The 65,947-nt window shown below is 37.9% G+C and overlaps 2 protein-coding genes and 1 long non-coding RNA gene across 8 annotated transcripts; 2 read left to right on the forward strand and 1 right to left on the reverse strand.

Annotated features, from left to right (window-relative positions):
* Window positions 1-21,995: 21,995 nt before the first annotated feature.
* Window positions 21,996-38,717, reverse strand: GASK1B (golgi associated kinase 1B). Its single transcript, XM_015860922.2, has 5 exons — window positions 38,457-38,717; window positions 36,589-37,872; window positions 28,484-28,698; window positions 24,974-25,200; window positions 21,996-24,711 (listed from the first exon to the last, which is right to left on the reverse strand). Exons 2-5 carry the CDS (start codon window positions 37,550-37,552, stop codon window positions 24,504-24,506), a joined length of 1,614 nt encoding a protein of 537 aa, XP_015716408.1. The 5' UTR covers window positions 37,553-37,872; window positions 38,457-38,717; the 3' UTR covers window positions 21,996-24,503.
* Window positions 26,118-30,707, forward strand: LOC107313032. Its single transcript, XR_001554750.2, has 3 exons — window positions 26,118-26,342; window positions 26,626-26,835; window positions 29,617-30,707. It is a non-coding gene; the product is annotated as an uncharacterized LOC107313032 (long non-coding RNA).
* Window positions 32,643-56,180, forward strand: TMEM144 (transmembrane protein 144). 6 transcript variants are annotated; one of them, XM_015860926.2, is made up of 13 exons: window positions 32,643-32,662; window positions 43,520-43,585; window positions 44,241-44,449; window positions 45,695-45,817; window positions 46,266-46,365; window positions 46,864-46,944; window positions 48,537-48,618; window positions 49,359-49,432; window positions 50,218-50,336; window positions 51,354-51,473; window positions 51,923-52,020; window positions 53,961-54,014; window positions 54,686-56,180. In XM_015860926.2, the coding sequence occupies exons 3-13, from the start codon at window positions 44,311-44,313 to the stop codon at window positions 54,767-54,769; spliced, it is 1,074 nt and encodes a 357-aa protein (XP_015716412.1). In that variant the 5' UTR covers window positions 32,643-32,662; window positions 43,520-43,585; window positions 44,241-44,310; the 3' UTR covers window positions 54,770-56,180. The 6 variants fall into 6 exon arrangements, with proteins under 6 accessions (XP_015716412.1, XP_015716409.1, XP_015716413.1 ...); XM_015860923.2 differs by lacking the exon at window positions 32,643-32,662 and adding an exon at window positions 41,433-41,488; XM_015860925.2 differs by lacking the exon at window positions 32,643-32,662 and adding an exon at window positions 41,509-41,668.
* Window positions 56,181-65,947: the final 9,767 nt, after the last annotated feature.

Here is a 65,947-nt window from a genome sequence, read left to right on the forward strand (position 1 = left end):
CTATTATTAAAAGATCTTTCCACTTCTGCAAAAGAAGAGCTCAGTGTAACAAAAATCCCAACAACTTGCTATTCATAGAATCAGAGCCAGGGAAGTAGCTACTTTGTTTAGTTACATGCCAGATGGGGAAGAAAGTCCATAGCCCCATTTCCCCTTATTGCTCCAGTTCTTCACGTGGTAATAAGCATTTTGCTTAATGAAAGCTTATTATCTTAAAGTTTCTGATTTCAGCATTTGGATAAAAATTTCTCATTCCTTTCTCATCAGAAAGAAAAAATGCAACAGTTAAAAATGTTGACTCTTTCATACTAATTCAGACTAGTTAGTTTTGCCTAGCAATCCACAGAGTAAATCACAAGACACATTACAGTATGTCACTACAGACTATTCTACATAATAAGAAACAATACAGTGCAAAAAGAGGTCAGTACTGATCCACAAACATAAAGCTTAATATCTTCCCTTGATCAATTATGGGATTTCATTGTTTAATGCAACTGAATTTCTAAATGCCTTTTATAATATAAATCACTTAGTTTAGTTGAATGTTGTCCTTTGTTCAGTCGAGATGGCAGCATATTTTTTATAGAAGTATTTAGAAAATGGAATTTTAATTGACAATCAGCTGATGATTTTCCTATGAGAGAATCCTGAATTAGAAGGAAAACAGGCTCATTGACCTATTAGGCGCCCATTACAGTATATCACAGAAGACGGCAGGAAACTCTTAGCTAATGTCTTAGCAAACCAGTGCTAAACACAAGTGCTCCTATTGTAATACTACAGCTATTTTGGTGGTAGCATCTAACAAAGCTTTGTGTCTTCTGTGCAACCACTCAGCTCAGATTTTGAGCAGAAGACATTTTAGTTCTGGAAAACTGATGTTATAAAGATTCCTTTTGATTTCTGTGGATTTGGAGAATTTATTAAGAAATCTTGTGTCTTTACACTTGTTAACACTATTTGAACATGTTCTCAGAATATTTGAGTACCTCTTAATATAATCCCTAATTTTTCTTTTTTAATAATTAGTATTTAATATTTTCTTCTGGGTAGATATGTTGAGTCAGCTTTCCTCTTTTGTTAGTTTTTAATGGCCACTTATAACTGAACTCATAACCTGCATTTAGTGTTCTACTTTAGGAAGTCATATTTTTGAAACATTGAAGGATACAGAAACTTTTAAATTCCAGGGGACTAATGGGAGGTCACTGGAAGTGCTTAGAGGAAAGGAGAGAGAAAAAGCGTACAGGTCCTGAAAAGAATTTAGACTTATTTAGATCCCTTCTAAGTTTTTATTTTAGGCCCCTCCTTCTGTAAAAGTTTTGTGTTCACAACCATGGCAAAAAAACAGTCATATAACCAGTTGCCTGGACTCCCAGGAATAGACTTCATTAAGAAAATCCTACTTCACAAATGTATTTTCTTCCCAACCTTCATGCAGTGTTGATAAGTAATAATTACTGGGTTTCTCAAGTTTTGTGTTGTTGCTTTAAGTGACATTTTGTGATACACTTCCTTTAGCCACTGAACTTCTAAGGCAGTGGACTAAAGTTCTTTAAAAAAACATCAACAGTATTAGATGAATCTACCTAACAAGGAGACTGAAATAAACTGAGGTGCTTGTGCATGCAGTATGATAAATTTCAAGTAAGTAGATTCCAGCTCTTTTTCACATAATAAATTTCCTTTGTGTGGGTAGAAGTTATTCTATATATGTGTTATTCTGAACTTAGGGACTTATAAATCCAAATATCTTAACCCTGTAATGATAGAAAAAGCACTGAAATAGCTTTCCTCCAGAAAGAATAATTAACCAAAAAAACTCTACAGCTTCCCTGATAACCCTAGAGGCATTTTCTTCATGAGCACTAATATTAGTTTTCTAGTAGCATTTGTAGAAAGGTAAAATGCACATTTGTCTCAAAAACCTCATCACTGCAGTTCTAGTAGAGCATTCTTCAGTGGTCATAATTTTGAACCTAAAATAAGTGACCAGTCTTTAGAAGAGGCCCTTGAATCATCAGCAAATTACAACACTGACATTGCTTAACTCTCGTGTGTCACTTCTGCCCCTTTCACCTCTTCCCCCAGCGACTAATATTCCCATAGTTTTCTCTGGCATTCATGATAGACTATTCACTATTTTCTGTTCTTCAGTCTCCTATTGGTTTGGGGAAAAAGTCTCATTTGTACTGCATGGATATAAAATGAGCCATCAGCAGATCCACAGTTATCATCAACAACTACTTGCATCTGAAATGAAATTTATTAGTTCTGTATGAATTGTGCAGTGTATTAAGGCCAAAAGAGTATTCTTTCGGCTGTTGTTACTGCCACAGAAAAGTTAGTATTCTAACATCTCAGAGCACTTTCCAATGAATCACAGAAAGGCTTTTTCACTGGAAAACCTTAAGTTCCTACAATCTTTGTTGTTGTTGTTGTTCTTTTTTTCAGTTTAAAAGGCAACAAGCAAATGAATGAGCATGTAGAAAAAAAAAAAAAGAAAAAAAAAGTAAATCTACAGTTTCTTTTAAGCCCACTCATTCAAACTAACATAGGTAATTTACAACAGAGGAGATGGACAAGCCCCAGCCATAGTCCACACATGCAAATAACACATCCCCCTAATGTAATCCCACAGCTGCACCAGATGCTCAAGGAGAAAGTGTGGGAACCAGTTATATCTAAAATAATCTTGGTATTGCCTCCTGTTTTCTTAGTGCTGGCAATTAACAGGCATCTTCAGCAAGAGGCAGCATCCTGATCACAGTGTTTAACAGATACCAACCCTATGTCAAGTGCATCTAACCCATTAGCCACTTACATCTTCAAGCTGGGCACAGAAGAGAAGACAAAAGGTGACAAAAGGGAAGATGAGTGTGGTACAAGACTGCTTCACAGTGAGAAAGAACTAGAGACAGGGAGCACTTCACTGACGTGAGAGTTGGGAGCTGTACAAAGCCCTTTTAGCCTTGAATCCCTGCTCTCTGCCAGCTTGACTTCAAAGCTGATGTATGTCCTGCAAATGCAGGGTGGGTGGCAGCCAGAGAGGAGATGCCAAAAGCCACTGAATTCAAGGTTGCACTGCAACAAATGGAAACAGCAGGATTTGGGGCTCCCTGCAGAGGTGTATGTGAGCCGGATGGAAGCACACAGGAAGCAAAATCTTTATTTGTCACTGTATTCTGACCCATTAGTTATCATTTTTAGGGCTGTGGCAATTTGCAAGACAGTCTCATTTTTCAGCTCCCTTAAAGTACAAAAATTAAACCTTTAGGCTGTTGCAAGTAAGCCCAGTCAGTAAATAATAATAGTGTTGTAGCTAAGTCAATTGATCTGATTATTCCTTACAGCTTGATAGGAAGTCTAGACATCCACAATGTATGGGAAATTGGTAATCACAGCCTGAACCTCTGATTAATCAGCTGAGGCAAGTATTGGGTCAGCTGTGGGAGCACAGGTGAGAGTAATTCAGCTGTGCTCCCGGAAGGGGTGCAGCTTGACTCCACCTCCTCTAGACCTCATTTAAGTGCTGGCCACCACTAAGGCAGCATCTCTTGGAGATGGCTCCTTGGAGATTGCCTCAGTGGTTCCCAGAAGACCGAAGGCTTCTATACAGGTGAGTTTTTCCTGTGAATAACCTTTGGGGTATTTGCAACTACCATCTTTTCATTATTTTCACCGTATACCCAACTACTTATACAAGACTTCACCTTTTTATTATGGGAAAAAAACAGGATATCACTGGTTAAAATTAGTTCTTCTTTTAGATGTTCAAATACCATCAGGTAACCCGTAACTTGAAATAATAGTAAACACTGAGGCATAAAATCCTCACTGTTCTTTTTGTGCATTCAGGGCAGTAAGAGATGGTGATAATACATATTTGAAATATATAAATTGTACCAGGGGAGGCTCAGTTGGGATAAGAAGAAGAATTGGTCAAGTACTGCAATAGGCTGCCCTGGTGGAGGCCCCATCCCTGGAAATATTTAAGAGACTTGTGGACATGGTTCAGTGATAGGACTTGGTTGGTCAAGCTGATGATGTGATGGATGTGGTGGTCTTAAAGGTCTTTTACAACTGTGATGAATATGTGATTTTGTGATGCGCCAGTTCTATATGCTCAGTTCATCCATGTTCTTGATGGCAGATCTAGTTCTACTTTATGAGAATTTAGATTTTACTGTTTGCTGGTATAATGTACATCAGTTGCAGAAATGGCATGCACAGTATCAGTAACATTTCTAACCCTTCCTGCATCAGTATGTATATTTATATATATGTATATATATATTTGATCACACTGTTGTGCAGGTAGAAACAAAATCACATCTGTTTTTCCCCCTTCTACTGTGCAATTCAGAGTTAAGATCTAATACTGTAAAATGTTTGCCAATTAGTATTGTTGTCCTGTGTCCTTTCCTCTAAATTTTCCCTTGAAACCCAAGCTTTTTGTCCATTGGAAGAATGCAGATGTTGGCACTGGGCAAGTGAGCCATGGGGATATCACTTATTTCCTTCCAGATGTCACAGGACTACTTTCTTTTACATGACTGTCTAATGTGGAAGGTGCCCACAGTAACAATGAGAAACACTGACTTTCATTGATGGATAATTTTTACATTTAGTATTTACTACGCAAGCACAGTGGGCGCCATCCTGCTCTTCCTAGTTACATTTTTACAAGCATATATTTTCACTGACCTCAAAGATCATAGACTCTATAGACTGTGACCATATGTCATATACTTCCTATCTTGAGCTAAGGAGTGTTGCTAAGAATGCTGCCCTGGGCGTTGTTTTTTTCCCCCTTTTTACTTCACGCCCTACATCCTCCTCTCAGTTTTGCTGCTGTTTCCTGACATCTTTCCAGCTTATCGATGTTTTCCACCTAATATAATGCATAGGTCTTGGTGTGATTACTTAAATATAATAGATTAATAAGGAGAGACAGAGAACCAATTCAGACAGAAGCACCTCAGAAAAGATGAGCAAATACTTATGTAGCAGTCATTTTCTTCAAATGAAGCTTGACTTAGCTTTTTTTCAGACTTAGGCTTTTTTTTTCTCTTCTTATAAGCATAATTCATAATTGCAATAGCTAGAGATACAATCCTAATACAACTCAGTTTTTCTCCAGAGAGTTGATATAAAGACACAGTAATTTTAATAATTAACTTCTTTTGCACTTTGTGATATTATTTTCTGTTGATGCTCATTAGTGTTAAAGTTTTTGTGCGTTTTCCTTCTCTTCATTGCCTTCAATCATCATTTGTGTTTTAATTAATTAGGATTTTTTTGATATTTTAATTCATATCAGCCATTACAAAATCCATTACATTTGAGAATTACATCAAGTTAGTGAATAAGAACATCTGGGAAGAATATAAAGAACATATAATTTATCTCCTTGTTTGTCTTCCAGTTTTGAAAAGAGTGAAACTGCAGAAGGAATACTTAAAGTAAGGACTTTAAAGAGCCAGATTACTCTTTGCTTTAGTAATATCAGCTTCAGATTTATTATCAAGATAATTAGAATTGGTGGGGGAAAAGAAAAATGGCAAGAGATTTCCTTAATAGCAATAATTAACTGTTTTCTGATATAATAACAAGTCTTATTGTAAAAACATTGCACAGAAGGGAAGTGGATGTTTAAGGTGAACAGTAAGAAGGAGAATAATATTCAGGGGGGAAAAGGTGACTTTTTAATCCTTGTGAGCTGCATTGCTCCAGATAAATATTGGCAGGAATTAGAATAGAATAGAAAGAGAATGGTAAAAATTCATATTTATTTATTGTTTCCCAGTGGCTCAAAATAGCACTCAAAGACTGAGAAGTGATGGAAAATAAGTGGAGGTGACATAACCCAGCTAAAATGTCTTACCTGCTGAGCATTCAGTCATTTACAATATGAAAATCTATGCTGAATGATCACATTGTGAACAACTGTTAGTCACTGAAAGCATTAATATGGAATGACGCATTCCTGCTAATTAGAAAGCAACAAATAACCTATTTACTCCAGCAGATTATGGCATGTCTTAAGTATATGCATAGAGGTTGAAAAGAAAAAGTTAAAACATAAATTCTTGTCTTGACTGCATGGAAAAAAAGAAATTTTGGCATACATGATGATATGAGATGACTTTAAGTCAATAATGGAGGCAGAAAAATCATGTGCTCGTGGCTTTAACTGCCATGTTTTGTTTTGGCTTATCCTATGCTACTTTCAGAGAGCTTTTGGTATGCACAGCTGTGCACCTTGGCTTCAGTGCTAATGGTACTAGGATAACTGACAAAGTCTTGTGGGCAAAACTTTGGTTTTCCTAGATCTGATTCATAAAGAATAGTTATGGCTTCATACAGTCATTGCAACAGATCTTGTCTAAACAGCGTTTTAAACTGCCTACTGGGACAAGCTTAAGTACCACTTGAGTGCAGTGCTGAGATCACTCCAATCAAATCAAAATAAATTAATCAGGTGAATATCATTGGTTTATGCCCTTCCAATATGGCAGTTGTATCTTTGCTTTGTGTATCCAGAGATTTGAGCCTGTGAATGAGCAGTGACTTTCTGCATGAGGTGATAGCTGGATGTTAGTGAGGTCCAGGAAATCAAAAGGAGAAAAAAACCTCTCTGTTTCCCTTAGCAAATAAATGCCGCCATATACTCTGCTATACATTTGCTATCCAGCTTGTTCAGGCTTCCCAGAGTATTATGCCTATTTCAGTGGATCAGCCTCCACTCTTTCTCTTAACATGGCAGCATAAAGAAAGTGTCCATTGTCAGCCTTAACTTTCCTGTGTTTTTTTGTCTTCCTTGTGAGCAAGTCATTACAGTATGTCTGATTATTAGAAACAAGGAACAAACATTTCCCCTCTGTGAAGAACAGGAAACAATGTTTGGAAAACAATCAAGTCAATTCTCCATGGAAAAAGACAAGATGTAGCAACGGGAAAGAGGCTTGACCTTTTTCCAATTAAAGAAAAAAAAAAAAAAAAAAAAAGGAAAGAAAACCATTTTCATCTGAAGAGGAAATCATCTTATATATTCACCCACACTGACCTCTTTCTGAAGATGTTTTTGATTATAAATTCTATTTGAATATGAACTATATCAGCAAAAGGAAACCAAAACATTAGGAGTTTTGGACTAAGTATTTTGCTTTTATCTTGTGAAATCCTTGTTTATATCTGCCTGCCATTGTACATTAAGTTTTCAGCTGAGCATGAAAAACTGCGCAAGATGCTAAGAGAGGTCACTCTGCTGTGCAGAGCACACATGGATGTGTGCTGCCACCTGCTCACAGCTGTAGTTTACATGGGGGAGTCAGCCTGGGAAATAACAATAGCCAAAGCAAAGTGACGGCTCTGACCGCAGCCCAGCTGTGATCTTTTAAGCATCAACAGTTCTCTTCTCTGCTTTAAGTTTTTCTTTTTTTTTCTTTTTTTTTTTTTCTGTATCTCTGTGCATATTTGTTAAAAATTGGGAAGGAAAAAAGGAAAATGGAGAAATGAGAGGAAACACAAACATGCATGGTGCTAGAACGTGCTGTGGCCTGTGCATTGAATTTCTTTATCTATTACCGTTTGTGGTCACACGTTTTTCTGTCTCTTGCTTCATTCTGTCACACTTTGCACTCTCAATTTTGTGTTGTATCATATAGATCTTCCATTTAGACTTGTAATTAATTCTTCAGTGTGGGTCAGCATGTAGTTCTGCTGCCCCAGCAGCTAGGGAGCCACAATATTGTTCCCAGTATGGCCCAAAGGGAGGAAGTAATTGATGCCAATCTTTAACCGATGAACAATACTTCCCTCTGTGTCAGCTCAGACATGTGGTTTGTGCATCTGGGAACTAAACACAAGGTTCAAATGTTCCCACTTGCACCCTGCACAGCAGAAATTTGATGGAATTTTTCTCTGCTCTGTTCTACACAACAGCTGCACTGACCCTCTCAGTACTATCATACTGTCACACTCAGCACTCCCTTTGGCTCCAGAATAAGTACCGTGTCACCAAAGTCTCTGAGCCTCACTTTTCAGAAGAAAATGCGTGTTTATGAGTTTATGTAGCAATTATATTACTGAAGCTGGTGGTGTTAGTATCAGTGTTGTCATTTTCTGTGTATTTTGCCACTCACTGACTACAAATAGAAACTCAGGGAAGAGAGATTTCTCTTTCTGATTGGTTTTGTTTTAGTTTTTGGGTCAGGGTTTTGTGTTGTTGGTTTCTTTTTTACAGATTTTAAGCAAATCCTCGGTCTTTTGGATAGGAGAAGAGATTGATAGAAATAAACCATTGGAGAACAAAAAACAGGAGACAATGGGAAATAAGTTAATACTACCTTGCCATGTTTTTTAATTCATTGCATTTCATCTGAATATATGATTTCCATGGGCAAAGTTGTGATATATAGAAAACAGCAAGTGCTCCTTGCAGTCCTACTGCACAAAAATCCTTACTGACACATCCCTGCTGCCCAGCTCCCTCACCTTGCCATGCCTCAAAACAAGACCCTATGACAGGGTAGCAGTAATGACAGAAAGATGAGAAATGTGTTCTCTATCAGAAGAAATGGTTGTGGCAAAGGCAATTGCAATGAGTAGTTCCTGTCAGATACAAGATACTCAGAGCTCACAGAAGGCTGGGAAACAATTTGTTCTTAAGAGGCTGCACACCAAAAAATTGCCACAAACTGATAATCCATGAAATTCTTTGCTATCATGTGCTACAGTGCTCAAAACACATCAGGAAAAAGATGATGCATATGGATGCATTCAAATATTGGCACATATGTGGACATGAAGAAGCAGTACCTGCAGTATGTAACAGTTAGTTTTTTCCCATAGAAAATAATGCTCCAGTGGTGCTTGCCAAGGCACTCAGCCACTAACTGACATCAGGCTAAGAGCTTATTGATTAGCATGTGTAGAATAACCTTTCTGGCACGTTTCTTTAAAATTACTGGTTGCACTGTAGCTGTGTTTCAGATTTTAATCCCTCTAAAACCAGACAGTCTGTCAAATGAGTTCAGCAAATAATATGTTTACTGAATTTCATGAAGTATTAGAAAGCTATTATTCAAAGGAATGTTCTCAATGGTTCATTCAGCTCTGGTCAAGGCTCTGCCTTATGGGCTGTTGTTGACTGAATTTGCAAATCCTCCTACACATGCAGCAAAATACCAAGGCTACACAAGAACAAATTAACTTTATAAATCTCATCACCTATTCACTTGAATTGAAACAAAGCTGCTATTGTCTTATTTGCAACGTTCCCCTTGGTCTATAGTGATGTTTAGTCCCAGCATATGCTATGATACCACAGAGATCTTAGCATTTTCAGTTTGCAAAATTAACATACCTATAGCAATCAGGCTTGCAAGTTGCTTCTAAAAATGTTTGGGTTCTTTTTAGTCTCAGGAATCTGGTGTCAGATTTGCTCAGTCCAGAGAAAAATGTTGATAACTGCACAGTAGATAATAAGTTACACATTTATCATGAACTGTGGGAGTATTCTAGTAAGCTCTAATTAGCATTTGTTAATCATGGAAATGGCTTAAATTCTCTTTTTGCATTCCATCCATCTGTTAATGAGTATTATAGACTGGATTCCACATACTTTGCAGGTCTTTTCTGTTTTCACTCATTCCATTTATGTAGTTAGAGTTCTATTCCCTCCCAGCTCCTTAGGCACTTCGCTGAGAATGTCCTTGGCTCTGAACAACACTGCTTTGCAGCAGCTATAAGCGTGTGTTTTCAACATTGTTTTTCTCCTAGAACAAAACTATAGCATCATACCAGGCACTCTGAAGAAGGAAGTTCCATCCTAGCTGAATGACATATGAACATAAAATGTGTTGAAAGTGAAACTAGTGTTTGCATTTGATGTGTTAGAGTTTTGAAGGGACCAGTGAAATCTGGAGAGAGGGGTTTTATGTTCGTAAGATTTAGTAACAGGTTTATGGTTGGAGGCAACAGAGCAACTAGTTAGCACACCCCAGAGAAAAGGGTGTATTGGGTGTTTGAAGACTTAGTATTTGTCATGAGGCTTGTACAAAACACTTAGATGATGGTGGAAGAGAGTAAGCTGTACCTTAAAGATGCTGCACAGAGGTATTTAACAGGTGAATTTGACAGTGAAGTAATAAGCCTGAGTGACAAGCTGCCTACTGATGCTGTCCATAGTGGTAGAGGAACTATCTGCAAGGATTTGAGGACAAAGATAAAGATCTTCATTAAACTTCAGCTGCTGGCAAGAAATGCATGAGATGGTATCAGAGAGAGGCCAGTCAAAACAAACAAGAGGCCTGGCATTTCAAGCCAGTTTAGATAATGCGGACAATGAGGAACTGTTTGAAACAATGTTGAACTTTCAAATTGTTTTTATAGCTTGTCTTGTATTTTTCCCAAAAGAACACCGTGATAACTTGGTGTGAAAAGTAGTGCCCAACAGTGAAAAATGCATACATTTATGCACGTTCAAAGAACATAAAAGGTAAATGAGTTTGTATACATTTGGTGCTAACGTCTAAGCAGGGATGACCCATTTCTGGGAGTTATATTAAATGCACATTCTGATTTCCCTTAGTTTGCTCTTGGACTCCTTCAGACATATAGCATATCTAAAACATGCTTTTTACCATTTTCTCACTGTCATGACTAAAGATCCTCTAAAGATTTTGCCTTAGGAGTGTTTTGATTGCAGCTGTTTTCAGTATTTTTCTTGTTTCCCCCATCTTTCCCCATCTTAGACCATGGCACTGCTTGTTGTACAGCTGAATGCTCCAGTCCCACTGTGTCTGCTTCATTTACATAACATTTTTCACTGGAATTTCAAAGTCACGCCTTCAGTGTCTCCTTCCTTTTCCAGAAGAGCAAGTCTCAGTGGCGTTGCTGATCACTTCTGGCAAAGTGAATGAAAGTTTTCAAGGATACGCTTTGTGGTGATCATTTTCCAGTTGCTGACTTAACTCATCATGCTCCATTTAGACAGTCTAGTGCACTGAGCAAGCCTCAGAAATGGAAAATTATGTCTTACAGTAATTTAGACACACACAAAAAAAAGATTAATTCCTATAGGATATGTGCTGGCACAGTTCCAGGCAGCTGGGCTTGAACAAAGCGGCCTTTTTTTTATTTCATAGATTCTGGCCAAGTTCCGTCCCTCTCTGTAGAAATTGTCTGTTTTATCTTGGAAATAAAAGTTCAGAAATTGAGTCTGAGTTGATCTGAAGGAATTATAAAAAAGATCTTTTTTAAGAAACCCAGTCAATTCAGATTTTCAAAGATCATCACAGAAACTTTACTTGTGTTTGAGAAAACAAAGGAGGCTGCTAGATGCTGTTACTTATCATCCAGTGCATGGTTATCACCTATTAGGATTCTTAGGGACTACACTGCAGGTTTTCTACATGCAACAGTTGCACAGTAATACTCAAGACAAACACAGAATTTCCTAATATTCTCCAGTTCCATGCCAGTGAACAACTAAAAGAATTATTAGTGTGGTTTTCGTGGATGCAAGTCTAGCGTTGTAGCATCATCAGATAACTTTTGTGAATGCTGGAAGAAAAGAGAGGCTGCCCTGTGTCCTAAAAAGAGATGCTCATCTTGCTTTGGTGCAGATTACATTTCTAATGCTTCCTTTAGGAAAAAAAAAAATCTCCTTGTGTTGAGTAGTAAAAGACTTAAGGGTTAAAGGTTTATTTAATTTTCAGTTAGTGCTTTGGCTGTCTGAGGTTTTTTGTTTTGTTTTTACCTAAGTCAACTTGATAATGTTTATAAAGCTAGCTTAGAAAAGCTCAAACACTGATTTCTTCATGGTTGAATTATGGAAAAACAAACAAAACTAATGTAAACTACAGTGGATAGTATCTACTCTCTGTCCTCTTGTTCATTTGTTTTTAATAGCCTATCTTGAAAGTATCACTCTATTTTTAAATGTACTTTTTTTGAGCAATGAATTTTTAACAATATCAGAAATTTTATATACAAGAGTGTCACTAATTTCATCCTCAAAATTATACGTATTGCGAGCCCCTGCTAGTTCTATCCTTGTTTGTAGAAAATGTGATCAGATTAGGAATTGAGAAGAGGTTAAGGAAACATACAATCTCAATGAAGAAAGGATACATATCTGACTTATGGCTCCCCATCCTGTACTAAGCATCTTGATTCTTGAGCAAAGCAGTTCACAGAAATAGGTGATAGCTATGAAGAAAATGTTTGATAATGTTTGGGGGGGAAAAAAATAATAAGAAGAAAGAAAAATAGCAAGTATTCTGGCAGAAAATTTTAGTCAGAACAACAAAGTTGTCTCTTGCAGTTTTCAGCTTTGTAGGTCAGTATGTTAGGCCATAGTTACCATTTTACTGGCTGCAAACTAAAGAATCCAAATGATATTCATATGAATTAGACACATGTAGTTACACATACCTATCTGTTCTTTAAAGATTTGCATAGAAACATTCAGGGCACCTGAAGTGGAAGAGAGACCCAAGAACTTCTGCTGGAGGTGAAACCCATACCCGCAGTCCCACAGCATAGCCAGGCCTTTCTGCTAAGGTTTGGTATAAAGATGCAATTATCTTTTTAACTGCTTTCATCCCACTTTTGGGCAGAATGAAAATGTTATAGAAAAACAACAATCTGCAAGCAAAGCTAGCCCTAAGAGAAACACTGTGCTCAAAATGAATCCTAATTTGAGTACTCTGTGTTAAGGATTGTTTTCAAAATTCAAATAAGAAATGTAATATTTAAAATGCTCTAGTTTTTCACTTAATCACATTTCATGACTGTTCTTTTTGTGTGAGTGAAATGTTTGAGAGTGTGACAAGTTCTGTACATTTGATTTTTGAGCTATATCAAAGCCTCAGGAAACAGGCACACTAGAAATGAGATACTTCTATGCAGCTGTAGATAAACAGCCTGACAGATTAGATAAGTCTGCACCTCTGATCCTGGGCATAAGCATTGGTATTACTAACTCCTGAAACATGCTTGTGTCCATTCTCAGAGTTGCAAAAACATGTAGTCAGTACAAGAAAGCTGTTGTCCATAGAGATGTAGGAGAAGAAACCCAAAGAAAAGCAGATGAAAGGACATTTGTTGTCAAGAGCCAGGGGAAGCACACAGGCCTGTGTTAGCAACCACCTGGTCCTTGGGGAACTTTGTTTTGCAATCCAACAATCCCTGGCATGTTGGCAGGTGTCATTAGTTGCAGAATTTGGCTCTGAATTAGAGTGGTGTAATTAATGTTCTCTGCTGAAAATTAACAACTGCTTCACACCTACCAGAGAATGAATTGAAATTGTCTTGTATTTTTACAAGTAAATTAAAGCTGTCTAATTGTGTTGCAGCTTTGGGAATTGCAAGCTTCCACCTCAACATCCTGTGATCATGGTTGATTTGAAACCATATTGTCATACAGGGGCATATTTTTATTACCCAATTCAGTGTCTTTCAAAGTTGTTGTCAGGTAAGTCAGTCAGGTATAAGTGAGAGAATTTTAGAAATATTTAGCAATAATAACATTAGAATGAAGCATTTTCTGATTAGAATTTTTAAAATGTGCCACTCTCAGAAAGGGAGAAATCAAATGGAATCCAACAGTTTCTGTGCATCATACATCTAAAATGAATCTAAATGACAAAGTAAGTAATGTACACTTTAAGAACTTTAGTGTTTACATCATTTTCTAACTTCATTTGATGTTAGAAATGTTAGACAGTTAGGATTCTGTCTTCAGTAAAGCAGAACTAAAATGAACTACAGGGGAGGTTTTATGAAAAGGAAGCATCAGAGCTGATTCTCATTTCTGCTCTTTTCTGTTGTGCACTTTAGAGCTTTAGTAAGTTTTGCTTTCAGTATTCTTCACAATGCTTACATATAAGTTTTCTATATTTATTTTCTAACAGACAGGAAGAAAGCTTTCACTTTTCATATTCATGTAGACCACCCTGAAAAAAAATTAATTGCTCAGTGTTTTCCAACGTCTGTGTGCTGTAACAAAACTGACCCACAAAGAACCAAGCCTTCCTCAAGTAAATTGTCCAGTTTCCAAATATGTTTTGCTCATTCATCTTCATCATGATTACATTTAGACTCAGTTTGCTGCATTACGTTAAACCTCCTTTCTTTTTTTTGTCATTGTTTTTTGTTTTTGTTTTTGTTTTTTGTTTGTTTGGGTTTTTTTTCTGCTTTGATTGTCTACTTGGAATCAGTTTCTTAATTAACTTATTCAGTGGTGGAAATTAGAGATCTAATTCACCATGCTTGAAAGTATAGAGTATTCTCACTTTCAATCAAGCACTATTGCATGCCTCAGCCAACGGTTACTGTACTCCCCAGGACTGCTGCCAGGAGGCCTACAGGGAGGGTTCTACTGGATTCAGAATGAGGAATGGCCTATCTATCCAAGCAGATTAGACATCCTGTTTTAGCTGGTAATGCATTCTAAGCCAAAATGATTTGGAGATCTTTTTATTTTCTTCTGAAAATAATTTGTTCTACCAGATGCATATTACTTTGCATCTCAAAACTGCAGCTGAATGCAGTATGTCCAGTTTAGGAGTTTTTGAACTGATTATGAAAACTGAGTGTCTACAGAGCTTTCCTCAGGCAAAAATAAATAAATAATCATTACATTACTTATTTGTATTAATTCAGGGGTAAAGGAAAGCATTAATTTTCTTTCTCACAAATCACAAATAATTTCATAAATTTCCACAAAGGATGTTGTTAAATTGATTTAAATGAGAAAAAACCCACCACTCTGTATGTGGAATAATACTTGGATTGTTTGAAAAGTATTGTTAGTATAACTTGAACCACAGGTGGAAATTTCATGTGTGGATAAGAGTATAATGAGTTTGCTCGTCTTTACTCTTGCAAGAACCAAGAACCTTGGACAGCATTCACAGAATATCCCTGAGGAGTAGATTTTAGATCTGGCATTAGTGGAAAGATGTGTCACACTGTGTCCAATCTAGAAATTCAACATTACCTACTGAGATTCTGGGGAGTTATTGCTTAATTTAGCAAGTATAGAATGTATTTGGGAATTATTAAACATGCTGAAGAATCTTGTGCTAATGTTCCTGTGAATAATTTGTTACTAAAAACACCATTGATATGAATCAGAATCAGAGCCCCTTTAGGAATACATAAAAAGCTAACGTAGGAATTTCGGGGTTTCCATTTTTGTGAATTCATCCCTAGGGATGTATTAAAACAATGTTAGTATTTAGGGAGGAGCTGGGAAAATTGAGAGAACCTAGATACACCCTCACATTACCTAATCTTCCTCTAGCTATCTTCTTTCTGATTATATTCCTGCCCCCTTCTTTCTTCATCATTCATTATTTGAGAGTTGTGTCACAAAACACAGCACACTGACTAGGCAGTCTCCTAATTTAGCCAAAAGGAGATGTTGAAAGCTGAACCTCTATACACAAACTGCAGGAAATTGCTGTGAACTGAGATCTGCAAGCTTTACCAAAGTGGTCCTTTCCTAGAGAATCCTAATGGTAGGAGCACAACTGTGGGTTGAAAAAGCATGTGGACTGAAGTTATCTTCTATTAAATAGTATTTGAATCTAGATAACCTAGATCGAGGCATCCTAGATTCAGATAGGGTTGAATTCAATAGATTGAAACTTCTTTACAAGGGAAGGAACCACTGCAGTTTCTTCTGATGAACCCATTCCAACCGACTCACAAAAAACCAGCATCCAGTAGAAAACTTTGCCAGTCTTTGAGATACTGAGAAATTAAATCCTTGTCTCTACTAAGATTGTTGTCCTTGTTAAAAAGACATATATGGATCTACAATAAAGCAAGAACAACTCAATAAGAAGACTGAAGACTTAAATTAATAGAAATTTCTGTAAACAGAAAACAGTTTTTCTCCACAGAAAAATATTAATGTTGTATAATACACACTATAGTTCAGTCCAGAAGACTTGAACAGATCTTGGTGATATTTCTGTGCCATTTTAAGTAATAAGAAACAAAGTTTGGGAATGCAATGAATAACTGAAGAAGCTTCCTGGGTTTGAGCAACTTTGTTAAGAACCTGAAATGTTCCCCAGTGAAGGAGTTTGGGGGTGAGGTGTTTAGATCTGACCATGTGAGAAACTTGATCCACCAGTGAAAGTCATCCAAAGGGCAGGACTTTTCCTGGCTTCTGTTGTCAAATAGCGGCAGGACAACTCATGTAAACTTTTGATTGAGGAAATTATCTTGTTTTTTTGGAATATTCACCCAGTTTTTAAAATGTGCTATAGCCTTGACACTGAGCTCCACAAGTTATTTTGGCAAAACTCAATGAATATCAGATCACGTTTTTAGATTTGCACCTATGGAGTACACTTTTCTCTGGTGATCTACAGTCACTCCTGACAAGGCATATTTGCATAGCTTTTGGCATGAGATTTCCCCACTGAAGGGGAAAAATGATTTATTTTTCCTTACTAATTACAGTACTAACTATACTTCAAATCAAGGAAAGGAAACAGGCTGAAAAACTGACCCTAAACTACATATGGAAAGCAGGAGACCAGGAAGAATTGAAACACATGCATGTTCTGTTTTTTTAGCAGGAAAGGCAGCAATTGTGAACGCTCGAGGACATGTCCACTGGGTGGTAAAGCTGACAGCAGAAAATCAAAGAAATCTTAGCTCTAAGGCAACAGTGTTACAGAAAATATATGTCAGCTCTCCATGCCCATGCAGATTATCACTCAGATAAGACTGTGACAGAGGTTAAGAATTCTTTCCCAGTATAGTGTTGACTCTGCAAAGCTTTAATCTGTTGTTCTTTAGCTTTTTGGATCTCTTGCTTGAGAACACAAACACTAACAAGTTTACAAAAGCAGTGTTTGCACATTATGTCCACTTTCAATCTTGCATTACAAGTTCAAGTTTAGACGTACGAGCATGCAAAGCAAAATGAAGTGGAAAGCTATGATTTTAATGGGGATTTAATCTCTTTTGTTCTTTGACCTTTTGTGGCCCTCAGAATATATCAACACTTCTGTCGCATGAATTGTCTTATTGGCATAGAACATGCTGATGCAGCCAAGCAGGCATTCAAGTGCGATGAGAAGTTTTAAGTTTTTAAAGCGTTTTGCACTCTACCTAGCAGTAAGTAATCTATGTGCTGCCTTGCATGGTATAAATCCTGAGTATCAGCACAGGCCTCAGCTGAGATCCCTCACACTGCGTTCCCTGCAACTGGATGGAAAGCAACTGTAGGAAGGAGATGCTCAGTGCATTGATTCTGGGGGAACACCAAGCCTATTGAGCATCTCCTCTGTAGAAGGCCATAGGCAGAATGACACCTGAGCAAGTGCTCAGGTAACATCTCATAATAAAACATTTTCAAGTCTGATTAATAAGAAAATAACACACTGCATTTTTAGTGCATGTAACAGGCATATTTTACTTCTTAATTGTCATATTTTATCTCCTCTTTCCTATTATGCTCCAAAGCCTGTTCAGCTAAGTGGAACAGCTGAACCAAGGACTATATCCAAGCTAAAATTGCTATTCTAGATAGCAGCAAACATATCTGCTGTAATAGGAATAGTATATGGAAGAAAACACTTTGGTAAGATAAAAAGAGATTACTTTTGTATCAAGAAGCTAAGAGATGGAACCAATGCTTCACGTCATTGGAGACCACCAAATGAAAAGTAGATGAGTACTTACAGACTATAAAAGGACCTGCAGCTTATAAGGTTCAAGTTCAAAATAAAAGCTGCACATGTGTAATCTTGGGAGTTTTTCAGATCAGAAGGTGTATCAGATCCAGAAGGAGAATAAGTCAAACCTATTGCATGGAAAGAATCAGCACAAAACAGGAGTATCCTGTGTATAGAAACCTAGCGAGCTTTCTGAGTTCAGTAGTATTCATGTTATAGGCTGAAAGCTGTGCAGTATAATTGCCAATGTGATGAAAAGAGGGAACAGAGTAAGTGACTGGGAGTTTGGGGAGAGATCTGCTACTACTATGTGGGCCTGACCATCAGATCAATGACAAAATGCTTCAGGTGCTTTCTTTGCATTGTGAAATCCTTAAGGTTAGGTCTTGTAATATTTAGCAGGATAAATTCTTTTATTCTCTTTCAGTGTAGTGCTTTCATCAGGTAGCTCTAGCTCCACTTTCAGTATCACCAGTTCCCATGTTTACTGCAGCTATGCAACAGCTGTCTTCAGAGTACACTTCAGTAGGTTCTCATTTTCACTTTTTGACTGAATGTTTCTTTCTTCCAAAATTACATGACCAGAAATGACCCTGTCTTAGGAATGTGATATATACACGTCCATCTGAAAATTAAGATTTATGACTTGCTGTTGTTTTGGAATTCCCATGGCAGAGGAGCTTGCTGGGCTGCCAGCTTTTGCCATCTGTCAGGCATCGTTCTCACACTTCATGAGGCTGGCTTTCACACTGGTGCTATTTTTCTCAACAGTTAATAAATTCTATCCAAATCTCAAAGTGTTTCACATAGCTAGCTGAAGGATACCTCTGATAAGGTGTTCTTGCATAGCTTAATAGACATCCGAGGAATGCCACGACAGCTTTTCAATTGAAGGAAATACAGATAATGCTTCTTAGCAGTGAATTCTGAAGCTATGTGATTAAATAAGTGAATGTACTGTAGAAAGCAAAAGAAGGGGGAAATAAATATTAAAATAGAACTAATTTTTTATTTTGAGAAATTCAGCTGCCTACTTCAAGATGTGATTTAATAAAGTAATTGAATCTTAATCAGATAGTGCTGAATACATACAGTACAATGCAGCACCGTGGTTAAAAAACTAATAATCTGACTTTTGCATGCATTTCATATCTTCCAGAATAACAAAATTCATGGAATGGCTTTTGGAAAATTATCATTAGGCTCTAGAAGATTGTCATCTGTTTTGATTCTTTCCTTTCACTGAAGACTGCTTTGTTGAGTCATCTTCACATATAGGAATACATGGGATTCCCTTCTGTGCTACACCTGTAGGTCACCCAGCAGTACATCTTAGTCTGTGGCAATGTGAGACAAGTATATGAGCCCAGGATCCTTTTCCCTTAGATTACTCAGAATTCAGAATTGTTGTATTAGGAATGGTAAAGGGTTCAGGCTTGCCTAGTCTTTGTGAGGCCCATATATATAGACTTGCTGTTTCCACAGTCTTTCATGGCATCAAGTTCAAGAAGCCTAGTTCCTGATGTGTAAATAGCTTTATTTTCTCTCTTTTAAAGAGAAACTGGTTTCACTGGATACTCCACAACTCTGGTACTGCAGGATTTGCTGAAGAACTGTGCCTTCCATGCTCATCTTCATGATTCTATAAACCTCAATTACTATCAATATCTCCAGCCTTCTCCAAACTAAAGAAATCCATTCCTCACCTTACAAAACAACTGTTTCAGTCCCTGAGCATTTCACTTGTTTTTCTCTCTAGTGACTTTAACTTTTGGAGAAGCAGAGAACAGGCTGCACACACAATCCAAGATGCAGTCTCTCCAAGGATTAAATAGCAACAAAGTGTTTATGTAACCTATACTGAAGCTCATCTGCCAGGTTTGCCCTACTCTGTTTCATAAGGTTCCCCTTAGAGTTCTTCACCATTTCTTGTTGTTCATATACTGTGGAAAAGTCATTTCTTTATTAGCATCATTTTGAAATGTGGTTCAGGTATTTTGTGACAGAGCAAGAGAATAAACTTTTACACAGCTTATTTTAGTTATTTCAACTACTTCACTTATTTTAATTATTTTAATTATTGATCTCAAATGTTTATATTTGGCTAGGATAGGGCTTCCCATAGAGATACGGGTGTAACAGGTAGATAGCCTTTAGCTAAGTCACGTAGATCCTGCTTGGAGCCCACAGATATTAGATTCTACATGCCACCTGTGCTAAATCTAAGGCAACTCTTCATCTTGTTTGTCACTTTCCATATGTCTCCTTTTAACCTTTGGTTTCAGTCCTCCATCCTCTGAGAACATTGATTAGCCTAAGTGAAATAAACTGTTTTATCAAGAAATTGAGCAACTCAACAAAATCACAATGAATTTACACAAATGTATCTGGGATTATTTAGCCTGAAGCATGTGGAAATGTGTATAAATAAATAATGTTTTCATAAAACAAATCAAATTACTTTGTGTGGGAAAGAGAATGTTTAATAATGTTTCTGCATCTTTGTGTTTCTCATTAGTCTCTCTTGGATCACGAGAAAAATGTAAACTTCAGAGACTGAAAGTTCCTAGGCTACTTTAACTCTGTGTGAGTCTTCATGCCACAGAGGTTCCACCATCCTTCTGCTACCCCTGTACTTTCTCACTGTCTACTATAAAGGTTACCAGTCATTGATGAATGCTTTTCTTCTGGCATCATAAAAGGGCATGGCCTTTTCTGCTCAATGCCTGTGCGAACAGACATTGTCAGCATGGCTAAAGAATACAGTAACAGCAATGGTGCAGGATCCAGAAGCTCTGCAGCCACAGTGAATCAGCTAAGCTAGTTACAAGTCTCATGAGGAAACAGCTAGAAAAATTTTCCACAGGAAGAACTTCATAACACATCTTGGATTGTTTCGTCTTGGATTGTTTCTCTGAAGACACAGTTTCAAGGCCACAGTTCTTTTTAAAAAGTATCTAACGATCCACATATTTCTTTAATATGCATTACAGTTTTGTTACTGCAATTTAGAGATCTGAAAATAAGATGTGATGAACATGCCATTTTATTTTGTATATTTGAGGACATCACGTGAATAGCAGCACAGTCAAACAATTCACAGTTTGCGATAATGCCTTTGCTGCTGTCACTACAAAAGGACAAATAAGTTTAATATAAAATGCACAAGTTCCAGATGGAACTTCTGCATCTAATCTAAAAACACCTCAGATTTGATAGCACTGTTGACTGGCAGTTTAACTCAGATAAAAAACAGATTGCTGTTTTTCTTTACAATTGTAAGTAGAAAACTTTTTACATTGCCTAGATGTGTTAGCATGGAAGAGTTAACGCCTCGAGAACAAAAGTTGCATCCATAATAACGCTTTGTTTAAACTTTGACTTGTATATACTCACAACTGAACTTACACTCTTAAACAGTACAATTCTACATGTAAACAACAAATTGCATACTCACTCTGTGTGTAGAACTGAGCCTTTTATAGGAAAAAAAACCAAACCCTGAGGTATTTATAAGGAATATATATATCCATATACATGTACATTCTTGTTCACATACACAAACATGCTTTAAAGCGTTCCCAGAATGGCTACTGGAAGCTTACCCCTTAATGTACACTAAGCATGTGTTTGTATTTTTGGAACTGTGGAATTTATATTTCTTTAATGTAGTACGTTATAGAATGTATGAATAAAAAAGAGACATTTCTCCCACGGTGCTCCACAGAAGTTTTCATGTCCTCAGCTTCTGAAATGTCTAAGATTATAAACTCGCTGGCAAGCTCCCGAGGAATTTCAAGGCATCTGTGCCTCTGTTACTTATTTTAAGTTCTATCTTCCAATGTTATGAAATCAGCAAACCCTCCTGACTTTCTTAGTAACTCCATTTTATGTGGTTCTGGCTTTCAGGGAGATTCAAGAATGACATAATCTTCATTTCCCACCCACAGGTTCTGGACTTTTGCCATTGGTTACACCCTTCCGAGTAATGTGCAACAGGAATATTTGTCTGGTCCCATATGCCCTTAAATGGAAGGCAGCCCAGCAGAAATCACTGAAGCCTAGTTTCTTGGCTCTCAGTTAAATTCTACCATAGGTAGATCAAGGCTTCTTCCTTTTCTTTCTGTCTGTCAATATTACTTAGGCTTCTGTGTAAGAATGTCAGTCCAAGTTCATGCTGTGTTATTAGGAAATTGACTGATTTCCCAATAGATTTTAGTCCTCTTACTGAGAGGAGAGCAGATATCTTGAATGTAGTAGCAGTGAATAAACAAGCTATACAAAGTGCATCTTTTGTATTTTTTACTGGAGCATTTACCCAAGTACACTCAAAAAGTACAGAATTCTTCATTTTTGAAAGTAAGAAAAAAATGAGAACTTGTACTTATAGGCCCTCTACCAATTATACTTTGCACCAAACTCAAGCACAAAGATACACAACAGTACAAACGTCAGAAAGAAAAGGCACTTCCAGGAGTTTGTTGTCAACATTGTTGAATTAGAAGCATTTTGCAATCCAGTCCCACTGCCAGTCTCCTCAAGCCTCTCCTGACTGTCTGAAGACAAGAGAGTTGGTAGGACTTGGCAACAAAGTATTTTAATACAACACAGACAGCAATGCTTCCAGCTACATGTAAAATAATACTAAGACATAAGGTGAGAACATGATGCAGCACACACATCACCTCTGAGAGCCAAACTCAGATCAGAGAAAGAATTATTTCTTGGCCTTTGGAGAGGGGCAATCCATGCGGCCATGGCAGAGCTTATCCTGCTTTGCATATTCACTCTGAACATCAGTCCCTGCAGAGTTCTGAGAAGTCCTGATGTGCCTAGACAATATAGACTTTCTATGAAGACTAGACATCATTCTGCCCTGCAGATTACCTCTTCTCCAGGCTGAGCAAAACCCAGTTCTCTCAACCTCACTTCACAGGAGAGATGCTCCAGCTCTTTGAATGTGATTTCTTAGAAGTGGAAGAGGTTTCTTAAAACTAGAAGAGTTCCAATCCCCATTCTTTCATGATCAGCTGCAATGCTGTACCTTTCCTTGGCTGCCTTCTAAATGCAGTGCAGCTGAGAGTCATGTCTTTCACTCTTACCAGTGTCTGATAATCCAACTGAAATATATTTAGCAGGAAGAAAATAGGCTAGAAAATGGGACAAATTGATTGTAATGCTCATCAGAGTGAACTTTATGATAAATGCAACAGGAGTACCATGTGAATTGGATCCAGAGGACTATCTCTCTCTCTAGGCTCAATGCAAGCTACATTAATGCTTTTGTTTCTGTGATAGAAAATATCTGGCTAACATAACATTTTAAGAGAGAGACAAAATGAAAATCCTATAAAATTCTACTTTGCTGTTATTAAAAAGTCCAAGGCACTTAAAAACATGTCCTCTCAAGGCAATTGTTAAATTCTAGGAAGATTTTATGAATGCATCTGCCCTTTACTGGCAGAATAAAATAAAAGATGGCCAAATTCTTCTGATTTTATTGAGTCTTTAACTCTGCCTATAATTAGATCTATTTCTTCTATTGTTAATAGATGTTCTGATAGTAAGAAAGAAAATCTGTTTTAGCTGCAGTGGAATTGCAGTTATTAAAGATATTAACTTCACCCACCCACATCAACATTTCAGTTTCTAATAATGAAAAATATTACACAAGCATTTCCAAATATATCTTTAAATGCTACAAACCCTATGTTACTGGGTGGGTTTTTTTCCACTATACATGAAGAACAGATGAAAGCATTTAACTTCAGCAAAAACATGATATTTATTTACAAAAAAAAAGTAAGAGCCTTTCTAAACAGGTAGAAGATTTATTTTGGGATAGACTATATCAGTTGATATTTTGCTTCTTGAATAGAGTATTTTCTGGAATAGATCCAGGCTGAGAGCCTAAAGTGCTTGTCCAAGCTTCTCTACCAACCTTACCTGTGGGAATTCTTGTGCCAAGCCATCAGCTGGAATCAAAATGGTCAATCTTAACGTAAAACCAGAGCTTGGATTGCTGGCAAGATCTAAGCAAGCAGCAGAAACATTTTCTGTTCTGATTTTAACATTTGCTTCATTCTTACATCTGCCTTTTGATAATATTCTAAAAACCTATCATGAATGTTGCAAAAACAAACATGTACACTTAATTTAGCAGCGTATTTACACAAAGCTAGAGCTAAATTTCTAAAAAATAAGTGATAATAAAGGATGATTCTGTGACTAACACACAGTTAATCAATAGACAGAAATATCAGATGATCCAGCCACACAACAAACCAATCTGTACTGGATATAGTACACCGTAAAAAATTACTAATGGCGAAGCATGCTCCGTATCAGACAGGTGAAAATTCCTGTAAGTTTCAGCATGCAGATGTGATGGCGAATTTCCACTGATGCATGAAGTGACTAATATCTCTCTTCCCATTTAAATTTTCAATAAGGCATTACTGATTTGAATGAGGAAATCCAGACCAATGTACTGAAAACCTTGTTGCTAATTTTCAAACGGTTTAATAGAAGGAGTCTTCATGGTGCATACTTATTTCTGTATCATTTCTTGTTTGGCATTTTTTTATATCACGGATGACCTAGAAGTGCATTGTGTTGAGCTGCAGCTGATGTTTAAATGATGCTTTTAAACCATGCAAGGCTTCTTATTCAAAAACACATTAGAAAGTTTGGAAAAATAAAAATTAAGGAAACCTATGAAATAAATCAATTTTACTCCCATTTTTTGCTCCACACGAATTATTTTAAAGACTATCTCTCAGAAGCTCATTCATTCATGGGCAGTATTTTGGCTCCATGTGCATTTATGTAAGTAAGAAGAATTTTGGACCTCCTTTCTATTACATCAATAAGCTTTTCAATTCCTTTTCTGCCTCCTTGGCTCTCCCAGTATACTTTGTCAAGGAACAAAGACTGAAGCAACTTCTCCCGCAAACGCTGGCTCCTCAGCACTGAAACTGCAGACTCGGGGAATCTGGTAAAGCACAAAGAAAATCATCAGTTTTGCCATCACTCTGAATTGCAATATTCATGTTGTGGTTTAGCAATCAGTTTTACGAATATAGACTGTGACTCAGGAGATAACAGTATCTTTTATACAAGTAAGATTACTCACACATCCTATAATTCATTACATGTTTCTTGGACTGCTGCTATTTATTCCAGTAACTTAGTGTCCCTTGTTTTTTATTATAGTATGGCAACTCGTTTTACAAAAATATTAACTTAAAGCTTACTCATTGATTCCTTGTAGTATTTTGAAGTCGAGATTGTCTTCACTTCTGTCAAAGAAACCTTTATTGTCTATAAAGGCCAAGTGCCTTTGATCATGCCTTCTCTGCACTATGTGCGTCAAGTCAACAGCATCTTGATCACTGCACCTCAGAGCCAGTCCTTGCTGCACACAGGAATCCTCCTTCAGAGGTCTGAATCCACAGCAGTGTCTGTCTAGCCGGTTATAGATCTAAAACCAAGCACAGCAGAGCGCTGAGTGAGAACAGCATCAAAGTATTTGGGGCATGGTGCCACTGTCAGACATTGCTCACTAGCACAGCTGGCAAGAGAACAAGCCCAGAAGAAGCGTAATTAAAGGCAGCAGAGAAATGGCATTAAAGACCTGGTCCACAGATTTCTCATACCATTAAAAGCAATTTGCTAGACTGTGTATTGTATCCATTTTATGGCCTTGATTTGTTATGTCAGCAGAAATTCTTTGAAAATAATGGAACAATGCCACTTTGTAACTGAAATAACAACTGGGAAGTACAACTCAAGTTTTACCAAAGGCTGTAGGTTTTTTTTTACATGCTGTCTGTGGGAGCACAATAGAAATAGCACAGCCTGGCAGGCACAAAAGACCTTGGTTTTCTATCAGACGTGGACATTTTTCATTTGTTTTTAAAGATGGGTAAGGGTCACGTTAAACAACCAAAAGCCACCACATGTAGGAACGAAGAGCAGATTTGTAACCACAGAGAAGCCTCTCCAAGTTGTTCTGTGATGCATATTTTAACGACATCAAGGTCTGGACTATAGTTTCCCATGGGAACACTCACTCAGACATCACACAGCACTTAGCTGGAGGAATACTTGTGGTCTAACTTTAGCAGTGTAAATGCTAAGCATCTCTCCTGACCTAGTCATTTCTGGTCCTTACGTAAACAATGACAAGAACTAAGCACTCCCTGAGCAAAGGATGCCATTTTAGGCTAACTGCTGAGCATGGAAAGATATATCACACTTCACAGGTACTCCTATTTCCTGCTGATGAGATAACAGTATTGGTAGAACCCTGAGTGCACAGGTGGGCTTTAATTGCCTCAAACTGTCTCATCAGAGACCTTCACACATTGCCCATAAGCCCAGGAGCCCTATTTAAGCTCAGATTCATCTCTTCACCTATCTTTTAGTCCCTACTGGGGTTGTATATGCTTCTTATCCTTTAACTTGGTGCTACTGGATAAGCTGCCTAGGGGGTTCTGGTTTGATGGCCCTGTGCCATGTGCTAGGCACTGCCAGGCCTGCTTTGTGGCTGCCCTCAACTCCAGGCTTGCCTTCCCTTGGGGAACCATATTCTTTTTATTGGTGTTTTGGAGCAGAAGTGAGGTAAGATGCATTTAGGCTTAATGAATAACTAATCAATAGTAAATCTTTCTTTTTGCCCTTCTTGTTCACTGTATTGTGCTAACCTTTAAAGCTGCTCTAGGCATGAGTATAGTACTGATCAAAGAAACATAAAGCCTCCTAAAATTAGTCTTATTTTTTGACACCTCAGTGAAATGAAGTATTATGACTTCTAATGTAGAACTCTGAGGAATGTTTAAAAGATCTCCTGTTACTGTCCATCAAATTAAAGCCTGAGAGTTCTTTTTTCCTTTCAAACATGCAGTGCCGTTGCTGCTGGTCCTGGTGGGAGTGTTTATCTTCAACTAAGGAAATCCTGGGGGGTGAACTAGATTTCTTCCTCTTTTCTGCTGTGCTGTGTCCTAGCTCATTTCCCATTGAATTCATTGTCAAAAAGCAAAGGAGTGGCCTCAAGACTCCTCTTGTACGTAGCCCTATTTCATCCCTACCACATTTCATTACATGCATTAAATAGGTGAGTAGATTGTGTTCCTACAAAGAAGCTATCTGTATGCACTACAACATTACAGCATTAGAACAAGGTGATATTCTGGAACTGAGCCTTAACAGCTTAGTACTCATTGTTGAAATGTATTTATGTATGCACGTGAAAATTGAAGAAGTCATTTTTACTTTTAGCATCCTTACTTCACCTGAGTTCTTGAAGAACCAAGGTGAAGGCCAAAAACAAGCATTTGTTAGCCTGCTCCCATGGTTTACAGTATTTGAATCCAGAGATTAGGAACCTCTTTAAGAGCACCAAAGGCATTTCTTTGATGGAAGTATGTTTAACTTTTCACTGTTATACTGAATGATTTATGAAGCACTTTTTTTACAGCAGTGTTTGTAGTTTACCAGATCAGGCTTTAGATTATTAAGATTTTTTTTTTTTCTTGAACTGATTTAAGATTATTACACCTGATGGCCTCTTTATCTTGAACAGTCTCAGACCATCATGGTGCTTATGCTCCTGAAATTCTAAGATGTTAGATTATCTCCACAACACAGCCAATGTAAGCATTTTACACAGGTACCTTAGTTCTTCAAATCCCCTTTATATTTTCTGCATTACTCATTCTGATTCTATCTTAAATGCACAGAGGATAAAAATTCCACCTTAGAAGTGTACTTTAACTGACCTTTCCTTCAAGAAAACAAGAATTCCACATTATTTCTGTTGGGATATGTTATGTTTAGAAGCAAAATAATTCGTGTGTGACTTTATGCCACTTTCTAAGAGTTACTTGCTGATAGTAGAACTAAAGATGGAGTCTTTAAATAAGTAACAATATATTTTCAGAGAAAAATTTTATGCTCTGTTTAACAAGACTGCAAAAATGCAAATATAGGAAGCATTCATTAATCCTATAACAGACCTGAGAAGGGCAGGGATAGGCTATGCGTACAGCAGAATGATTCTTATATTTCAAGAAATGAAACTCTACTGAAAAGTTTAATTATATGAACGCTCAATCACAGTGCATAAAACTAGTGCTAAATGCAATTTAAAATACCAACAGCTTTATAAACATCAGTAATTGCTGCAGGAGGCTCAGTTACTCACACCTGTCGGGCAGGCAGAGGCAATTGAAAGCAATGCTAAGGGGTGTATAAAATCAGCTGCCAGCCACATGCAGGTAGTTAGTTCAGTCCTTCTTAATACAGAGAGTGTATTAATATTCTGCTGTGTAACTGTGGTCACACTACGATACCACAGGACAAAGCCCTAGTGCGGTGTTGCTTGGAAAGCTCATGCTGATGTGCAGTACCTAACTGAAAAATGGCAGCTATGGTCATTAAGTCTAAATGTCTTGACCCCAGTTTCACCTGACCAAAGCTAAGCAGCTGAACCCTTTCTTATCATAAGTGTTTTACAGCTGTGGAGGCTATCAAAAACTATGTGCAGAGAAACACTGTGCCTGCCTCAGAGGTGAAGTAATACAAAATGGGGTAGTCTAGTTTCTGATCTTTCCTTGACTACAATTCATTTTGAACATTTTTGTCATACATAACCAGGAACAAGTTCAAATTCTGCATTTAAAAAAAAAAAAAAAGACTTTTCTAAGATCCCACATGTGTTTATATGATTTTTGAGGCAGATATGTGCTCATTAAATGTTGTACCTGCAGAAGAAAATCGAAGACTGCCATCTTGGACCACTCATGATGATGGATTTCAGTACAGCCCCATTCATCTTTGGGAACTTTGCCATTCTGCCAGCACTTCTGCTTCAGCAGTTGCTGGTATTTCCCCCAGGTTAATCTCACTGAAGAATGAGTATTGTTATCAGTTGGACTCAGGGAGGAATCCCAGAGAATAACAGGACAGGCTTGACCAGCTGAAAAAGGAGAAATAGGTTATAGTTATTCTGGGATACTGTCAGACTGACTTTAGACATTGCCTAAACATCCATGGTTAAAGTGTTTTACAGATGTGGTGGAAAAAATGTTGCCACAGGCTAATAACTTAACATCCTTTGGTTTATGTGGTCTTATTCCACATCCAAAACCAGCCACCAAAAGAATGGAAGAAGCACAGACATAAATGCCTTCAGTATGCAGAAAGCTGTTTTTTTCTGCTTGCAGGAGATTAACATATTAAGTCACATACTAAAGTATTATAAAGTGCACAGGTAGATTAGTAGCCTAATGCTGCTGTGAACCAGTGACGAAGTTTCTGCAGTGAATCGATGATGACTTACAAGAGATGATAACTTCTCTCAAAGTGTATTTTCCTGTACAATGGGCATAAAAAGACTACAAATCCTATACTCGATGTGGATTTATTTTGTTATTTTTAGTATTGTAGGCTTATAATTTATGATTTCACAGTCCTGAAATGATGTACAAGACCAGTGTAGTGTTAGCTTAGCATGAATAAACACCTTGACAATTTCTTTTTTTTCATACACACATAGAACATGAGAGCTGTTTTATATAGCAACTATTTTGGTATTTTATTTTATTCTGTGTAGAAAGTATTCCACTTTTCCTTGAAATCCCTCAGTCAAGTGCACTGGCAATGGTAATTCCAAGTTTTCGTAGTATTTAGTGGGAATGAACCACTTAAAAAAATTAAAATAAGCTAAGAGATTTTTCACCCAATATCTAATAACAGGCACATGTGTCTTCTTAAGAATACTGGACACTTTTCACTGCCAATGCAATGCTTCTGTTGCTACCTTAAGCAGTCAAGGACAAAGAACTGACTGTGGTTTATTAAAACTTTAAAATCTTTTATTTTTATTTTTTTTCAGATAGAAGACCAAAATACCATGCCTTGTTATGGAGAGTAGGAATCACTTAATTACAAACCATTTATTTACTAGCAGGAGTTCGGATGTGTGCAAAGTTCTAACATTTATTTATAACCAACTTGAAGGTCTGTAAACCTACATGCTACATGTGTGCAACTTGTGCAGCCTAAACTGTTTGTCCTCCATATGAACTTGGACATAAAGATATATCCAAAATGCAGCTCTCCTTTTCTCATGAAGGCAATGAGTTCCAAGGCAGCTTCTCCAGAAGCAACCTGGATGGATGTCAGAACATAAAAGATTGGCATCAGTGATGAACAGTGAGGTAGAAGTTGCTAATGTGAATTCTCCATCTGTAAGAAGTGAGAAGGGTTGATGGATCTCCACACAGCACCTTCTTCTGACTGTAGGAAATTTTCTTTGCCCATAATTAGCAGTGAATTATATGTAAAGATCCACCACTGTACTGCCAACAAAATAGAACTGCCACAAAAGCAATGCCTGCTATTTTACTATGTTGGTGATGTCAGAGGAGGATGTTGGTGGTACAGCAGTAGAACCTTCCCACCAATATTCCTTTATATTTTGTTGCTGTGTGGCAGGTGGCAGCAGAGGGGCAATCTACCAAAATGGCATCTGACTTGGAAGTGTGTAAGTAGCACAGGTGTGTCACTGAATTCCTCCATGTGGGAAAAATGGCACCCATTGATATTTATTGATGCTTGCTGAATACTTAAGAGATTAACAGTGGATGTAAGCATGGTGAGGGGTGGGTGGTGTGCTTCAGCAATAGTGACTGTGGGTCACCTCTGCTGGTGAAGATTTTGACAAATGTATAATGCAGGCTCCTGTCCATCAATTGTGAAAATGCATAGCTAATGGTGGTGACTGTTCAAAAAGAGAATTTTGTAGCAGATAATTTGTACTATCAAATAATGCTACTGTGCTCTTTGTATCTGTCCTAGTGTCCATGGAAATACATAGGAGGTATTACTTTCAGAATGACCTAAGGATGTTAGACCCCATGCACAATCATGTCCCATTGTCTGCTCCATTAAGAAAAGCAGAGAAAAATAAACTCTTTTCCAACATCCAAATGTACACTATCTTCTCTCTGCCATGACATATGCATACAAGGCACTTCTCAAATTAAGGCAAACTCTAGCTCTTTAACTGCCCTCCTTGATTAGATCCTTGATTTGTCCTTAGGAACCCAAAAAGTGTCCTTTCACTATGATCAGCAACATACATCAGCGTGTTTCCTCTGATGGGAGAGGAACAGTGCTGAGCACTCCCGTATATTCAGGCTGAGATGCCTGAACGAATGTTTAGGAGTTTAATTTCATAAATCATAGCCATTTCCCAATCTCCCTCACTCTGTCTCCATCACTGATATTGTAGATCACTTTAGTCAAGTCAGGGCAGCCATCAGCTCAGCTTCTTTTCCAAGGCAGCTGGAGAAGGTCTATAAATGCACTGCAAACTGCCATACAGGAAAAGAAAAAAATCAGCTTCCTTCAGGATCAAATCTGATCTTCAGTTTTTGGACATTTGTTAACAACTTGTATAAGCAACTTGCAACTTTTTCAACAAATCAAATACATTAATTGCCTTCTAACAAAAGAAACATTTCCTGTCTATTCAGCACAGGCATGGTAAACAATAGTAATATTAATAATAGTTATATATTATATATGTATCATACAAACTATATCTAATGTATAAATTATATATATTATATATGATATTAAAATAGTAATATAAATAATAGTAACATACTTGAAAAATATGAATAACATCTTAGTTTCCAATATGAGTAAAAAAAAAAAAAAGAGCAAGGTTAAATACAGGAAATATTTACATTTCAGAGGAAATGAGAGCAGAAAAGATGAGCCAAAATAAAATCAACTCTGTAATTTAAACTGAATTATGGGAATATAAAACAGCAGCTTTGGTAAAGAGCAGTGACTTCAGTTTTTGACTCTAGAAGGAAAACACAAATTTGCTGAATTAAAGCAGATAAGGGGATGATTCATAGCTGTATGACTTGGCATGACCCCATGGAGGTAGGCAGTTCTTCTCATTCAAACCTCCTGAGGATGGGGTTAGAGTTAACAGAGCAATGGAAAACAAGGCCCAGCCAAGAGCATCCAGTCTGATACAGCCAGAACTGAGGAGGTCCAGCACACTTCAAAATAAGTCCATCTGTCCTGAATGGGCCTCTTTCCAAATCAGTTTCATATGGTAACACAAAAGGTTCCTGTTTTTCTATTGCTTGCAGCTGCACTGTGGCTCTAATGCCCAAGGATGCCATCTTTGCCTGCTACTGAAGGACCTAAGGATTACAAAAACTCCTAATAAATTCACAATGAAAGCAGGAAATACTATGAGGGAGCCAGAGAAGCTTACTCAAAGCAGACTAACTTCATTTCCTTTTCACCTGCTGCTTCAGATCCATTTAACTACTTGGCTACCTGAAGATCTGGTAAACTGCTTGAAACAGGCCTTCAGGATTTGTATTGGAAGCTCCTTCCCAGTAATTTGTGTGGATTTTTCAGCATCAAAATATTTCTAAAAATTAATTTGGCCCTTAGAAGTTCCTGCTCCAGGGAATCCAAAGCTGAATAAGAAAATAAAGAAATTCCAGGTCACCACATTTGGCTGCCCCAAGGTACTCAAACCGCTTTGTTCACAATTAAGCAATGTACCACTGTTTGGCTTTTTCTACATCAGCATTATCTCAGAGATCCACATGCCATATCACTTTAAAATTGGACTACATGCTTTTTAACCACATAGATGCTCTTTCTAATTGTATAGGAAACTGGTAATCATAGCCTGAACCTCTGATTAACCAGCTGAGGCAAGGTTAGCTGTGGGAGCACAGGTGAGGGTAATTCACACATGGAGCCTGACTCCACCCCTCCCAGACTTCATTTAAGGGCTGACCACCACAATGGCATCATCACTTTTGGAGATTGTTCCTTCATGGAGTTCGGGTGACCAGCCTCAGCATTTTCCATCTAGACTGAAGGCATCAGAATTGGTGAGTTTTTCCTATAGATAACCTTTGGCTATCTATTACACCACCATTCTTGTATTATTTCCTACTCTATGATAATGTTACTCTTCCACCTTGCCTACTAACTTACAGTAGGAGCATTTTCTCTAACTTTCAATGAAAATACTTTCAAACAAACCCAAGATACCTTCAGTAAGACAGCAGGTATTTCAGGAGGTACTTGGAGCCCTTTTCAAACTCATCATTTTTTGCTGCAGTGCAGAGTGGTTAAACGCTGTCACATCTAAAAGGAACAGTTTAGTTGCTCATCTAACTTGGTATGGAAAGCTGAGGGAGCCTGACAGCAGCATTTGGATTTAAGAGTTTGTTTTAGATTACATTGAGAAAAAAGTACAGAAGCAGAAAGTACATGATTTTAGGCCAGTTCTTTGTCCTGCCAGTACGCCTCATTTGTAATATTTGTCCTGTTTGCACACGGACATTCAAATTAAGGTATACTGCATTAATGCTTACACACAAACATCTCTACCCAACAAGATACTGGAAATACATCCCCTGGTGCCCCTTGGAGAAGTATGACATGATAGTGTAAGTTGTTCAGGTTGACAGAAGAAGCACAGATAAACTGAAGCACTTTGAAGCATTTTGAATGCATAAGGGAATGCTAGTTTTTCTTGTTCTTTGCACTAAAATTAATGGCATTCATAACGCCTTCACCTGCTTTTGTGCCACTTTTGGTGGAATGACAAATGCAGGCTGATAGTGTAAGGTAAATGGGTGAAATAGCTATGGCTCCATTTATCACCTCGTTGAGGCCAGCAAAGCAAAATAACAAGTATTCCCAGTGAGCTATCTATCTCATGAGTCATTCACCTATTTGCGCTTAACTAACCATGAAAAGTGTTACTCAAAGGAAGATCTTCTGGCATTTCAGGAACAAAAAGCAGTTCTGGGCAAACAGTTGGCTCAGTCTCAGGTACAGAGGCTCCACTGAATCGAATACACACATACTTACTCTTCTCACAGGATCAAACCTATTTAGCCAAATTTACCATAGAAAACTGTGGGTTAGAGAAGTAGGTGCCAGCATGCAGTAGCTTAGGCCTCAGGCAAAGAGTTGTAACAAAACTGTGCAGCATTTGCTGTATGTTAAATGCTGAAGTCTGAGTAAGAGTTTTGCATTATGGTAAGGTCCAAGGGGACCCAGTTCTCTTCCTTTGGCAATGAGTTGCAGGAGGGAGTGAACCCTCCACCCCTTATCACTTCATTTGTGGTTGGAGGCATAGCAATCCCTGGCAGCTGCTAAGCTAGAGAGCTAGAATCTGTGCTGATATCCATACTTGGCTTTTATGGCTTAAGGCTGGTCTGTGACTAAGATGTGCTACATAGCAAAGGCGCTTAAGGCTTTTCTGTTCTTGAGGTTAGGATCATCAAATAATAAAGATTTTCCATCCTGAGGTATACCAGAACTTAGATACACTAAGGGCCATTCTCTGCTTTCTTCTGCAGCACCTGGAGTTTTATATAGTTCTTGCTGTTTTACAAACAAATCATTTATTTATAGGTGTTTTGGAGCTCACAATGTGCTCATGCAATGTAATAGGAGGAGTAATGAGTATCTACTTGTGTATGCCCAGAATCATGCTCACTGCCTGTAAGATTAAACTTGAAAGGGCTTTGCCCACTTACACTCCCCAGAATATTTACATTAGGCCAATTAAGTATAAAAATGAGAGTTATCATACCTGATTTGTCTATATATGATAGAAAAATAATATAATCTTACCTAAAAAAGTTTTAGTCAACATCTATGAGGGTTTACAATTAACTGAGAAATGGGAGGGCTGTGAACAGAGAACTTGCATACAGCCTTTTGCTAGACTTTTAAAGAAAACCCATCAGTGAGGGAATTGTGGGAATAAAGGAAACAAAACCTGGTTTAGTATGTGAATCTTTGGAACTGCTTTTGACAAAATAAAAGAAAGTTTTGAAAAGCCCATATTTTTTTTTTTAAGATTTTAATGCTACATCAAGCATGTCCTGCTGCATCACATCACAAGTGAGGCAAGCTAAAGGGGTGTGTCATGGAGAGAGAGATGCCAGTTCAGAAGTTATGTACATTTGCTCACAGTCTCTAACCATGTAACTCTGTCTTTGTCATATGAACAACCACAAATAACACAAGCTATCCTGTATTAAACTTTGGAGTGCCCACCTCACCTTAAATGCATGCAAGTTACAGAAATGAGCTCACTAATTGTTAACAACGTTTTTAAGAATACATTTTTGTTAATTTTGTCTACATAAAGACGGTTTCAAGATTATGCCAAATACAAGCATGAAATAGTAGTGAGCTCAAGTAGGTATGAGGCATCTGAGCACCAGAATATTTTGAGGCTAAAGAAATGGAGAGAGACAAGGTACAGTAACTGTTCCAAATCCTCTGTTCACTCTTAAGACTGGAAAAAATGAAGTGGGACCAAAATAATGTTATTTCTCTTCTCATCACCTAGCAACACTCTTCTTGCTATAGGAACGTAGCCAGTTATGTGGAAAGGAAAATTAAAGACAGCAGAATGACTCTGTCTGTCCCAGACAGTCCAAAACATACTGTAAGGTGACAGACGCTGTGCAACACAATGTGCAATTAGCCTAACGGTCGTTCACAGAGGCTTGCAGTCTGTCATCTCTGCAGCCATGCTGTGCAGAATTCCTCTAACTGAACTACCTTAATTCCTCATGACAGCTCTATAGCAATAAATCTTGAGCCTAAAAATAAACTAGGCATAATGTATCTGCCATGCCCTGCAAGTATGAATAATATTCAGAAGCCACTGAACTGTTATTCCTAGAGATTCATTCACATTGTTCTACAGGCTGCCAAAAGGAACATCTACAAAGCAGGAACAATTCAGAGATCACTAGGCCCTCTTCCTGCTATCAGATTTTAGAAAGCCATTCCCGTGTTACATGTTTCTTTTTTTGAGACAGGCTGGAATATAAATATTTCCTTCAGGCTAATTTCAGCAGTAAGAAATGGAACAGTAAAAACAAATAGCCAGCCACTTTAGCAATGATTCACTAAAGTGCAACGTAGTCCTTCTGGGCTGTGATTTGTGACTGAACAAAAATAGCAATTAGGCTGCAGACATTTAATAAGTAGCTATCTTAGATGTAGACTTCTAACTTGCATTGCATGTCTGAAATCTTTTATTTCTCTGTGGGATAGAAAGCCAAAGTTTTTCATTGGAAACTGCTGAAACCAATCATGTTAAAAAGCATATTGCAACATTTTCTGCAAGTATTTCTCTGTCTACATTATATACAGTCTGTAATGAGCCTCAAAACAACAAGCAGGATTCAATGAGATGTAGTTATTTTTTGAAGAATGAGGGGAGAGAGCATAATATTTAAATAAATAAATATAGTTCCCAGTGGTATTAGTAGCATGCAAGTAGCATCAAGCTTCTTCTGGAATTCCTCTTACCTTCTTAAGTAGGTTGCTACCTGACAAAATACAAATCCCTTTGCCTACTGCCTGTTTGAGAGGTGAATTCTTGTGTTCCCCTTCAATAATATTAAATTTGATGATAACACTTAAAAGGCAAATATCCACTGAATCAAAAGGAACCTTATGGAATTTCTTTAGTCAGTTTGTTCAATGCCATGTGATGGACAGGTGACTGACTCCCTCTTTTTTAATCATTACTAATTCTCATGGACAGTGAATCATTAACTGCTTTCAGCAATTCAACTGTTTTTTGTATTTATTCTAAATTTGGAAGTACTGCATTGTTTGGACAGTACAATTAGCAGACAGAAATTATAGACACATCAGCTTTACACCCTTCCAGCAATGGGATTAGTTCTCAGACTAGTGCAAGTTAAAACTGCTGCTGTCCTGTAGTTAATGTGGGATGGGGGAGCTGAAAATCATAGGAATGCATTACCTTGGAAGAACTCTGATTTCCTGCTTACAGAAGGTAAGCTCCTGTTTAGCCCCAAGATCCTATCCAAATGAAAAGCAAACACTTCACTCATGTCAAGGGGTCTTTTGATGATGCCACAGTGCCCCTGATTGCAGGCAGTTCCCGTGGTGCTAGAGCCACTCTCAAATACTACAAGGACAGCTTTATGAGAAGGTAGTTCTTGGATGCTCTCTATCCGTGAATCTGCCAACATACGCATGCTTAGAATGTCTTCTTTGCTCAGCCACGAGGGAGAGCTCTCACTGTAAATCCTGATGTTACTTTCCTCAGCCTGAGGCTGTGCTTTAATCCTTACAGAAATCCCCCCAGGTCTCTGGTGCCCCCTCGCTCTGACTGCCATTTCCTTATGCTGGAGTATATCCAGTTGGTGTTTTCTTGTCTCCAGAGAGGTTGTTGCTCCCATTGCATCCACAGCGTGAATGTCCCTCCCCGGCTGCTGAAAAAAGATCTCTTTCTGGACAGTGAAATCAGATTTTGGGAAGTGCTGCCCATAGGACAATGGGACTGCATGTTTCTTCCTGCGCTTTGGCTTCACTGTGCCTCTGATATTGGCAGGCTTGCTGCGCTTGGACCGTAGGGTGATATAAACTACATTAGGTGGCACCAAGGTCCCATTGCCACCCAGATTGGGTTCCTGGAAGCTAGGTGGTGGCAGGGTGCTGTCCAGTGGGATGCCCAGAAAAGAAGTTTGCGCTGCATCCTGGAGACTTCTGGAACTGATAGTTTCATATCCTCCTTTATATTGGGGTAAAACGTGGCCCACTTGACTGACGAGGAATCCCAGGTAGATCACACACGCAGTGCCCAGCAGCAGATTCCTTCTTGTCCTCAGGCGCCTGCAAGTCCACAGCCTCACAGTCCATGGGGAGCACAGGCAACAAATAAGCAAGTTTTTTATTTTACCTGGCTGATCAAAGAAGGTCATTTCTGTAGTGAATCTGCATGATGAAAATGGCACACAGTCTTCTGTACACTCCAGCCAGGATGATGATGCATGATTTCCCTTCTCTGTTTTCTATTTCTCCTTTCCCAAAAAGCTTCCTGCATGGGTGATGGACAGAGGCTATGGATATGCCTGGGAATGTGTTTAGTACTAAGGATGCTGACACTCCACCTCTGTAAGCTGTTGAATTCTTATCAGCCACTGCAGGGCAAGTGATTGGTTTCAGAGAATGAATGGAGCCAACTACGTAAGCAGAGTTTACTCACTTGTAGCCTAAAATATCTGAAGTTCTCCCTTGCAAACTGCAAAAAGAAAATGGTTAATAGTACCATTTCATTACACACATTCAGCATCTGTGGCTCTATATTTAAAAAGACAGAAGTACTAAATGAGAATATGCACCTAAATACATCTTTCACTTTCTAATTTCAGTGTAACTTAAACACCAAAGTAATGAAATACAGGCTCAAATTGTAATCTCAGTTAGCTGTCTGCCACTGTTAGAAGAAAAGCTTATCAAATTCAAATCGTTATCTTTTTCTTATAAGACAGCCTTTACTAAAGGAAATGCTTCACTTATGGAAATGCTGTCAGTTACACACTATTAACAACCAATAACTGTAACAGTTAAATATGCATTTATTCAGTAGTACAAAAATGAAGTAGCAGTTACAAATTTCCCTAGTTTAATGTAAATACAGTTCACATAACTCATAAACCCACATTAAAAATGAAAGACATTTAATTACACTCTTGTGAAGCCATAAAATAGGACCTAGCAGTAGTTTTTTCAAATAAAATCACAGTGCTTTATATATCCTTTCAAAGAAACACAGAATAAGTGCATACTGTATATTTATTGCTATAAAAGTATAAAAACTCTTACCTATTCAGCTTGACTCATCCTTTTTTCTGGTAAATTCCTTTAGGTTAATAAAAATAACTTTGTAAAACTGACGTTCTCAAAGAATTCCAGCCCATATTTTAGTTTTAAGTATAGTACAAATTCATGTACTTCATTACAAGTTAAACACTGTTTGGAACCTAACTGTACTGGGAGGTTGTTTGCATATGAACTGCTATAAACTTACATGAACCTCACGTTATGAAAAAAAAAACCAACCACCAACCAACCCTCTTCTATTTTAAATTCTGTAATGAAAAGTTCTGTGAAGTAAGTGCCTTCCAAAAGTGCATTCCATTTATTTCTAACTCCTGAGGGCCCTCTAGTGCACTGCACACAAATTAACAGATGAAATTCCCATTTTTCCAGGGTTTTCTAAGAAGGCCCTCTGCATTTGGAAACATTTGAGAATCATAAGTTTTCGGGAGGAAAAACAAAGAACAAGCAGTGGCTCTTAAAATGCTATTAATATGTTACTAAACAGGAGGGTTTTCTATTTGTGCTTTCCAAAATGAGGACAGCACGGTCACTGTGCAGATGGAAGAGTCAAGGCAGTAAGAGCTTGTGCAGAGCTGAGCAGTGAGGTAGTGGTGAAGCTATGACTTCTGACTCCTCATCTGGTAGAAGGAGAAAATAATAAAACATACATGTTTGCTGCAATTTAAACTAATAGGGACATTGCCTGTTCCACAATTAACACCCTAGGGGGAACAGATTGATTGAAGGATACACTTATGTTTGAGGTGGTTATGAAACTTTGTGAGTGGATTTTTTTTCACTGACCACCACTTTTGTTTACTGAATTCAAAAAGCTCTGGACAATAATATCAGTATAAATACGGCTAATCTTGCTTAAAATTGTTTACACTTTAGAGTTGCAATATATGAACCTTCTCAGATCAGGCTTACATGCTGGAGGGTCCTGCTGAAAGATGGAATGGTGATTAAATGTGCCCTTTTGACTAAGAGAGAACATAAATGGGTCCTATGAGCAGCCTCCTGTGTTCCATCTAATAAAAATACAACGTGAGTGCAAAATATCAGCAAGTTACATGGGTAAAATCAGGGCAGAGAGCATATATGCACATACACATAAAGTATTTTGAAAAGCTCAAGACAGGTTTCTCTCTTTAAAGATAAATAGTGAGAAGTAAACAGACCATTTAAGCACACAGTTTGGAAGCAAACAGTTCCTATGAAGCTTGTAACCACTTTTCTTCTTTCAGCTGTCACAGAACATTATTATTCTTTTCACCTCGCACTGCTAATAGCACAGGCCAGGGAATGTATCACACTGCAACAGCTATACACGAATGTCCAGTTCTTGCGTGCAGATTGTACAATGACCTGTCCATGGCAATCAAGCATTTGTGAAATACTGCCTGTTCCAGTTACTAATACTTTTCATTTGTCATGGCATTTCTTTTAAATTTTGCAACCTATGCAATCTTCTTACAGCAATTCTTCGCAGATTATCTGGTGGGAATCATAAGGGGATACAAGATATTTCTTTCCTTCCTAATTTCCTTTGTAGCCTAGAAGCTAAAATGTGCTGTATGCCCTGATGTGTGGTGATGACCACTGGAGATTTTTTTAATGATTTCTGTTATTATGGCCATAGTATTTCCTTAATTCTTCATGTTCAAGAAAGAGAACTTTCTTTAGTGACATCTTGTTAAATTTATTGGAATGGATGGTTGCATGCGTTCAACTAAGTAGGATTTAACATCTTGTTAACTGCAGAGATATTTGCATCTAAGTTTCTTCTCTGGATCTTTAAAAGATAACACATTAAGATGTTGGGTTTTTTTTTTAGTGCTTGTGTACAGTTCCAGTGCCTTACTAGATTTCACAAAACAGCCAACAAATGGCTCTGGACTTGTTTGGAAAACAAGCTTTTCTTTGTGTTTCAGGAAAGATAAGGACATGTTTGTCCTTTGGTAGAAATCCTCTTTCTTGTATCACCACTAAAGCAAAGATGCAGCAGGGCACAAAAGTGAGCTGAAAGGGTAATTTCTCTGTGCTCAACAAAAATCTGGTACTTCTTTTGAAAGAATAGAATGAACTATGATAGTTGTCTCATCAAACACTGACCTCAATTGTCACAATTTGCCTACCTATACTTAGCCTGCAAGTCTGTTTTTATTTCTTGCTGCAAATTATTTCTGTAGTACTACCATCAGTGTCCATTAAAGTCTCTTATTTATATACCCATATTCCACAGTTAGTGTTATCTCTCTAAGCTTAGGGGCACTGGAATAGCAAAGCTAATATTGGATTAGATGGAATTGAAAAGGGCAATGGGCAGAAGTTCTTTTCATTTCTACGCATAGAACAGCTGAATTACATATTTTTTACTTTTTTTTTTGTCTTGCTGTAACTGCTGAAACACACCACCATCAGTGTCTTTATTTGTAGAATAAACCAGATCAATCTGTGTTTATCATAAGGACAGACTTGCACGTTGAAATGGCTGAGGAATGGTGCAGTCCCGTCTGTATGGGGACTATAGGCTTGAGAAGTTATGCTGCAAGAAGGAATTGTCATTATTACAGTTAACGTAGACCTGACTTTACAAAGCATTGCTTTAGAATGCTTGTGCTGTGTTTTTAAAGCTGTCAACGTGAGCTGGCATCTGGAAACTGTACTTCAAGAGGACAGAGATGTTTGCTTCATTACTAAATGTGCTGACTAATAAGTCTATGCTTCATTTGCTGTGGGTCAGATCCTTACAGGGCAAACAGCGAGAAGCGCCATGACATATGCGTGAAATATTTCTTTTTTACGACTTGGGTTTGATTATTGAACAATGTGGCAGCTTATGGCCGCTGCTCGCCTCAGCCCAGATGCCTGCTGGCCTCGGAGCCTCGCAGGCAAAACCGGACGGCAGCAGCCCAAGCAATGCAGCGTAGTAAGGGACGGAGGGCGGAGGCGGGCCCATGCGAGGGGCGGGGCAGACCGGGAGGGAGGGAGGAGCGGCGGGGTGGCCGGTGAGGCAGTGCGGCGGAGTTGGGGTGAGCCGGGGAGGGTGGGCGGCAGGTGGTTGCAGTTGCTATGGGTTTTTACTCAAACGGTGCGTGAGTGCTTGGCTTGGGTGAGCCCGAGGAAGCGCAGGCGCGCTCTGCTCGCTCGTGTTCCCCCTAATGGCGGCGTTTAGGCAATGGTAGCTGCTGCGGATCGTGGCTTCCTTTTCGGTACGTGTTGGTTTCGGTAGGAGGAGCAGAGTCTGGCAACGTAGTGAGCTCAGCTGACCGTTTTTCCATGCTGCTTGCTTAGAGAAAGTGTGGCCTGTCTTTCAAATGCATCGTCATAGGGAAGAGCAGAAACACGTGTCTGGCAACTCATTAGTGTGCCTGGGGTCACCCGAGCAAGCCTCTGCACCACCAAGGAGCCAACAAGAGCCTCTTAAAATGACGATGAAAATACCCTTCCTTAATGGGAAATGTGGAATAGGAAAAATGTGCAAATTAGTAGCATTAGATACAGCTTCTAAACAAACAAGCATGAGCAATTTCAGATTTTGGCTGTGCTGTGGATCCACCTTGTGATGGGAGCTGGCTTCTAGCTTAACGCAGCTGTTTGCAAGGACTGCACCATTGTGTTACTGTTGCAGTAAGTGAAGGTAGTAGAATCACAGAATGGCTTGGGTTGGAAGGGGCCTCAGTACCCACCCTGTCCCAATGCCCTGCCATGAGCTGGTTGCCCCTGCACCAGACCAGCTGAGGCTGCCCGGTGCCTCGTTCAGTCTGGCCTTGAGCACCTCCAGAGATGGGGCACCCCACCTTTTCTGGCCTCACCGCCCTGTGGGTGAAGGATGAGTAAAGGAACATGGTGGTGTATTTCTGAGGAAACAGTGAAAATAGAGAACACGAACTTTCAGTGAGGTAAACCATTGAAGTAAGTGGGATAAAGCCAATGTATACAAACAAAACTATATTTCCTCTGCAGCTTAGAAACCCTTTCAGTAAGGGCTACTTACTGAAGAACTTTTTTAAATAACAGAAACAACTGTCTCTGACTTGCAGATACAGCCACTGTGTTCTGACATCCTGACAACTTCAGCAATAGCCCTGCTGTGTATTTGTTAGCTGTAAGCCATTGGAGGTGCATTAGCTATTCATCTGGCAATTACAGGATTGTAGAGAACAAAAGAGGTTTTTCAGGAATCCTCTGAAACTTTCCCAACCAAGATTAAGGTTATTGTCCCAGTACATGCAAAGAAAAATAAAATAATAGTGTAGTTGACTTAATGCTGTGTGTCAGTACATTGTTTGCTCTTGAGACTGGATCATGGCTTAATTTTAGTTTGGAAGGGACCTCTGACAGTCATATAGTTCAACTCCCCACTTAAAGCTGCGCAATCATTGAAGTGCATCCAGTATCTCCAGGTCTTGTCATCTGTGTCTTTTTGTAAGTATTTAATGAAAAAATGATCTTTCAAGGAGATAACTTATGGAAACTGAATGGTATCAGTACTTATGGGACTGAACTTTTCACTTGCTAATACAACTGATTAAATTCAGCCAGTGCTGATGACTCTGCTGAAACTCAGACAAAAGCACTACCTCAGCAGCTGTGGATTTCCATGTCCTAAGGACTCCAGAGAAGATGAGGCTGGAGGGTTAAGCAAGATGAAAGTACAGGCTCAGCTCCTCCTTTTCACAGAGTTCAGTTGCAGCACCTCTTAGCTGATTTTGCAAAATTAACTCCGTCCTTTTTTAGCTTCTTTCCTCCAGGCAGCACTTAGGCCACTACGCTGGGGAATTTCAAACTGCATTGGGATACCATTATAATCAGAATAAGCAGCTTTACATCAACAACAGGATTGCATACCTCTATAAATATCTCCCTTTATACTCACAGAGTAATTGGTTGTTTTTAACGGTGAAAATCTTTCATTGAAAAGAGGAAATCTAGAGTATAGGATAAACAACCACTGAAATATGTACTGCCAGTTAAATATCTTATTGAAGGTTACAATTCCAAGTGCCTTTCTTATATATTTGTTTCTTATATGTTTACTTTTCTTATATATCTGTTTTCAGAGCCACTTTTTCTGTCAAATCCATATCAGAGGTGTATGGGACACTTCTGCTGAGTGTAATCTCAAGGTGAGTCTCCAACTAAAAGAACAAAAGAGGAGGTTGTCATGCGATGAAAAAATTCTATGGCTTTCACTTGTAATCCTGTGGAATGAAAGGAGAAACTGTTGAAGCAGCTTGTCCTGCTACCTAGAGGAAAAGATGAACCATTATTCCCTCTTTATACCAACTAGATCAATTCTTGTGGTTTAGTATGTGATGCTCACTATGGCAATCTGTTGAGTCTCTATGCCAATTCATTACTTGTAGGAAGAGAGGTTGCAATTTACTGTGGCTTCTTCCAGTAATGGTTTTATCTAATTTTCTAGTCCTTGCTTTTTTACACACCTGTGTGACTAGTTTGCCTACAGGAGTAAAAATGTTATGGTATAGTGTCTCCCTAGGCAGCAAGGTTTCCTGTAAGTCTCAGAGATTTGAATCATCTGCATTCATGGTGTTGTGTTTTCAGATACAATTTCTATGCAGTTGAGCGTGAAATGCACCAATTGTTTTGTGCATCTGTTCTTAATTGACATGTGACTACAATTTTATGGCATGGAATTCTATGGTTTAGTTCCCAGTTCTTTCTGGCTTAGAGAAACATAGGGTCCTTTAAGTTGGAGGTTTCTGAACTAGAGTGGTATTTCTAATACTTAACATGTTTAATTCTGCTCTGTGATTTCAGAATTTTTCAAGACCTGCAGAGAAAAACAAACAAACAAAACTCTACAAAAAGAGACACCTTCAGTGCAAAAATGAGCTTTGGGAGAGCCTACAATACCTTTAACATAAGCAATGGCACAGATCTAGCTATTGGATTTACCTCTTCCACAGTAGCTGTTCTTCTGTTTGGGACAAATTTTGTGCCAGTTAAAAAATATGATACTGGTGATGGTAAGCTTACTTAACATTTTTACTTATATTATTTTTGCTAGTAGGAATAGTATTTCACCTGCAAATGTGAATGTTTCTATTGGTAGACTTATAAGTATCAATATAGTCTGTGTCTGTGCTTAAACTTTCTTTCTGGTGTTAGAGTATAAAGCAGTAATGTGTTAGTTCAGAATATGGTAAAAAGTTGTACACTTTAACAGTAATGATGATTTAATGAGCATCTTCAAATAGAATGTGAAAATCTTTTACTGTGCTGGGGATACAGTCTTCTTTATAACACTGTAAAAGTTGTTGGACTTTGGAATGTTGCACTTTGGTTGTGGACCTGAGATAATATGAGACCAATAAGAAAAGGATATTTTTATGCTTATAATTAATAACACCAGTAAGAGGAAACATCACTTCTATTTTCTTATAATTTCTTTAGAATTTATGATACTAGTTTCATGTTGTATTTGCATGATTATCACAGAATCACAGAATCACAGAATAATCAAGGTTGGAAAAGACCTAGAAGATCATCCAGTCCAACCATTACCAATACTTCCCAGCTAAATCACATCCCTCAACGCAACATCCAAACGTTTATTGAACACCCCCTTGGTTGGTGACTCCACCACCTCCCTGGGCAGTGCATTCCAGTGCCTGACTACCCTTTCCGAGAAGTAATATTTCCTTATGTGAAGCATAGTCAATAACCAATCACCAGAGGAATATATCTACAACCGTGTTATTTTAATGTTATTATGTGCATTAACAGACTCTTTTTTGTACCAAATGCAGTCCTAGAAGGACAAGGGTAGTTTAAAGTAAAAGTCCTTGCTGGCATGAAGTTAAACAGTCTGTTTAGTTGTCCCTTAGAGATTCAGTGAAGGTTGATTTGTCCAAACTTTGCTATCCTCAGTGTTCTGTATTAATGAGTTGGACCCTGAAGGAGCTTTGTCTTGATCAGTCACCTGCACTAGCTGCTACTGGGGTGGTGGGAGAAGCTTTCAGTAATGTAATATCCTCTTTGTCTGAAAACTATCAGAACTTTTATGTATTTGAAGGTTGGGCCAGCAATTTGTTAAGTAATTTATTAAGTAATTAATAGAGTGCATGGCAGGGAATAGATTGACAAAAACTGACCAACTTTCATTTTTTTTCTGTACTATTTAAGCTAAAAAAGCATGTGCTCAGAGGTAAGAGACTCACACTTGTAATGTTCTGCCATTTTTCTCTCATGCACATTTGCTTTTTTCATAGGAATGTTCTTCCAATGGATTCTCTGTGCTTCCATTTGGATAGTTTCTTTGGTGGTCAATTTAATCCGTAATTGTCCCCAGTTTTGGCCTTTGGCTATGGTAGGAGGTTTTCTGTGGGCTACAGGTAAGTGTTCCAATCCTTGAAAAGGATTTAATTAATCCTAACTTACCACAAAAACAGCACCAAAACCATTTCCGTATATGAGGTAGTTATTTGGCTTTTCTAGTCCTGCTATTAATGGGGCTTTAGTTTTGGAGCTGTGAATAGCAGTACTGCATGTGCTGTACTACCTACTTAATGCCTCCAACTTTTTATTTTATAAGCAGGAAATTCGCACCAAAAATAACTTTTAAAACAATGTTGAGGAAAAGTCTGTGATTTAATATATTTATTTTTAAAAAATGCTATTGACCTGTAATTGCCTCAACTGTATTACCTTCTGAACACTGTCAGACTAAATTGATAGCTGAAATATGGAAGACTGTGGTCTAGTTTATAACTGATTTTAATTTTGGTGTTGTGGGTCGTTGATTTTTTTTTAATTATTATTATTTATTTTTTTCTTTTTTAGGCAACATCACAGTTGTCCCTATTATTAAAACTATAGGCTTAGCTCTTGGTCTTTTGATCTGGGCTTCTTTTAATTTGCTGACAGGCTGGGCAAGTTCCAGGTGAGTGTTTTAAATCATACATTATTAATGTTCCTCTTTCTTTGTTAACAGCTAGAGTGTAAGAACTGTCACCGATAAAGAGGAAAAGAGGATACATTAAAGATCTTTTTCTTTCAATGTGGAAAGTAGTCAGATTAATTATTTTATCTTTTCTTTTTGTTTCTTTTGCCTCAATAGGGAGAAAATGCCCAGTCATGTTTATTAGCATAATTGAGTAAATAATGTGGGTTTTTAAATAAAATGAGAGCACTGTCTTCTTCAGCCTGGATTGATAAAGCAATTGAAATTAACTTTGATTTTTGAATACCCACATTAAAAAAATCAATTTCAATTAAGATTTCTTTTCAGTTGGTTTGTGCAAACCAACTGAAGCATCAATCCAATATTTCTAATATAAACTTCAGCAGAATTATTTCTGTGAATAAAGATTTTCAAGACTAGTTTATAGTATTTGGTATGGAATTTATGCAGCTAAGAGTAAGTAGTTAAATGTTCCAGGTTTGGATGGTTTGGAATTGACCCAGAAGAGGTAGCAAGACCAGCCCTAAATTATATTGGAGCAGGACTTTCACTATTAAGGTAAAAAGTTATGATTGATTTTTGTAATATAAAAATATATTTTATAACCACAGAAAAAATATAACCAGCAGGCAAATCTATTGAAATATTCTTTGCACATTGATTTACCACAACATTTTTGAGTTGTCCATGCCTCTTGGTTTTTGTTTTGTTTTCATACCTAGATTTCAGCACAGAAATGTAGTTTTATGCTGGTAGACATTGTCAGGACTGTGGTGCAATCATTGTAACAGCTCCCTGTCTATCTAACCTCCAACGGCTGCCATATAATGGCTTCCTTTGGGATCTTTGGAAGGGCTTCTCATTTTATTATTAGTTTGTCATTTGTGTGAGTTCAAGTTTTGAGCCAAACATAGAGTAAAGGTGGTGTTTGTTAGGTAGCAGTGTCAGTGCTTTCCAGCTGGTTGGGTGGAAGAGTGGCCCTAAATGCAGGGGCAGTAGGCTTGCCATAGGGATGCGAAGCAATAGATGCACAAAATACACCCCCAAAAATGTACAAAAGAGGAAAGTTAAGAACATGGAGAGGGTAGAGACCATCCTTGACTGCTGTGGCTTTTTACTAATGGTAGTAGCACATGATATTGAGAGGTTTTCACTGAACAGTAGCAGTGCTACTATTCCTGCCTGGTGAATTCATTCAGCTCACCAGCTGCTTCCTGCCAGTTCCTGAGATATCACAAAAAAGTGATCAACACAGGAAAAGACCCTTACCAGACTTGTTTTCCTGGCAAGCTGCACAAAGCATATGTATACTGTTCCATAGAGCTCAGAAGCACGTGTTTCATTTTAGCCTCCTGGGTGGCACCTGTGCATATTTACCTAGTCCCTCTGGAGGAAGCTGGCATATTTTTGTATCTATCCATATGGCTTCAGCAGGAGATAAATCACTCTTCAAGGGGAGGTGTTCTGCTTATGGCTATGAGAAAGAATTAGTAGAATATTAAATTATCTTGCTGAAAAATAATTTAAAAGAACAATCCAGAACCTCATTGTTCTGATTACATACACTTACCTGATTTCTGGGAGCTGGGCATAAAAGTAGAAATGTTCCCCTTTCTTCTTTGTTTTAATCAGTCAGTGCATTGGAGCATCGCTAAGCCATACCCCTTCTCCTTCTGCATGTGCATGAGGTCCTGTAGGAGCAGTGTTCTCCCAGTTGCACATGATAGAAGACTCAGAAAGACTAATTTCCCTTGAGCACAAAACCAATTCTGTGCAGGTTTAAGCTGCTGCATACAGAATTTCTGTGCAGATGTTTGGCTGTGTGTGGTGTTGTACAAAAGGGCACTGTTATCTACCACAGCTATTATTAGCATGTGTCTGTAAATACACACAACAGAAACATTTCAATACCATTATATAGAAGAGAGAACTTTAAAGACTAAAATAAGATCAATCTGTTTACATCTGCTTAAGTGGTTTGTTAAAACTGTTCAAAGCGATTGTGTTTTTAAAATGTATTGAACTGAGTCTAGGGTAGTAATGACAATAAAATAATATGCTTCCAAATACACCTTTTGTCTCAGGATGCTAAATGTTATATCCTTCTGATCTGACTTGTGGTATTCATTGGTATGTTTTTCTCTTCTGAGCGCTGTCATATTTTTTTTTATAAAAACTGAAGTCCAAACTTCTTCAGCTTCGTTAGAAAGCACGCCATTACTGAGAGAACATGTAAGTATTCTACAGATACTTTACAGCAGTGAAAATATGTAACCGTTTAAAAACGACAGTGAAAACTGCTTAACATTAACATTCACAGTAAACTACATAAAACAACATAAATACGCATTGATGCATTATATTTTATTTGTACATTTGGTCAAATGTAAGCAACAGAAAAGGCTTTCCCAAATGTTCTTTCTCAGCTTTCTGACATACAAGTACTTATTCCAGAGGTTATGTTATAGACAGTGTGTATTTCTTCCCTCTCTGAGAAGAGGAAGCAGTTCTAATAAAAACTTAACTAAAATAACAGGAGAATGCTTAGGGGGGAGGCAATGGAATGCATAAGCGCTCTCCCAGATTTTTGCCACGTTACAGAAGCAGTCCCTGATTTGCAGTGCAGGATGAATTTTGAAAGGCAGACCTGCATGTAAATTTTAAAAACGCTTGTGAGTGCTCTGTTACGTAGTAAAGCCAAAATGCAAAGCCACTCGTTTACAGGCTTTGAGATAGATCCAATTATTACTGTTAGGTTTTTGGGTGTTTGTTTTGTTTTTTTTTTTGTTTTGTTTTGTCTGAAATGATTTCCCTTCTCTTTATTCCAAAGTATTTGTGTAAATTCCTCTTGTTTTTCCTTCCATTATCATTTTCTTAGAGAAGAACTGCTGTATTAATATGGTATTTGAGAGGATGTTTTCTTTTTAAAGGGAAAAAGCCAGGACTGAGTAAAAACTCTAATTTTTCTACAGTCTGTTAATATTTCTGAAGATTCCTCTGATGTCTCATGGGTGACCAGTCTTTCTCCAGTAAAAAAAAGATTTGTGTAAGTCATTAACAGAGAAAGTAACTAAACACAGTAAGAGCAGAATTTACTTTGTAGTTTTCCAGGCATAGTCATGCAGTATTAAATAATACACTTATCTGTATATAAATAGCTGCTTAGCTAGTTGAATAATTTTCTTCTGTGTTCAATGTGTTTTACCGTACCAAAGAACATTTGCAGAGTAAACATCAATAGCAATTATGTTATTACAGAGTTGGTTTGTATCATGTGGTTGATTGGCACCAGCATAAAAGGAACCCATGCTTCCAGGTGTGGTTTCCAGGTGAGGACACCTGGAGAAAGCATGGCAACATGGAAAGTAAGCAGCTGAAGTGGTCCAGGGTGGGATTGGTAGCTTGCAAGGGGACTGCTGACAGCCAAGGCCCCAGTCATCTGGAAGTGGAGAAGGGGGTGCAGTGATCCTGGAAATCTTTGTGTGGGAAACATTGACTGCAAAGTGAAGCTGAGAGTGGGGGCATTTTAACTATTAACTATTTTTTTGTTTTCTCTCAGCTTACTTTAAAAAAAATATATTGCTTGGTTGGTGTGGTTAATACAGATTGCAGGTTCTTGGCACAAGAATTGACTGTATTACTTTGCCACGAAGTGCAGGAAAACTGAATTACTGTTTTGAACAATTTCTGCTTTTAAAAAAATAAAACTGTGCTACCTTAACATTTGTATGGCATTGCTAGCAGTTTTCTTGGATGTTTTTCAGTGTGTTACTTACTTCCCTAATTAACACTAGTCTCTTCTTCTTTTCTGATTTTTGCTCTTTTTTAAAGAGGATGTAGCCTAGCTGTAGTAGCTGGGATACTCTATGGTTCCAGTTTTGTACCAGTACTTTACATCAAGGACCATGGAAGAAGAAATGAAACTATATATGCAAGAGCAAGTCAATTTGGTAAGGCCAATAAGACCATTCCACTTTGTGTCATTATTACACAGTAGTCTGCTTTCGTAAAGGCACGGGATGAAGCTGTTCATACTGCTGGAAATAGAGTGGTAAAATACAAGTTCTGCACTACATTATGTGTTAGCAAGTTTGTTTCTATCTAAATACTAGCACTTCCTTTTTCCCAGAGGTGACTTACACCATTAGAAAACAGTGAGAAACAACCCAGAAGATAGAATGCTTATCTCGCTTCACATCCAGTTAAATGTAGCTAACACTTTCAAAGTACCAGGTTCATATGCCAGGAACATGAGGTGCAAGAACTCACTCAGCTGCCAAATTAGTACACTAGCAAGTGAAAGAAGAAGGTATAGTATGATTAATGAGCAGAAGAGAGAGATAAAAGTTCAAGTATTTAACATTTTTTTTTTTTTTAAATGGAAATATAATAACTACAAATGTTTCTCAAGAAACATTTTCCTGAAGATTTAGTATAATTTAGCAAGTAGTACCAGCAGCAGTTTAAGGACCCCCTTGGACAGAACAGTGCTGCCGTTAACATTGTTTATTACATCATGTACAGTTTCTTTTGAATGCAGGAATTCATATATTCCGAAACTAGACACAGTATTATTATTGTAGTTGCCTTTCCTGACAGGTCAGAGGAGATAGAGATTACCTTGTTACATTCTTCAGCCTTACCACCTTGGGAATGCTTTGTTTAGCATAAACTAATACAGTAGCTTGACTAATAGAGTTACAAAAAATAACTCACAGGAATGCATAAGGGCTTGTGACAAAAGCTAGAGTCAGTGCAACATTTAATTCATGTTTAGTAGGATATGTATGACTAACCAAATCCATCCATAGTCAGACTGCTACATTAATCATAACCACAATTGAACTTGAATTGTTAGTAGTAGCATTTTATTTATTTTTGTCTGTATGAATATGATCAGTGAAATAAATGTAGTTAAAATTAATAGCTGATATTTTGGGTTAATACGATGTTGCAATCTCTTTCAGATTTAGATTATGTTTTTGCACACTTCAGTGGAATATTTCTTACAAGTACTGTCTACTTCTTGATCTACTGTGCAGTCAGGAAAAATAAACCTGATGTTTATCCCCAAGCCATACTACCAGGTATGACTGTTAAACTAGTAGCTAATTATTGTTAGTTCCTCATACTTTTTTGCAGTGATTCCTTCAGTCTGTGTGCTGAAAGTCTTTGAAGTCTGTTTATTTGACTTTATTTTGAAAGATACTCCTATTAGGTTAATTAAGGTTAGGAAACAACCTTAATTTAATCTGAAAAGCGACATTGCAATCCAATTGGTGGATTTTCAAAAACTAACTCTGCCTGAGAGGAGAACACTTTGCCCAGGAAAGTGTGAACTTTAGTGATAATTTGGAACTTCAGTTGAAGTAGCTGATTTTATCCCTTGAGCTTTGTAGATCATCAGAGCTACCTTGTTAGAGTAGTTACCATACTAAAATGTTTGGTTTTGCTATTATGCTGTAAAAACAGATGTTTCACAAATGGCTGTCTATATTTTTCTGTACATGTTTTTGATCAGAATTTATTTTTCTAGGGTTTGTTTCTGGTGTGCTTTGGGCAATAGCCAATTGCTGCTGGTTCATCGCCAATCACTATCTCAGTGCTGTAGTCAGCTTTCCGATAATTACTGCAGTAAGTATATAACAACAGAATCTCTGACTGGAATTAAAGTGAAAGTTCTTTTTCTCATATTTGTGGAATTAAGTTAAAATTTTGACATGCCTGAGGCTTTTCTTTTTTATTTTTTCCCCCAAGAGTATGCATTGCCTCCTTTGCTTGTCCGTGCTAGCCTTTGTTTTATTAGAAACTTTCATGACTGTGATAAGCACCATTTCGGCCAGTGAAATGTGGAGGAGTTGAAAGAGACTTCAAACTGTGTTAAAACCAATGCTCTGAAAACATAACTGTATCAATATTAAACAGTGAACTGAGGAACTGAGGTGATTAAAAGAAGAAAAGTTACATACTTTCATCTCACCAAGTATATATTGCTCTGAATTTTTTTCAGTTGTTAGTTTTAACTATTAGTTATTTTTCTTAATTAAGGATTAAGTATTTTTTACTACAGCTCTTGAACACATCTAACAGCATGTGAATGTTGATAATAATTTTCTTATAGCTGGGCAGGGAAAATAGCTGTTTGATTCCTGCTTATGATACTGTACCTTTCAAACAGTTAACATCAGGAAGTTGCATAAATGTATGAGTCTGCTGTTATTCTCTCAAGAGTACTGAATGGTGCTGCAAAGCTGGATAACTTCTGGCAAATTGACATTTATAAGTATCAAAAAGTTCTGCTGAATGGCTCTATTTTGGAAAAAAAAGAAAAAAGAAACAATAGGGATTAAAGCTTGCTTCAAGATGCAGTTAATCAAAATGAACTCTGCAGTATGCAATGAGAAAAAGAACTTGGCATCATTCTAGTTAGAAACTGAAGGATTAATGGAAAGCAGCTTTGGTAACTTTGGTTATCAGCATACGTAAAGGGCAAGGATATAAAACTATTAAATGACAAATTTTCAAGACAGCACTGATGAGAAGCTGCCTGTCTTTTCCCTGCAATTTTGGAATTGCTCCTTTACTTCACCCTAGAGGGAGTTTCAGTTATTCATCGTGTCACTTTAACTATTTGCTTCATTAAAAAAAAAATGCATTCCTCTGGCAATATAAGTTACCGAGAAAGAGAAATAGCACCATAGTCATTATGTAAATAATACTTTGCAATTTCACTAAGAAATAGCATGTGCAAACATACTCAGCACAAGGTGCTGTTTTCTCCTGGTATAAATTTTTGTCCTATTGAGTTTACTTAAGACAGAGAGAGGAAGACAACTGTCCAAACATCTGTCAAGTGTTTCAGAGAGCAGCTGTAATGGGAAGCATTTGCAGAGAGTTTCAGACATTTTCTTATCAGACGTGAGAATTCAGGTCATTGCACACACAGGAGAAAAACTGTATTACTGGGAATGTCTGGAAATTATCATTGTATACCACTGTTTGCTGTTAGCTAGGAAACCTGTAAGACGACATTGCAGATAAAACACTGGTTTTCCTGACCTGTCTTAGCTGTCTGACTTTGTGCTTTGTCCAGATCCCTGAAATACAGGAAATAACATTAGTATTCCAGTCTCTTGATATCATACCAAGCGATAAAATCAAACTTTGTTGAACAGGTTAGTCATAGTAGAGGAAATGTAAGGAATATCCTTGATGGCTGCCAAAAAAACCTGAATAGTCCTCTAAAATGTGATGATAGATCAAAGACTGTAGTTTGGGCATATTATTTGGAGTCTGTAACAGCTAGTGCAGATCCCACAGTGTAATTTAGAAAGAAATTATGCCCTTTCTAAGAAGTCTTCTACTTTGTTAACCCTTCTTGATTATTTATTGTATCTTACCTTAGAAGGTCACTTAGGTGATGATCATGCTTTTTCCATGAATGTTGTAATTATATAGGATGGAAAGACATAAGCTTGCTATCCAATTGAAATGCAGCCACCCTTAAAACAATAATGGGAATGTGGCACATTTTAAGGAAATGCTGTAATGTACAAGTAAATCTTATTCCTTAGGGTCCTGGCCTTATTGCTGCAATGTGGGGAGTCCTTGTATTTAAAGAAATCAAGGTAATCTTAGTAGATCTTTCACCTAGTCTCTCTTGTGTTTGTGTCTAGCTTGTAGAGCTGCATTACCTGATAAAGAGCTGTCTGTCTTTAATTTATCCACCTTACAAGGATTGCATTATGAAGCTAAATGTCATGCAGTAATAAGTTTTCAAATAAGTTTTTTGGTATTTTTTCCAAGAAAAATTAAGAACTTTGAACAAGTCTTATAGGAATGAAGATTGGAATTCTATAACTATGAGCAGCAGGGAGAATAAATGAAGACTGTAGCAAGGTCAAGAAACAGGATGCCAAGTATAACCTTTATTTGAGCTAGTTCTTCCAGTGGGGGCAGGGAAATTGGCAGTTGCCCCAAAAATCATGTGGACTAGCAAACCAGGATCAAATTCTCCAAAGGACCAAACAGTGAGGCAGAGTGCCCTTCTGATTGACAATATAGAGATTCCTAAACTGATATGCACAGAACAGGCTAATTTACTTGATGTTAACATAGCATGGCTGAAATTATTTTTCTAGTGGAATTTGAAGCATAGCAGCGTAGCCCTAAGATTCCCTTAGCTACTCTGTACGAGGTTCATAGATACGTAATTTGCCATTACAGATGAGATTACCTTTTCATGTAATGGATAGATTTGTTTTATCATAAAATTAAATGAAACCTCTCATCTATCCAGGGCCTGAAAAACTACGTATTACTCTCCATAGCATTTTGCATCATTTTGGCTGGATCACTCTCCACAGCGTTTTCTAAAGTTTGAAGATCTTCTTACCAGTAGATGGTGCTGCTGTCTTGCTTAATCAAAAGCACAGCCATACAGATCGACTGTTTGCGAAATGCGTGTCCAACATCTGGAAATGGTTATTTCTTCATTTCGAGAATATCAAAGGATCACATTAAGTAAGGCCAGATGATTTCATAGTTACTGATTTTGCTGGTTTAGGTATGAAACTTACATCATCATAAATTGCAGTTCACTGCTGGGTGATGTACAAAGGGAGTAAGTATTCTGTGTGTGTTTACTAATTTATCCTATTCCAATGCTCTGTCTAACTGATTAGACTGTATTATGTCTTGGAATATTTATGTTTTCGAACTAATTCAAAGATGCAAAAGTTGTTTTTTATTTAGAGGCAGTATTCTTTAAAGATACCAATTCATATAAAAATCTTCCAATCACTACACAATTTTGAAAGAAATGCAGAAAAAAAAAAAAAAACGGTGCTGAAAAATAAACTAGTGCTTGCTGCTTATCTATTTGTTTAAATGCCATAAGATTATGTAGAAATCATGACCATGCTATGAATTGTTGGGGTTTTTACTGAACTCTTGTTGAGTGAAGTAAATCTGTCTAGAAAAATGCAACACTCAGACCACAGTCTTCGAAAAAGAACAAAGAAGAGCAGCAGTGCGATTATGTTTTTCATCTACTTTTATGGGCACTATTCATGGACATACTTTAATACCACAGATTGAAATTCGTAGCATGTTGAGATTGCATTGTAATTTCATTAAAGTTTTAGTCTGGAAAAATCATTGAATGGATTGGGTTGGAAGGAACGTTAAAGATTATCTAGTTCCCACCATGTGTAATCTATCCCCAGCTGTGCTAAGAATAAACAAGCGGCATTGCTGGGACTGGGGGGACCTAATTTACCTCTAACCTTGACCAGCTGTTTCCCATCTTCACTGCATGAAATGCTGTAGACCTTGTCTGTTTCTACAGTATTCTTTTTTTGTTTGGTGCTATGAGTATCCTGAGTGGAGGTGTCTCGGGTTCTTCCGATTTTTGCTCTTTCTTGAGAGATCCTTGTTAGTTCACGTGTGGTATGGACCCAGCATTTTTCTACCAGATCGGATTGTAGGAAACATTTGAATCTAGTAGGGCAGGAGCACCTTTACCTTTCCTCATTTCTACAAAGCATTATTTGGCTTTCTGGAACAAACCCACAGCAATTGCATAGAAATACATGCAGTTTTGTATTGTCCTCCAGTCTATATTTTAAAGCTATGAGATGTGACAGCTTAATTGCTTATTGTTTGAGCATTAATTACAATTCTTGTTTGAAAAGACTCAAATGTTGGTTTTGTTAAATGTTCTTTAGCACATTCCCTATTGGATTTGCCTTTTTGCCTTGCCAATAGAAAAATAATAAAAAAATAAGAACAAACCACCGTCTCTTTGCAGTTCTTATCTATTAAAAATCCATTATGGTAATGTGTTAGGAAGATTGGTTCAAATAGGTGTTTATTCCGAACTATGTGTTCAAGAAGGTCACATAGCATATTATGAAGATAAGTATTCCACTGATTTCTGAGATGTTCCTGAAGTTCTGAGCTTGAAATGCAGCTTCAGTGTTAAAATGCTGAAACAACAGAGTTCTGTTTATAGAGCTGTTTTTACACAACAGTCTGACAGCAAATGTTTAATAAGAGAAAGTTCTGCAGCTGACCTTAATGACCACGGCTCTGCTTATATCAGCAAAGCTCTGTGTTTTTATATCAGTCAAACAACTGATGTGGGAAAATGACACTTCTTGAAGAAAATTATAATGTTGCATATAAGTCTGGATTTCTTTAATAATTTCTAAGGATATATTTGAGCTTATTATGAAATTTTTTTTGCTGGTAATCCTTAAAAGCAAAATCTTTCAAATACAGGTTGACAGAGAGTTTCCAAATTAGATTTTTTTTTTATGTGGGTGTGGTGTTCACAACAAGGATACTCAGCATCACCTCTTTAGAGTTTTCACACCTCATTATTCTTTTCCCCGTATTCATGATCATTTTGCTTTCCTAGGCTCACTGCTCTTCTTCCACAATTCTTTTTATTCTTTCATATTCGTAGTAAAAATTATTATTATCTGGAGAAATAAATACATTCACTCCTGTGTCTTTTAAAGCAGCTACTGAAATGCAGCCCATTTATTATGTCTATATATGTTTCCATATTTTATCTACATTCGAATTTTCTTTTTCAATCACAATTCAAGGTTGACTAAATACCAGTTCAATAGTCTGACCTGATCCCTGAGCGTTTTTGCATCTGGAATGAAAATAAAATAATAGTCGAGATGATGCATGCTAGCAATTAATGTCATTTTTTATGTTGACCCCTTGCTTTCAAATAGAAGGTTGAAGTTTAATGTAGTATTCCAGAATTATGCAGTGCCAGATGGATTCTACTTTAGCTAAATATGTAATCTTGGAAACAAGTGACTGTGAAGTGCAGTATTTTAGCTGAGATGTTTCTCACGTTCCTCATGCATACCACAAAATGCGTCTTAAAAATCTAAAAGGTTTCTTCTCTTGATTTGTTGAAGATTAGTTCTGTTTATTGTACCAAAGGGCCTGTTTGCAAGCGCAGCCTGACATCTTGCATTGGTGGACCAAGGAAAAATGGTGACCTCTAATGGACGACTCATTTTTCCTTATTTACAGAGGGGAGGGGTACACTTGTTCAGGAACTGCAGAGCAAAAGCTGCTCCCAGCAGTCCTTACACATCTGAGCTTTGATCCTGGACAAGGAGGAGTCCCAGGAATGCAGAGGCCACAGGTTCCAGGATGCTTTGACTGTGGTTTCCAGTTGCTTTTGTGTGCAATTGCAAGGCTGGAATTTGTTGTGTAAAACCCTATCAGAGTTTGTATCTTCGAAGCATACTGTGCTGTCAGACTCAAAGGAACGGTTTAGGCTGTTGGTTTGTGCTGAGTCCCTAGAGATATACTTGCAGAGAGAGTATGTGTGCCCTCATCTTTAACTTCTGTTTCAGATGTTTGTGTGTAGCATTTTTAAGTGAAGTGGTTGAAATTTAGTTCTTAATTCCATTTAAAAAATAAAGCTACTATTTATAGATAAGCAAAGCTGCATGGAACAAAAAATGTTTGAATATTTTAAGAGGTTGGCAGCATTTCATATTATGTTTATATTACAAGTAAAAAAAAACATTGAAAAGTTATAAATTAAGCACTTGCAACTTGCCGTGCTAACAACATACGCAGCATTTTCTTGTCTTTTGGGAGGCTGTTCACTCTGAACATTTATTGTGCCTTTCCAACTTCGTAGACATTGAAGTGATTGCCTTCTGTTTTTCCTTCTCCACTGATTACACTTACTGTCATTTAGTGCCTGTTGTATTCATTGTAAGCTGGTAAGCAACAATTGATTTGGTGAAGCAAATGTAACAGAAAGGAGGGTATGTACGTGTGTCTGTGTGTCTATTCACGCATGTACAATCATACTTTTTGTTTCTTTTTTTTTTTTTTTTGCTATTCTTTACTATATCATTGTTAAATTACTTTTATTTTGCAGCTGCCAGTTTTTCCATATCTGCTGTACCTACTTCAGTGAAGTAAGTTTTAGCATCAAAAAAGACCTGATCCAGTTAACAGACTTCCGCCATTTAATTGGGTTTTCACTTGTGTTTCTCATAATGTGGTTAATGTCAGTTTTAGATGCTGTCACAGCCCAGCTGTTTGCTACTAACAGACACTTCATACATCAAGGTTTGTGAGTTTTTCTGTCTTTATGGGCAGAAAAATCAGCTACTTCAACTTATGTCACTGTTAAAATGTCTCCCGAGGAGCTTCTATCACTTTGGTGTAGCACATTGAGAAGACTGAATCCTTTCTACTTTGCATCTAATTGTAGTTACAGAACTAAATGTTTCCTAAATCTTGCTTGTTTTTCTTGTTGCTTTCCTTTCATGAGAAAATTAGGTTTAATTTTTACTTGAAGATAAATGCTTTGCAAATGTCATAAAATGTGTTTTGGTAACTTTGGAAATCTGTTTACTATATGTGTTACTTAATCTAATTTCCCTGCCATTATGGGCAAGCTGTTTCTTCTTCTGTGAGCTGGTTTTGCTATTAAACAAAACAGAGTGAAAGGGCCTGCCCAGGAAATTCAGTTCCTAGATATAAAGTGTCAAGATGGGCATTGTCACATTCTAGCAGATATGATTGAGAAAATCACTGCCATGTCTCCATCAACTAGCAAGAAAGAGACACAGTCTTTTCTGGGTGTAGTGGCCTTTTGGAGAATGCATGTTCCAGACAACAGCCTTATTGTTAGTTCCCTTTATCAAGTGATATGGAAGAAGAATAATTTTACATGGGGCCCTGAGCAGCAGCAGGCTTTTGAGTAAATCAGACAGGAGGTAGCCCGTGTTGTGGCCCTGGGGCCAGTACGGATTGGATTGGATGTAAAGAACATCCTCTGTACTGCTGCTGGGGAGAAAGGTCCCACCTGGAGTTCGTGGCAAAGAGCCTTGGGAGAGACTGGACGCCGACCCCTGGGATTCTGGAGTCAAACATACAGAAGGTCTGAAGAGTGCTACACTCCAACAGGAGATCTTAGCTGCATATGAGGGTGTTCAGGCTGTTCCTGAAGTAGTCGGTACTGAAATGCAGCTCCTTCTGGCACCTTGACTGCTGGTGCTAACCTGGATGTTTAAAGGAAAGGTCCCCTTCACTCATCACACTACTGATGCCGCTTGGTGTAAGCAGACTGCAGTGATTACACAGCGAGCTTAAATGGGGAACCTCAGCTGCCCAGGAGGTCCTTTTTTGGGCCTGTGGGCCTGCAGTCCCTCTGTCATGGACACAGACAGATCTAGATAACCCCATGGCATGGTTAAACTCTTAGATGCTTAAAAAATGGTTTTGCATATGATTTTTATCATATCTTAATATTAAATTTTACATATTAAGGACTGCCTCGTGTAGAGAAATTGTGGTTAGGGCTGTTTAAGTGACTGTTGTGTAAAGTTTAATACTATCATTTTTAAGTCTTTTTAAAAAGTCTGCATGATAATTGGAGCTGGAAAGACAAGAAAATATCTGCTGCTGGTTTTCCATGAGATCAGCCCTGTCTGGGATTTGGAGATTACTTTCATGAGGGAAAACAACAAGGTTGGACTCTATCAGATGGATAATGAGGTGTTGTACCATGAAATCACTTCTGAAACATTTAAAGGATGAAAATATTTCAGAAGCTGTCGCTTTTTGTTTAGTGACAATTTGCTAATGGAAAAATATTCAGAATATCAAATTTTAGGCCTGCCATCAAAGCACTGCAAAGGATGTCGTCAGTCCAAGATACTGGTACATCTACAAAGTACTGTCACACTAGCTGCAAATATCAATATGTATATATATAGGTATATGGGATACACTCTAATTTAGATACATAACAGCTAAGAAAGAGCTGGTAGTCATTGCAAGTAGCTGCCTGAAAATCATGGAATCCTTAGAGTTTTAAGGGACCTTTAAGGTTGTCTAGTCCAACTCCCCTGCAAAGAGATCTTGGAACACCAGTATTCCACTGTACAACTTCAACCCAATAGTCTCAAAAATAAATGTACAGTAGCATTTTTAGAAGTCATAAATACTGTAACCTTGTACCCAGTCCTTTGTTATTTAATTAGAACACTTCAGCCTGAATTAAAGAATTAAAATGGGAAAAAAAAATGCACCAGTAAATTAATGTGAATAAGGAATGACTAGTCACTGTGTTGTAATGCAAAAACAACTGTTCTCTTGTGACGGCAAGCACAAGAAGGAGCCTAAGTTACAGGGCAGACTCCAGAAAGCATGAAAAAGATTACTGAGAAAAGCAGCATAAACCAGCTTTTAATTAACATATGGAATAAAAGCAGGAATTCAGTAAGTATGGATGACAAATCAAGCCGAAAAGAAGCAATGATAAAAAGCAACGAAGCTGAAGAAAGAGTTTCTCATTATTTGGATTGGGAGAACTTTCAGCAAATTGATCAGAATCAGGCATATTGAATCAATTAGACTTCTCTTGTAGGGGCTGCTTCAGGCTGGAGGTTGATGGGATGGAATAGTAACTCAGAATCTGCCCCGCACAGTCCCACACAGCCCTGCTGAAGGAATCACAATCTCCACTGCTGCTGTCTGAGAGCAGTGCAGTGATCCCTCCATGGCTGTAGTGTGTCATCAGCATATTATTTTCTAGTTACTCAGATAATAATTTCATTATTTCTCCTCATGTCTGTTCTCAAATAAAACAGGGTCTGGCACAAACTCCCGTTATTTGGTAGACTTCCTTTAGATATATTCAGGCACTCAGGCTGGCTAATAATGTTTAAACCTATTAAGGGAGGGACACAAAAGAAAAGCAAAACAGTGCTTTGGTCCTTTTATGACTATTCAAATGATGATCAAAAACAAATTTATTTTTTTTTTAGAAAATTTATCCTTAAATGCAACTGAAAACATTAATTCAAATTCCAGCAATATTTCTGTCAGTTTCATAATGGAATTAAAAGCTTTACTTGCTTAACCAGAAAAGAATCATTCCAGTTAAATCAAGTATATTCCTTACTAAAGATTGCACAACTAATCCATAATCACTGGTCTATTCATTAGGCAGCATTTCATATAGGTCCTGCAACATCGGAAACAAAGCAGTGACTGAGAAAGAAAATAATTCTGCTTCTGATGCTATGATCGAAAGTGCTGCTTTTTAAAAATACAGAAGGCTATGCATGATTAACCATTCATTTGCTACCCTGCCATGTCTTTTAATTCAGGCTCTGCATCTTCTGCATGAATTCTGTACTTCTGTATCCTGGGGAAGCTGTCTGGCAGATCTGTAAATATGTCTTGACCCATAGAGACAGCAAATGTCATAGAATCATTTGAGTTCGGAGGGATCCTTAGAGGCCATCTACAGGGCTGAGATGGGACAGTCCTAAGAAGGCTCAGGTGGACAAAATACACATTCCTAAGCAGTTCCTGGGTGGTGGACAGGAGTGAGGGAAGAAAATATAATTCCCTGAGAAAGGGCCTTAATGATGCTCTCAAAGCAACTTGACAGGCAAAAGCTGGTTGATTTTAAATGCAGCAGTGTTGTTTGGTCAGGCAATGATAAAAACAGAATCACAGAATCTTAGGGGTTGGAAGGGACCTGCAGAGATCATTGAGTCCAACCCCCCTGCCAAAGCAGGTTCCCTACAACAGGTCACACAGGTAGGTGTCCCAGCAGGACTTGAATATCTCCAGAGAAGGAGTCTCCACAACCCCCCCTGGGCAGCCTGTTCCAGTGCTTTATCATCCTCACCATAAACAAGTTCTTGCACACATTCATGCGGAACTTCCTATGCTCCAGTTTCTGGCCATTTCCCCCTGTCCTGTCTCCACACACTGCTGAAAAGAGTCTGGCCTCGCCACTTTGCCCCCCACACCTCAGATATTTATAGACCTGGATCAGGTCCCCTCTCAGTCTTCTGCTCTCCCAGTAGCAGAGACACGTCAAGCTTTTCAGTAAAGTATTTCTGCGCTGCCAGCACTGCTGTCAGGGCTGGCCTGTTCCTGAAACCATGCCCCTGGTCCCACTGGTGATAGAACCCGTGTTGTGAAGAAACCAGAGCGGCTTGTCAGATCACTGTCTGTTCCTGAGCTGGATCTTGACAGTATTTATTAATCAGACAGGAGCAAAATAAGACCTTCTGAGTGATGTGCTGTATATTTACGTAACATATGCTTGTAAAGCATCTTAATGTTGTCTCCCTGCACTTAGTGATGCCCCCGTTACTTGCAGCTCTCTCTAAACTCTTGCACGCTCTGCTGATCTTGCTACCCTTCTCACTCTGCTTACCTCTAAAATAGTTCAGCAGGAAGGATCTTCTGTAAAAGTGAGGTGTTCCTTGGGCTGTGTGAGAAGAACTAAACCTTCCCAGGACAGCTTGCCCTCCCATGCTGCAGACAGGTAAATTCTCAGTGAAACTGGGTGAAGAAGCAAACAATTACTAGTAACTCCAACATGTTTACATAACAGGAGGTTAAACTCTTTTGGAATCAACTACTGAATGAGTTAAAAATCAATTGGGCTGTGGCCCAAGTGTTTATGACTTATAGCCAGAAGTCTGGTTATCCAGAAAAATAACTTGTGTATTGTCAATTATTAGTCAATCTTGCCTTTTCAGATGAATTATTTTGATTACTCTGCATGAAATCAATTCACTGTGGAATGTACACCCATCTTCTGCCACAGCTGTTTTACAAACCTCATGTGGTTCCTGCCTTCACTCCCACCTCTATACTGAAACAAGGCCAATAGTTTTCAGCTGTCACATCATCACTAGAATTAAACAATATAATTACTTGCATATTATCTATTCAAATGGCATTAGAAAACACATACAAATATATAGGCAGCCTCAGTTATTGCTGTCAGCATATAGAGTTATGTCTGACATGCTTGAGCATACTGTAATAATGAAGAGACAAGTAAATATGCACAAAGGAATGATTATCAGAGTGTTATTAGTGAAATATTAATTTTACTCACACAAGTAATACCAGAGATTAAAGTGGAGATTCTTATGGATGGAACATGAGTGCTTACAAAAAAACCCACACTGTTCTGCTGACTTTATTATATATCTTCAGCCTTTGATGATCATCTTAAAGGGAGACAAGTTTTCCAAACTAACTGTGGTCCATAGCAATTTTCTTTAATATTTTATTTGTATTTTTTGTTTCAATTTGGTTTATGGTGGGGAGAATCAGATACGAATTTATGAACTGGTGAGTCGATGGGATCATCAGGGAAACTGTGGGGTAGCTTTTCTCCCTTCCATTGCAGGGATAGGCAAGTTCTGCATTAAAAAATAACCATTACAAGATATGCTGTGTCCATTGTGGAAACTTATAACCAAATAAGAAACACAGGAGTTGTAGCACAAGGTGTGAAAAGAGAAGCAGAATGCAGTATCTAACAGAGCTGTTGTTCTGTTTCAATTTGTGCACCTACCATCAACATCCAAGACCAGATCCCTCCCATGTTGGCTGGGAATACTGAAATGACATGGAGAGCCAAGTATTTTATTGCCATCACACAGTTTTCCACTTCAAAAAATGTTTATTTTGGAGGATGAATAACTCCAAAGTATTTTGTACAGCTTTTTCATTACAGCAAAACGTGGGGGGAGAGTATTATTTAAACCAAATGCAAAGAAGAAAATTCCTGGAGTGTTGCATTCTTTTCTAACATGATATAAAGCAGTGTTTGCTCGCTGTAACTTAAATTGTATTGAAGGCTTGCTTTGCCAAAGTTATTTATAGAGCTTGATGTTATTTTTGTCTTTGGTTTTGCATTTACAGCTTAATTCACTGACATCATCACCACATGGTCCTTTCATGAAAATACTTTAAGGTCTTCCAGCTGCAAAGTCTTGAAGCTTTTTACCTTTGCATATGTGGTGACCTCACAAATCTGAACTTTATTTAGATATTTGTTTCAAAAACATTTTCCTGGAATTTCTAAGACAGCAACTTAAAGTGAATTTTCATGTTGTTTCTTTCTTTCTGCTTTTGGTTCCAAAAATAGGGGTGTGCATCTACCCATAAACTCTACAGTCACTGAGTTTTTTATAACTTAAAAGCAACAACTTTTCTTACATATGCATCATATATTTTCAGATATGAACATCAACCTGAAGAATATCAAACAAGCAGAAAGTACTCAGGCCATTAGGACTCTTAAAAATAGACAACTATTTGCAGCTTTTTGCCAAGGAAACATCACACTGATAATTTAGATGGTTTTGCACAGTGAAAAACAAAACAAAACTTCGTCCTTCTCCGGTAGAATTCATAGCCTTTCTTTTTTTTCAGTCTGTTACCATTTGCTACATGATTGTTACAAGCATAAACAAGTACAGTCAGACAAATACTTCGTTCCACATTCCTAAGCAGACATTTTCTGTGAAACTGAAGATAGGGTTTTCTGCCAAACTCTAACACAATTCCTTCTCTATTTGATCAGTAAATTGGTATAATTATATAAAGTGTGAGTTCTCCATCAAGTAAGCAAAACTCTGAAGATTTTTTTAGAATCAACCATGGAGTTTCATGGAGTTTCTGCTCCATACTTCACGGTGTTCCGAGTTCACCTCACTGGCTGGGGTTCTCATAAATATTGTGATTGGGAAAATGAATGTCTGAACAGCGTTCAGTTGTAGAACTGCAGAGTAATTTACTACCAGCTCCAGCGTCACTAAGTTACTTCTGGGAAGGTGCCACGTTGTTAGGAGGGGTTCACAGGTTGGAACAGACTGGCCCCATGTGAGTGGGGGGGTGGGAAGGCTGTAGTTTGATAAAATGAAAAACACTGCAGTTTTGGCTTGTAACTTTAGTGATCAGAAGACACGTTTGGTAAACAAAGCTGGCCTGGGGGGTGAGCAAAATGCTCATTAAGGCACCTGATGCTGACACTCCCAAGATTAGTGCTGGTGAAAATGTAGATAAGGAATGGCTGGAGGTGTAGGCTTCTCGTAAGTCTGCTTTTGGAAGCATTTATTTTTTGTTAATTCTTTTTGTGTTTAGGCACAAACCTGTGTTTAGTTAACCTCAAAGAGCACAGGAAAAATTCCCAGTTGTGTGGTGTGAGGATTGGGGCTGAAAGGGAGACCCTAGGCAGCACCACCATTAGAAGTGAGGGATCCTCATCCCTATATCTGCCCTACTATATCTCTCTGACCGTATCTCCTGCCAGGTTGTCACATCAGCAGTGAGGAAAGCTTTTGTTGTTTTAATTTATGCTTATGAAAAAAATACTGGAGAGGATGAAGGGAATGTTGAAAAATGCAGTAAAAGGCCCTTGTTTTCTCAAGTGAGAGTGAGCTTGCTTTGAGGCAGCTGATAGCTCCAGTTGAACTCTAAACTTATTTCTGTAGGTGACAGTGAGTTTTCTCACATGTGGACCTAACTTTTGAGGGGATAAGGTCAAAGTTCTGTTTTCTTGATGACAGCCAAACCTCTCCTTTTCTTTGAAGGCTGCTCCAAAAGCAATACCTTTTTTATTTTCTTGGCCCATGACATAGAGGCAAATGTTAGTGGTATGGCAGGTTGAAACTACCTGCAAACATTCTGTTATGCGTTGTTGCTGTGTGTTAGATGGCAGCAGAGG

This window comes from Coturnix japonica, chromosome 4, assembly GCF_001577835.2.
Source record: "Coturnix japonica isolate 7356 chromosome 4, Coturnix japonica 2.1, whole genome shotgun sequence".
NCBI lineage: Eukaryota > Metazoa > Chordata > Aves > Galliformes > Phasianidae > Coturnix > Coturnix japonica.

Coding starts and splice junctions, on each gene's coding strand:
- GASK1B (XM_015860922.2), bottom strand. CDS start 37,552: ATGACCTTCTTTGATCAGCCAGGTAAAATAAAAAACTTGCTTATTTGT. Junction 28,699..36,588: donor GAAATCAGAGTTCTTCCAAG/GTAATGCATTCC, acceptor CTCCTTTTTCAG/CTGGTCAAGCCTGTCCTGTT. Junction 24,712..24,973: donor ATACTACAAGGAATCAATGA/GTAAGCTTTAAG, acceptor GTGCTTTACCAG/ATTCCCCGAGTCTGCAGTTT.
- TMEM144 (XM_015860926.2), top strand. CDS start 44,311: ATGAGCTTTGGGAGAGCCTACAATACCTTTAACATAAGCAATGGCACA. Junction 44,450..45,694: donor AAAATATGATACTGGTGATG/GTAAGCTTACTT, acceptor CTTTTTTCATAG/GAATGTTCTTCCAATGGATT. Junction 46,366..46,863: donor ACAGGCTGGGCAAGTTCCAG/GTGAGTGTTTTA, acceptor TAAATGTTCCAG/GTTTGGATGGTTTGGAATTG.